Raw genomic sequence first — 63,759 nt, 5'->3', positions numbered from 1 at the left:
TGAGTTCGAAGGCCTCCTGAACTTAGGCCTCCTCCAGACGTTCCCAGTTCACCCGAACTACACGTTTGGGCTTACCAGGTCTATCCAGAGGCTTCCCCCGCCACTCGACCCAACTCACCACCAGATGGTGATCAGTTGACAACTCCGCCCCTCTCTTTACCCGAGTGTCCAAAACATACGGCCTCAGGTCCGATGATACGATAACGAAATCGATCATGGACCTTCTGCCTAGGGTGCTCTGGTACCACGTACACTTATGAGCATCCTTATGTTCGAACATGGTGTTGTTATGGCCAATCCATGACTAGCACAGAAGTCCAGTAACAAACCACCACTCCGGTTCAGATCAGGGGGGCCGTTCCTCCCAATCACTCCCCTCCAAGTGTCTCCATCATTGCCCACATGTGCGTTGAAGTCTCCCAGCAAGATTAAAGAGTCCCCTTCAGGAGCCCCATACAGGACTCTTTCCAGGGTCTCCAAGAAGGCCGTATACTCTGAACTGCTGTTGGGTGCATAAGCACACACAACAGTCAGAGTTTTCCCCCCCCATAACCCGCAGGCGTAGGGAGGCGACCCTCTCGTCCACTGGGGTAGACTCCAACAACGAAGCACCCAACCGGGGACTTGTGAGTATCCCCACACCCGCCCGGCGCCTCACACCTTGAGCAACTCCGGAGAAGAATAGAGTCCAACCCCATATCCAGAAGTAAGGTTCCAGAGCCGACGCTGTGCATAGAGGTGAGCCCAACCAGATCCAACTGGTAACGCTCCATCTCCCGCACAAGCTCCGACTCCTTCCCCCCCAGAGAGGTGACGTTCCACGTGCCCAAAGCCAGCTTCTGTCGCCCGGGTCTGGTCCGTCGAGACCCTCTGCCTTCACTGCCACCCTTCTGGTGGCGCACCCGACCCCATCGCTGTTTCCCGTAGGTGGTGGGCCCGCGGGACGGAGAAGCGGAGGTGTTGCCCACGTTGCCTTTTCGGGCTGTGCCCGACCGGGCTCCATGGCAAGCCCGGCCACCAGACGCTCGCTGACGAGTCCTCCTTCTGGGCCTGGCTCCAGAAGGGGACCCCGGGCTTCCTCCGGGCCGGGTATCCTCACTTCGTGTGTCGTCTTTCATGAGGTCTTGTGAACCAATCTTAGTCTGGCCCCTTGCCTGAGACCAATTTGCCATGGGAGACCCTACCAGGAACACAAGGTTCCAGACAACACAGCCCCCAGGTTCATCAGGGCACACAAACCTCTATACTACGGTAAGGTGCTGGTTCTTCAGAGAAGACTTTACCTGTCATTACCAACAAAGGGTATATAACAAAGTATTGAGATGAACTTTTGTTATTGACCAAATACTTATTTTCCACCATAATTTGCAAATAAATTCTTTAAAAATCAGACAATGTGATTTTCTGGATTTTTTTTCCCCTCATTTTGTCTCTCATAGTTGATGTATACCTAGGATGAAAATTACAGGCCTCATCTTTTTAAGTGGGAGAACTTGCACAATTGGTGGCTGACTAAATACTTGCTCCACTGTATAAATATAACTTTTCCACACATTTCTCAGAAAAAATTTCCTTCTGTAACTAAAGACAGCTTTGACTAATCTCTGTGTACATTTAATATTTAAATAATTATTTAAATAAGTAATGCATATCCAAATACATTAAGTAATCTGTGCTTTGGTGTGGACCGCCTCTCAAACACAGAAAGCTTGAAGTGTGTCTCACCTGCGTTTGTCCCACCACACTGCAGCCAGTTCCCGGCTCTGTAGGGCCGCCATGATGACGTTGACGTCATAGTTTCCTGTTCCTAACACTGAGCGATGAGGGTTCACCACACACTGTGGAGCCAGCCTGCAGAAAAGGAGCCATAAAGCATATTAGAGAGAAAAAACCCCAAAGTATTTGTTGCAGCCACATTTTAATGTTGTGCTATTGCTGCCAGGTCTGTTGGCACCATATGGTCTTTTCTGCAAATATATCTCCAAACTCAGGGCTTAAACCTAGAGCCCAATGTAACGGTTATGTAACTGGGATACAGCTACATGTTATATTTCTAAAACGGTCCTTCATTTTAATAAAACATGTTTCTGTGAGTTGAGTAAGTCACAGGGTTTCCCGCAGTAAATTATTTCGCCAAGATCACAAGCTTCATGAATCATCTTGTTTCATAGTCCATTCAGTTAGTTAAATACTTCCTTAACAACAGTCACACTAAATGACATTGCTCTTTCAGTGTGAAATTGTTCCACTGAAGTTTTTTCCTGAGGGTTAATGTTATATAACACAAAACAATAAGAAATCCTGTGACTGGTTCATGTCGGTTAACACACTATATTTGAAACAAATTCAGGTTATGAACAACATCCTTATGTTACTTGATAGTGAAGCCACATAGTGTTCCCTTCCATGTGTTAACAGAGAAGGACTTTTGTGTTAAAAAAATCTAAATACATTTCTTTAAACCTGTTATAGAGCTGCAGGTTAGAAATGCATAGGTATTTTGTGAACCATCAGACCTCCTTAAATCAGAAGATTAAAATGTTTGGGACAAAACAAAGAAACATACTCTATGACGGGCAGTGAAACAATTGCAAATACCATATTTATTCAATTCAATTTATTTTCAAAAGTAATCACTTCATTATTTTCCTGATGTTTATGTATTATAGGCAAGGCAAGTTTATTTATATAACACCTTTCAACACAAGGCAATTCAAAGTGCTTTACAAAAAATTAAAGACATTAAGAAAGTGGCATTTAAAATCAGTCATTAAAAAGAAAAGATAATAAAATAAACATTAAAATAAAAAATACATGGATAAAAGTTACAGTGCAGTTTAAGATGTGAATAGCTCAATTAAAAGCAGCGGCAAAAAGAAAAGTCTTTAGTCTGGATTTAAAAGTAGTCAGAGTTGCAGCGGACCTGCAGGTTTCTGGTAGTTTGTTCCAGATATTTGGAGCATAATAACTAAACGCTGCTTTTCCATGTTTAGTTCTGACTCTGGGGACAGAAAGCTGACAGAAAGCTGACCAGTCCCTGAAGACCTGAGAGATTATAAACAAATTAATATTCTTTAAAGATTATATATATATATATATATATGATTGCATACCTTATCTTAGTTTATTGAAATGTTTATGTTCTTTTAGTAATGCCTCATTTTTGTTTCATTTTATTCGTTTTTTTGTATTATTTTTGTTATGAAATTATGTTTTGGAGGGTACTTCAGAGCTATACACAACAAAATCTAGAGAATATTCGGTTATTTTATGTTATGATAACTAATGTGTTTCGCATGCATATTTTTAACTTGCTTTATATAAAAAGGAGTTAAATGTGTTTTAGCTCCATGACAAGACACACCGACGTCTCCTCCCAAAGTTACCCTACCGTTTGCAGATGTCATCGGCTGTCTCCTTGGTGAACACCCGCTCCTGGAGCACGTTGTTGAGAGCATGGATCGCACACAGCTCCAGTCTTTGTTTCTCATGAAACACTTCTCCTTCGCTCATTCTAAAGCTAAATACACACAAAGCAAACAGAAAATAAACAGATAAACATTAGCTGTGATAGTTAGCTTAGTTGCTGTCCCAGCACAGTCAAATTATGCTAACGGTAAGTTAGAGTCCTTAGCTTACCGTAACGGAGGCTAAACCGTGACAGCCCGCTGGTTATACTCTGTTTTCGGACAGCAAAACAACGGCAAAGTGAACTATTATTAATTGACAATAGCTACATGAAGCTACTGACCTGCTGATAAAGCGCTTCCCCGTTTTTTTCAAAAAAATATGCTGGAGTCTGACAGCTACATCCAGAAACCGGAAGTAGATCCGTTGTTTTTGTTGTGATGTGCGGGTGTCACACCCATGTATGGTATTCTCAACAACAAGAATGCAAACAAATCCTCTTTTCCCGTCGTTTTGGATATTATATCCGTTCAAATATATATTAGTTAAATAAACGTCATTAAGTTATCTTCTAACGCACACTGACGTTCTCAGTCCACCAGTCTGTGCACGTTGTGTTGAAGCGCCCCCTAGTGCCGAGCCTGCTTATTATGGTGGTGATTACATTATGTTGAATACAGGAAACTATCCCACACATTTGGAAACATCTGCAATATCACATTTAAAAAGCTTTACTTATGTCTAATGTTTTATTTGTTAATGTGTCAAGTTCCTTTTTCTTCTGTAGCTCAATTCATTACTTAAATCAGTCAGTTTATTGAACAACAAAAGAGTAATAATCTTTTGCTAAATTATGTAATCTTTTTCCCTGAAACATCTGACCAATTACCCTTATAACTTCATATGTAATTGTCTCATATTTGTTCTCATTGTATGCACTTGTGTACACTTGTGCACACATGTTATGTGTGTGCTGCTATTCTTTTCTGAATGTTTTGTATATCCTTTTCTCAAATTAAAAAAGATAAAATTACAATGTATTACATTATTTCTGGGTTGTATTAATGGACCATAAAGACATATATTGCATACTTCACACTGCTTTTATAAAGTGTTATGTGTTTAAGATTTTTTAATGTTATCTTTGTTTTTCCCAAAACAAATTCAAACAAATGACACACACACAAAACATTTAAATGTATGTACATTGAGTGAATTGAAATGTAACAAAATACCCTATTGATACATAAATGCTGTAATACCACATTTACATAGTCATGACATAAAATAAATCAAACACAAACACACAAACAAACAAAACTATGGCAAAAGCAAACAAAATCAGATAGTTTGTGTGTTGCCATTTTAAAAAATAAATAAAACTGTGTTTAATGCTGAATAGTATAAGTAATATATATGAGAATATTGCTTGAAGTGTACAAGATGATACTAATGCCAAAGTGATGTTAGTATTCATTGTATGGTAAGTAAAATTACAGTAAGTGTAGTCCGCATTGCACAGCTTAAATATATAATGGCCTAATTATGGGGTAAGGGGTGAAATAGTCAAAGGTCCAGTCTATTGAGTCGGAGTGTCTGAGGCTCTGAAGGAGGAGTTGAAAAATGTGATGGCCACAGGCAGGAATGATTTCCTGCGGCGCTCTGTGTTGCATCTCAGATGAATGAGTCTTGTATTGAATGTTCTCCTTTGTTCAACCAGCACATCATTGAGTGGGTGGGAGGTATTGTCCAATATGACATGTACCTTGGACAGCATCTTCCTCTCTGACCCTGTCGTCAAGCTCCACTCCAACAACGTCACTGGTCCTGCAAATCAATGTGTTGACATTCATTACGCTCATCATGCACACAACAGCAAACAGCATAACACTGTCTCAAAAGATAGAAGGCACATGTAGTGTGTATGTATGTACACATCGAGATTGTATATGATGCTGTATGTAATTGAATTAGTTCATATTTCTTGTGATGTTGTATGAATTGAATATGTATGAATAAACCTGTATTCTTCTATTGATTGATGTTTGAATGTGTCATATGGCTTTGTAAATGATGTTTGATTTGATTCTTCCTAGACCTGCTCCTCTTTAGATGTGATATGCAATACATTTTTATTTTAAATGTTTAATTGTATTGTAGCGACCCTGTATAGGGTGCTGAGTGTGTCACTCAAGCATCCCCCGTCTCTCTGCCAATCACAGAGCTGCACAGTGATGCTGCTCGGGGTGAGGGCCTGTGGTAGGGGGAGCAGAGGGGGGAGGATGGGGAAGTTGTGACGTTGACCCTGCTTTGTGTGTGTGAGTTAGGGAGTAGAGTTCAGAGTGATGATGAACCTGCAACCTGTAACATGTAACCTGAGCTATATACTATAACCGTAAGCGAACAAAGGAGTTATTAAACCCAATCACTGAAGCCTGTGTCCGACTCCTCTTGTCGAACGTTACAGTATTTTACTTATAGGCTATCAGGTTTATCTTTTCAATGCTGTTCAAGGGTGGGAGTGAGTTTTTCAAACAGACCAATGGCTGAATAGCATCAGTCGTAATTTCGACTCGGATAGGCTGAGAGGGCTTCTAGCTGTGACGCAACGACCATAATGTATCATGATTGGCTCAAGGCCCCTGACGTGTAAAGTAACTAAGATGCCCATTGGTCCATGGTAGTAGGTTAAACTGGGGATTGTATTTTTGTTCCTGTGTCAACGAAAAGAAGAAAAGAAGAGTAGCCAGCAGTCAGACCCGGCTAAGTTTCATCAGAGATAGTTTGTTCACACATTACGGAAAGGTCTCCTTGTATCTGGTAATAGCCATACATCCAACGCCTTAGAAGATCTCCTTTTGAAGATGGTAAGTCTGCTAGCCGAGTGTATTGCTACGACCAATGCTAGTAGCTGCTAGCTTGATCCGACGTTTAGCCGTCACCAGCCGTCGAGCTTTTCATTTTGGTTGTGTCTACTTGCTGGAGTCTATGACCTTAATTAGAAATCGTCATCTACATTTGCATAATGTAATAGATTAACTGATTAAAGTAAATACTGTATCATGCATTTCAAATAAACCGAGTGGCGTGTATATTAACGTTGTCAGATACATGCTAGGCTAGTATCGCTAGCGGTACTGAAACACTAACGTAAAAGTTACCCTACGAGAGGAGTCTTTAACAGATGTACAATAACCCTACGATTATAAAAATGTTCCGTGGCTCTACTGATTGTATAATTGCCAGATTGTCTTATGTCAAACAAATTAAGTTATTTATAAACTTTGTTTTTAGAGTTATGGGATGCTTTAGTGGTGTAAGAGCTGTGTAGCTCAACCTTAACGTCTCAATTTCTTTATTGTTAGGAGTTGAAATAATTATTAATACATAATGAAAAGCAAACGCATATAGATAACCCATTAACTCACCTTAAAGCCCATCAATTTGTATGTTAACAGCTTAAAAGGGAAAAGATTCTCAATAGATTGTCAATGTGACTAAGGCCAGTCGCATTTTATTAATCTTTGTCTAGGTTTTATTGATAACAACACTGATATTAAACAATGTTTGTTGACGTTATTAAAAAGCGGCAGTTGCGTCGTTTTTGTCGATGTGCTAAGCTTAACAGATTGATCGTCAAATTAATTTACCAGTTTTCGTTTTTGAATTTTTTTTTTTTGTATGTCAAATAGAAATGCAGGTGCAAAACAGTTGTCCTGTAATGGAAATAAGAGAACGATGAACTACTTTGTATAGTCTTGGTGATACGATGTAGGATACAAAATGCAACTCATAAGCAGTTCTAAATAACATTGACCGCCATTTAGTAGTAAAATAAAAACTAAAACTCTTGGAAATCAATGTTCTCAACTCTTGAGAGTCTTGAGTTTACATAATGCACACTGGAGGTAACATAACCATCTTTCTGTCTCTGTCCAGAACTCCAATGTGGAGAATTTGCCTCCTCATATTCTTCGCTTGGTCTACAAAGAGGTTGCAGCGTTAGCAGCAGACCCCCCCGAGGGTATCAAGGTTTATCCCAGTGAGGAAGACATCACTGAGCTCCATACAGCCATCGAAGGACCAGGTAAGGATTGCAAAACTGTCGTACCAAACTGGCATCAGCCATTATAAGACAATAAATAAAATAAAAACAACTTTGTATATGTGTTCACAAGGTAAGAAATGTTGCATTGTTAGACATTAAACCGTCTTCAGCAGAGAGATACGTCCTGTGTATTGTCTTTTATTCATTTCAAGCTCTCACAGCTGTGCTTTTCACATCTTAGTTTTTGGTTTGGATTTATTTCTGTTGTTTCTGTCTGTTTCAGATATTTTCTTATGATATTATATGTCTGAAACCCTGGTCAAATTGAATTATTGAAAAGTCAATACAGAACATGTATTTTTACATTTTTATCAATTGCACCTGCTTACTATCTGGTTACAAACACATAATTCTCGATGAAGATACTTCAAAGGTCCACTTAAACAAGAGCTATGCCTCGTTCAGACAGACCATGAAAGATTTTCTGTTTTACGTAAATTGACTCAGTTGCCGCTCCATGACCCTGTTTGTTGTTATGTAGCAAGTATCGCAGTCAAGACATACTGTTCATGAGATGAATTCTTTATGCTTTGACAGAGGGAACTCCGTTTGCTGGCGGCGTTTTCCGAATGCGTCTGGTCCTCGGGAAGGACTTCCCTGCGGTTCCACCCAAGGGGTATTTCCTGACCAAGATTTTTCACCCTAATGTGGGTCACAAGGGAGAGATCTGTGTCAACGTGTTGAAGAGGGACTGGAAGGCAGAGCTCGGCATCAGACACGTCTTGCTTGTAAGAGGAACTATCAGTCTTTGCAGTTCTGAGTGTTAGCTGCGCTGCTGTCACTATTTTTACATTTCCATCTCCTTTATTTCCCCACAGACAATCAAGTGTCTTCTTATCCATCCGAATCCTGAGTCCGCTCTGAACGAAGAAGCCGGGCGTTTGCTGTTCGAGGACTATGCAGAATACGAGTCCCGCGCTCGTCTCCTCACAGAGATCCACGCCATGGGCCCTTCTGGGGCCCTTCAGGACCCTAACGACGGCCCCCAGCCAAAGAAGCACGCAGGTGACCCCATGAAGAGAGCTGGACCCAGCGCAGCACCGGTGCCAGCAACTCTGGGCAACGGAGCGAACGCAGCCAGTACCACCAGCAATAGCAACAGTAGCACTAATAACGTAGCAGGGAAAAAGAAAGCAGATAAAAAGAGGGCATTGAGGCGACTTTAATACCTCTGCAAAATGCTCAGTGTGTGTCTGTGTGTGTGTACGTGTGAGAGCGAGTGTGTGTAAATATAATTATTGAAGTTTGCTTACAAGGTTTTTGTTCCCTCTTTTTACCACCTATTAAGACTTTCCACTTTTTACTCATACCTTAGCTTCTGTGTTGCCTCCAGTTTGTCCTGTTGGCATAACAGCTTAGTTAATTATTTCCATACCGAATGATAAAATATTTGTTACTCTTTTTAAAGGAAAGACAACTCCTTAACTGCGGAAATCATGCCATCCGTTGTATTTTGCCCTCTGCCTTTTGTGAATGAATGAGACAGGGAAAATGTTTCACTGTGCAAATCATGGCCTCTAAAGTCTGTCCAATGAGATCCACCTACTATTGTCTCTTTTTAAAGTGTTTCCTGGTAAATGCTGCTGTGATGGTACTGTGTACTGCACGGCCAGGCTTAACAAATATGTTGTTTTGAATAAAATGAACTTTTCAAATTGACATCAGTGGAAATAATGGTAGAAGTTGTTTGTTAACTCAAACATATTTTTAAATAGTATTTTTCATATTGCTATCTGGATGAAGTAAAGGTATATGGAAAGACTTGGCAGTGGAGTATAAGAAGTCTGTTATGTGGTTCATGGAATCTCAACCACTTTTTTATGTTAATTTTTCTAAAATGGTTTCACTGTTTAGTATTTTCAAAGGTTGTTTATAATCGACATGTTCATATTCAACGGTCTTGTGGTTGTGTGTGAAGACCTAGATCAGTGGCTGTAAGGGAACAGGGTAGTTTGCCAGACTACTTTAATAGAAAATTAAATATCTATTATTTGTATCATAAATACAGTGATGAGACTCACCACTGCTCCCATACAAAGCAGTGTGTGTCTCAGGTACCCAGCTCTCTGCCATGTGGATACCTGAGGAGACATCTGTACGACGAAGTCCACGTTTGATAGATCTTGTCTCCCCACTTGTAGCACTGTTCAGGTTTTCTGGGCAGGTTTTCTTTCCATACCAAATGCATGCAGGGCTTACATTTCCCAAGGAAACACTGAAGTGCACTGTCTTAATTTGGGTGGAAAATGTGCCTCTGAATCACCTGTCACTGCAGATTGTTGGCTGGATATTTTGTGTCCATTGTAAATTATTTAAATTAATAAAACATTGAAATACAAGAAGTTAAATGAACAAAAGGAGTCCTCTTATTTTGGGTTCTTTGCCTGCATAATAATGAATTATAATAGAACCTTATCTGTTCTGCAATAATAGGTAAATGGGTACGGCTCTTACTGCTCTGTGACGTACAAAAGCACTTTATTTACCATATAGAAGTCTCCTGTTATGCAGTGATGGAATGACCATTATGACAAATCTGTAATTGCATCCACCCCAGTAAAGCAGTGAGTGAAAGTGCACCCGGTAGCGCGTCATTGGCCCATAATGAAGGGCTCCACCGGCCTCTGCAGACGTGCAGCAGCCCATCCACCCACCTATGTAGAAATAGCAGCCTGCAGGTAATTATCAGACCCTTCATAGACACCTGGGGATCCACATAGCTCTTACCAAAGCCTCGTCTTAGAAGCGTTTACCTCCTTCCCTAATCTCTATGTTTACCAATCCATGCTTGTCATTTTCCTTGCTGTTATAAAAAACAACAACACATATGTTTTAAATGTTCAATTATATGAATCTTCGGTCGGTGTTGAATGCATGCTGGCTTTCCTGCTTCACTACATTGTAATGCTATTAATTATGATTCATCCTGTAGGCCCGCAATGTGTGATCACTAATTAAATTGATGTAACACACTCCTCAGTTTGAATCTGCAGAAAACCCAAAATCCGGTTTCATTCATGTGCTGAGGATGTGAGGATCGTGAGGAGGCAGTGACTGTGACGGTGGCATGAAGCCAAACAAATGCCAACTTCATCTCTGACACAGGACTGCATCACTGCGTGTCCTTCATTCCTACCTTCACATTACTACATCTCCATGCGTCCTGCTCGTCTTTAACTTGAAGACATCTCCATGCACGTCCGGGTCTAATTGACAGTTTCGTTCACGCTCCAGTGTTACAGCTTTTGCGCCAATCCTCTCCCCTTTCCCGTTTTTATCGCTTTCATAATTGCCACCAACATAATGACACAGTTGCTGTGGCAACCATGTCTCTCTTTTTCTCTTTCTCTATCTCTCACACACACATTACACACACACAAAGAAAACACACTTTGGATCTCGGATTTCTTCTGCTGAAATTACCGACTGCTTTAATTTAATTATGTTAAGTTTTCCTCCACATTTTTAAAGCGTGTTCCAACTCTGCGTTTTACTTTTATGATTAGCTAGGGAAGCTCATTTCCTGACATTATTTTTTTTCAGAGCATGTTTAAAGCAGATTTTCAGAGTCAGTCAATTAAAAACAGATTAAATGGAGGGGAATAAAGATGCACGCCACCAGTTGAATGGGCCTAATGACCATCCGCGCGGAGCCTGATCAGTAGTTGTCTGATCGACCAATCACAGACCCCCCCCCCCCNCCCCCCTCCAGGCAGACTAGTCGCAGTTAGGCGGTGTAACCTATCTCGCCTGGAAACTATGAAGGGAACCAGCTTCACTCGATCCTAGATGGAGAAAAGTTAAATTGGAGGATTTATTTTTTATTTGGTGACGCGTTTCGTTATTTTGACCACCTGCATTTCGGCGTGTTTTCGGGATAGTTGCACAATAACTTGTGCTGTAGGCTACAACAAACGGAATTTTCCAAGCCTGTAGTTTTATTGCCTTGCCACATGTCTCAGAACATCTCGTCGGGCTCTCACTCTCTCTCCTGCTCATGTTTTTCTCTCCTTTTGCCAAAATATTGGATTACCAATAGCCTGATGAAGACACATCATAGAGAGATGCAGCACTGTTAAAAAAAAACAACCTTTTAAACAGGTGGCAGATCCAGCAACAGTTCAAGCTGTCCTGATCATCCTGTGCCACAATAACAGGCTACCATCTGAGAGACGCTGAGATACAGTGCGCAGGCTCTCAGCGCTATTCTACACCATCAAACCCCAGAGCAACGCACAGGTAAGACACGACATTATGCACCTTCTATTCATGCAACGCCAATTTACCGAATTACACGTACCACTGTTTGATAGCTTCATTGTGTGTTTCTGTCTATGAAAAATTTAGTTTGGCTTCTGTTTAGACGCATCAGCTGGACACTGTCAAACAAAACATTTGGATGAAAGCTGCGCCACAGAAACATCTGTAGGCTTTGTGCTGGGCAGGCATCGTTTTCATCACTTAGACACTTTAATTGACTGCACATTGCGACATTATCATCATATTGTTATTTAGACCGACATATCCAACCTGACTACACACACACGCACAAACACACGCACCGGCACGGATACACCCACGCACTCTTAGCCTCCTAATACATGCAAGTAATTTCCATAAACCGCATGCTTGTCGTTTGCAAGTTGCAATTTATTAACCGTACGAAGTATATGGATTGTAATCTGAGTTGTTGTCCAAATGCAAAGTCACTGCGCAGCAGATATTTCACTGATAAGAAGGACTGAAGCTGCTCTCAGCTGTTTCCCCCGTAATTAATTGTCCATTTGCATCAGCATGACTGGCATTTAGGTGTTTTTCGCTATTGATTTACATCGTTTTTGCAACAGCGTGTCTTAAGAAAAAAAAAGGGGCCATTTTGTTTCATTTCCAACAAACACCTGTTGAAATTGTTGCCTGCCCAGCCGTCTGCACAGCCGGCTTCATGCAATGAAAGTAAAGGGAGCCGTTTGGGTCATTTGCGTGGATAGAATTGCTTGCAGTGAAAGGAAACAGTGGAAATGTGTTTTTCTCCCTCCAGTGGCCGTGCAACCCAGGGATGCATCTTCACAGTTCTGAATGTGTTGCCCTTCACCCTTTAGTTCCCATGCTCACTCTATCTCCCTCTCTACTGCATTGCTTCAACAGCACAGCATAGATAATGCCTACAGGAAAACATTTTATATTTTGTCTACGTTATGTCACTTTGCTGGACAGATGTTATATCAGACTTAACAGTTTTGGATGCATTTTTTTCAATTCTTGAATTTCCGTTTGTTGTATTTGCACATATTCATCGGAGAGTGGTTTGGACATATTGGCCAGAAAATCCTCATGTGAACGTAGAGCACAAAATATGGTAATGGCGAGGCATCAGAGTCATCTTGTTGAGCAAGAGACGGGCAGATGTGACTTTGAAATCTGGATTGTCTAATGGTGTAGATTGGATTCTGCCTCCCTTCTCTTTCACTGCCTCTTTCACTCACACACAGACAGAGCTGCAGTGCTATTCTGAGAGAGTTAGCTGCCTCAACCCACGCACAGAATCTGAGAAAGAGAGAAAAGGCAGAACGAAGGAGAAAAGAGGAGAAGGAGGGAGCAGGAGGAATAAAGGAGAGAGAAAGAGACTGCTACATTAGGTTTACAGAATGTACTACAGTCTCTCACATGCACACAAAGCCTTTTAACAGTTTCACATGATCCCTCTTTAAATGTTCCAACAGCAGCTGATTTACAGTCTTCATCTGCACTCTTCTTGTGTGTGGCATTGACTGTATTTGCAGATCTGCTTGGCTGTGCTGTTTGTGTGATGTTCTATGTTGTATTGGTAAGTGCTGGGAGAAATGTACTTGATTCTGTGCCACCCACACACCGCCCTCCCACTCATGGTCGTCTCTGCATCTATACCTCTGGCTCTTCCCGCTCGCCACAATCTCTATGCTCATTTAAATCCCTACCCTGCATTTATCCCTCTGCTCTCGTTCTCTCTTTCTCCATCACTGGCTTTTCAGGAGCTCCCGCAACCAAACAGGCACACAAACATACACTCGGTACCTCACAATGCAATTATTAAAAATGACTGTTTTGTGTCAATAAGTGAGGTCTCGGGGCTTCTTTCTAACCATGCCTCTCGTTTTGTGTTACAGCGGACACTCTGGCATTACAGGTTTATCGACGTGAAAACCTGAAGACAATTCTGGAAATCAAGCAGAACATTTAGAGAGGACGGAAAAACACTTTTGGAACATTAATCATTGGGGGGAAGTGAGTCTTTGTTACTCGTTCTTCCTTTGCCGAACTCTCCTCAGAAGGTCAGAGGAGCATGTAACCGAAACAAGTGGAGCCCTCTGTGATTTCAGCATTCTGTCTCCCCCATCTGTGCCTACATTCGCCGCTACAGATAGGGACGTTTTTGATAATTACATGTAATTATAATTTCTGTGGGAGACAGATCTGCCTCTGTCTATTATTGCCAACACCTCCAACACAATAACTTCACACATTTACATATTTCTCAACAAAAGTGATATTCTTTGAAGACAAATCAGGAATAATTTTACTTAGAGAGACATGTCACATGGAGACAAAATGTGCCATTCAGTTCATATCTAATTAGTAAAACGGTTGAATGACACGGGTAACTTTTTGTGCCTAAAAGCTGAATAGGGAGCATTTAAAATCTGTGACGTTTGCCTCACTTTGCAATGTTTTTCACAGGCTGGGAGTCATTTTCTTGTTTTATGCTTACTCCTAAATTTTAGCTGAAACCGTCTTCTAGCACCTAAACTGAGCCTTCCTCATTAATCATCGGCCAAATCACAGTAACAGTCTGTGTGGATGCTCAATAATCCAATCATAGAGAAGATTGAGATAAAGTACGCATTGTATCTACAGATGTGATGAGTGCCTAGAACAAGAGACCATGGAGAAAGGTCTGTGTCTCAGAAGAACTAAGCATCATTACTGGCTGTTTTCCGTCAGTGGTGCAGTCTGTTAATCTCATGTGATTGTTTACAAAATACATATTAAGAAATATAGATTTCATACATTTTTTATGAAGGGAATTGCTTACAGCTTAAATAAGTGCCAATTCTGAATGTGCCAGACTGAAACAGTCATCCAGGAATAAATAAAACAGATACAATTGTTTACATTTGATAAAACACTGGCCATAGACCATAGTTCAAGTGCCATGGTCAGTAAAAATGTATAGGACTGCCATATTTTATTGAAAATCCTTGCTACTCCTTTTAACTGGCCTTTTTGGTTACAAATGAATTCCATCCAGCAGTACGTCAGAGTCTTGTTCTTTTGTTCAGCGGGAAGTGTGGAACAAGGCATTAAGGACTAAAAGCATGAAGATTGTTGTTTTCAATCTGTCCTTTTTACAAAGCCGCATCCATTTTAGTCTTCTAGACTTGAAAGGACAAAAGATGAAGTCATTACGCATTCAGAGTTCCTTTCTAGCAGTAAATTAAAATCATTTTAATAGCATTATCGACCATTACTAAAACCTACCAACTGTTTTTATAGTGGTAGACCTTTTCATTTGTATTTTTCCTGACCTTTTCTAATATTACTCCATATAAATAATCAGTTTCTACATTTCAGTGTCTTTAAATTTCATCATCCAACATTACTGAATGAAACTACTGATACATCATAAATATTTAGTAGGTTGTACATGCTACTTGAATATTTCACATGCCATTTTAGTGGGTTAAACGGCAAAAGCGGATACTGCATTGACTCAACAACAGAAAATAGATCTCTTAGTCATGTAAAAATGACGCCCACCACCAATCTTCGAGTCCTCGCTGTCTCCCTGCTCTCCCTCCTCACCGCCCCTCTCACCACTGTTGTGGAGACCTCTCCGTCCCCCCTTCCTCAGCAAATAGACCCCCCAGGGAGGCCTTTCACCGAGCAGCCAAAGACTAGCCGTGGCCCCCCTCTCCTGCTCCTCGCCATGCAGGCCATCATCAGGCCAGCTGCTCTTCAAGGCAGGACCAAAGCACCCGAAAAACTTCCAGAAGCCTCATTTCTCGAGGAGCTTCCGAGGCCCCTTCCCCAGGTCATGTTCCCCAAAAATGTGACTTCATCAAAGGCCCTTGCACCTCCCTTAGGCGCTGCCCAGGTAGCGCCCATACCACCCCGTTTGGTGGAGGTATGGATTGATGTATGTCGGGGTTATTATGACGTAATGGGACAAATTGACACCTCTTTCAATTGCTCCAAGGACTCGTTCATCTTTTGCTGTGGAACCTGCCACTACCGCTTCTGCTGCCCAGACCGAACCCGGCAACTGGATCAGGAGAGTTGTACAAACTATGACTCTCCAGACTGGGCCAAGCCACAGACAGACCCCATGATGTTGCCAGATGAATTAGGTCCCGACCCAGACTTTGATCCACTGAAGCAACAGAGCCACAACACAGGCTTCGTCATTGGAGGCGTGATCGTGTTTATGGTGGCTGTCGCCGTGGGAATCAAGGTGGTCTTCAACAAGGTTCAACAGGAAGCTAACCAACGGGACCTCAACATGCCCAGGTGAGGCTTTAAAAAATGCTTTCCCATCAACTATCACTGCTGGATCTGTTACTTCATTCAACGTATGAATACTGTAATTAAGGTGTTCATGACTCCATAAATGGCCCAGATTCATCATTCTGGGCTCTGAATAATGTTGTTAGTCATCCGATGAAACATTTGATCTTCATCGAGTGGCTGCTGCAGAATTTATGGTTGTTTGGATCCCTCTGGGCTTTTTATCTCGTATAGGGCCTATGATCTTGGCAATAAAATAGGCATTTTGATTTATGTACAGGTTGCAATTTTCTGTCTTTGGCTTCAGTAGTGGAGGATGGTGGTTATAGACTCATATGGAGGATTCGGATTATTCCATAAAAAATGTAAACAATTAATACTGTTTTTTTTCCCTACTAATTCATTTACTGTTAGTGTTATCATTGTAAACAATTGTATAACAAACTAATTGGGGATTCTGAAAAAGATACAGTTAAAATACAGTATATACATATTTTTAAAAATCCTTATCAAGGTGTTTTCAAATAAAATTACCTACGTACACTTATCCTCACATAAATATGAGTAATCTGTTACCTACCAATATACTATCCAAATTAAAACCCTGTGAATAATATTGATAATGGCAAACATATACGAAAATACTAGTCACAAAAGATTACTAAGCAAGTTTTCATGAATGTTAAATTTTCGTCAGCAGCCATTCGTTTATTTTCAGTTTAATCTCGTTTTCACTTTCTGCATGTGTTTATTTCATCATTAGAGCCCTGGTTGACATGCTGCGGCACCAGTCAAGCCCTGTCCAGCAAGATGAGAGAAACAACAGCGTGGCTCTGGCTGTAGGTGACGGGACTGGGACACTGGGGAGACCTCCGAAAAATCTCTACGCCCCAGGACTGCCGAGCAAAGATAACAGATGTGAGTGTTTAGATTTTCTTTTTTTTACAGCGCTAGTGAATATCACAATCAGAGCTTTTGTAACTGCATCCTCTGAGTGCCGAGGCACAGCGTGTTTGTCACGTCTGCATGTGAACGCAGGTTGTTTTCTGTGTCCCATAATCAAGATATCTTTATATCCACTGGGCATTATATAAAAAAAGAAAAGGAATCTGAAAAGTAATGCTCTTAAAATACATATGCTTTACATGATGATGTGGGGACACATGTGCATGAGAGATGATGTGAAGGTGAATATATGCAGATACAAAATGTCTATAGTTGCCTTGATCCTTTTATGTTAAAGGACCATTGAACTGGAAACTGCCTGACATCCATTTTGAGATGATTATCTTATGTTCTTTTGATTTGCAGTGGGAAATATTCAGCACAATTTCATCCACCCTTCAGGCACCAGCCCCAAACACACTGCGACTATCGGTAAGCAGCTGGTGAAAGCTAGGCTCCCATGTAAATTACATGCAATCACCATAATGCTTAATTTACCTTGTTCTGTTTCATTTAAGCTCAAAAGAACTCTCATTCATCCCAACAATGATAATGATTGTCAGAGCTTTGGTTCCTTGTGTTGAGCTATGTTAAATTCTGACTGTCTGAATGTGCGCAGATTCACACACAGCTACGTGTGGCGCGCTATCTCCAGAGGAGCAAATCTCATTTAACACGCTGTCGTTTTCTCCCCCTGTGGTCTGTGTAGAACGCACCCCCCGGATGAACAATGCTCAGCTGGCAGCTGGAGGCACCCTGCTTTCCAGTAAACACAACAACACCAAATCCCAGCCGGCCTTCCACCACTCCCTGCACAACCTTGCTCAGCTGCCGCCCTCCTACGAGAGTGCCACCAAGCCTGAGCTCAACCGATACTCCTCACTCAAACGCCTCGGTAAGTACCTTAATTTTCAAGAAATTAGGACAAATGTACCTGCTGTCTGCCCCTGTCTCCCCGTGAGTACTGCAGCACGGTGACACTCTTGACACTTTGGCACAAAGGGCAAGACGCGTCATAATGTGCTGATGCTGTTGACTGTGTTGATAAACAACATTCAGAGACATTTTGTTTGGCTTGCAGAGAAAGGTCTTGATGAGTACTCGTCTGGTTACTGCACCACCAAGCGCCGGCCCCACACCGCCCAGCCGGCCCTCCAGTCCTCTCAGCACCACCTCCACTGGGGTGGAGACTACACCTTGAGTGGGAGAGGAACCCTTCCCCGGCACGCAGTCCGTCCCTGGATCCCGCCTCCGCCTTCTGGCATGCCTGCTTCACCCACACCCAATCCTTACCCTCTGGATCCCCCGGAGCCCCAGTACAACCCCAACTACGAAACTCTCTCCAAGCCCAGGAAAGTTAAACCCAATGACCAACTGCTCAACATGGGGGACGTCCCAGGTAACACGGGGACACTGTCCAGGATGTCCAAGAACCAGCAACACCAGTACTACAAAGCCATGGTTGCCTCCAACAAGAACACCAACACGCAGACGCTCACCAGGCAGGGGAGAGATGGGAGGCAGGAGAGAGATGGGAGGCAGGAGAGAGATGGGAGGCAGGAGAGAGATGGGAGGCAGGAGAGAGATGTGAGAGATGTGAGAGATGTGAGAGATGTGAGAGATGGGAGAGATGGGAGAGATGGGAGAGATGGGAGAGATGGGAGGGATGGGAGGGATGGGAGGCAGGAGAGAGATGGGAGAGATGGGAGGCAAGAGAGAGATGGGAGGCAGGAGAGAGATGGGAGGCAGGAGAGAGATGGGAGGCAGGAGAGAGATGGGAGGCAGGAGAGAGATGGGAGGCAGGAGAGGGATGGGAGGCAGGAAAGGGATGGGAGGCAGGAGAGAGAGGAACGGCTACTCATGTCCCCGGACCATTTGGAGGAAAGGATGGGGGTCGGTGGGATGGGGGTCGTAGATCCGTACGCCCACACAGGAGGGGCCGTCCCCACGCTGCCCCGCCAGCAGAAGGCCCAGTCCCAGCAGAACGTCTGCGCCACGCCCTCCCTCGACCGACACCACATGATCAAGATGAACTCTCACCCCACGTCCGGACGCGAGCAGGAGAGGAACACGCCCATGACGGGGCACATGAGCGCAAACATGGGCTGGCAGGGGGAGGGGCCCGGGGCGGGGGTAGTCATGGGAACAGGAACACTAGGGGGCCACAGTGCCAGGAGGATGGCTTTCGCAGCAAAAAGGCAAAACACCATTGAGCAGCTACATTTCATACCAGGAGGGGGTGGCGGGGGATCGTCGGGGAGTGCAGGAGGGAGTCAGGGGATCAGGACGGGGAGCAAAAACGAGGTGACGGTGTGAGGTTTGTGCCTAATGTAGAGTTTACCCCTCATCAAAGGGATGGGAGTAGATCACCCTTCTGCATTTAACTATTAGATATATAACTACAAGAACTAGAAGTATAAAGTATAGTAACATTAGAATGTGTTTAGGCTATTCAAATTAGTGTAATCTAGTAATTCAATAGCTTAAATATGATTAATCGGTTAAAAATCTAGGTGGGGAATATCTGTAACAATTATGTGATAGCCTACGTCAGCCATATTTTGTAACAAAGTTTGCCATATACAGCGGTGCCATTACTTGTAGAAAGACTAAAAAGGGTGAAACAAAACCAACCGAAGTGTCGTTCATCATTTTGTTTTTATATGTTTTTCAAAAAGTACTCAGGAGCCATATTAGATAGGGAACAAGAGGATATATATATATATATATATATATATATAGAGAGAGAGAGAGAGAGATATAGATAGAAGAGGTCGCTGCAGAGAAGGAGCATGTAGAGTATTGTATCACAGAATTTAACAGAGAATTGAGCCAACTACCTGCTGGACTGTCAACCTGCTCAGCTCTCGCCAACATTGATTGATTAAACTGAACCTCATGGGTGAGCAGCCCGGTGGACCAGAGGAGCGGGAGTGAACCATGTGCCTGGAGAGGGATTTTGGAGATCTGATACTCAACCTCATCCTGACACAGGGAGACAAAACTTTGTGTTGCTTCCTTTGATGACGAGGTGGGGGCTGTTTACGACTTGGACACAGCAGCCTGTTGGCAGGACTCCACACCTGATTTTAAAAGCGCGGACGTACCCACATCACCAATCTGACGCCTGGGTTGCCTAGTTTTCCATGTGACCTTAGATCCAATCCCCAGAGAGACTCACACTCTGGTCACTGTTACACTGCAGTAAGCTGACGTTAGATAACGTTATGGGTGATTTTTCCCCCTAACGTTCCCATCTATAGATCAGGACCTAACTGTAAGAACATTGGGCTACCAAATAATATAGAGCCATCTGTCACGTTATTACAAAATTATCTTGACAAAAACATAAACGAGCCAGGAGACGCATGTGTTCAGTTTACCAATAAAGAGGCAACTTGCTTTAATTGCAGGTTGTGAACGAAGAGCAAAGGTTTTTCTACAGAGCACAAATGAATAGACCGTGACGCAGAGGTTGCACTTACACAACTGTCCTTCAAAGCCATTTACGGAGATACAAAGAAAATACCACAGAGGAAGCTGGTCTGACAATCACCATTTTATTATTCTCACCAGGTGACAAATTACAAAAGGCAGATATTTTGTACAGTCAAAGGATTGGCTTCAGAGCAAGCCAAAAAAAACTCTGAGTCAGGAGAGAGAGGGCGACCTGAGGCCTTCTCCTGCATGGCTCATATGCCGTAAGAGACTCGGATGATTAGGAAGCCCTCCCCTTCCTCAAGAGGAAGACCTTGCTGTATCATAACGCACTTCAGCCAGTATGAGTAAAAAAAAAAAGAAAAAAAAGAAAAGAGAAAAAAAAATGTTCATCAATAACAACGCTTATCAATACTAAGGGCTATCCTATCCTATATACTGTAGTATGTGATATCTGTGGTCCATATAAAATACTATCTCTTTCTCTTGATTTTGTGTTGATATTGTCATGTTGTATTAAGTATTAATGTGTACAAAAAACAAGAGCAATTTAAGCACAGTTCAAAGAGAAGCACAGAGACAAAACAATTGTTTTTGCACAAATCTATCCCAATATTTGCACCTGATACAGACTTACTCTGTATCGTGTCCTCAAAGTTTACAATCTGTTCAAGCACGGCTGACAGTGGGACTGATCAATGGAGGCTATTGTATTGAGAGAGGATTTTTTTTATCAACATGAAATCAGAGATCATTTTGGCAGATCAAAGAATTAACTTGTTACTGCTTGATTTTTGTTCAGTCATATGGAAGGATACAGATATCAAATACTGACCAACAGAAACACAGATTTCATCTGGACAATCTTCCTATACACAGTGCTAAATGTAGTTGTTATGAATATGATGGAGTGTTATTATTAATAATTATTATAACTGTTATGGTTATTATTAACAATTATCTTATGATGTGATGTTCTTTTACTTGGTGGGATTTAAGTGTTTATTGTTTTTAGATAACTAGAATTCTCATGACTAGTTTTTTTCTTTGGTTCATGGTCATAAACTCAAGTTTTTAAAAACATTCCAAATCTTGATGCATGCCAGCTCCATTTCATTGAGAGGCAGTTACAGAATGCCTGGATTTTAAGGTCATCGATGCTTTTATGGCCACTTTCTCCAGCTGTATGTACGTACTGTGCCTAGACATCGGCCTTATGACTTCTTGATCTCAAGTGAAATTAGGTTTCCACTCGGGTATTCAAAATATCTATTGAAAAAATCTGCAGCCTTCTAAACGTATGTGTAGACGACGGTGTCTTAACAGCCAGTGAGGGATAGGTGTGTTCGGGACGGGACAGACGTTTATTATCCAGACTGGAGGCGGTCTGCTGTCTCCACTACAGATGACCCCATAACATTGTGGATTGTACACACTGAAACCCATGATGCCATAATGTATGTGTGTTCGGATGAATGTTTATTACACAGGTTGGAGAGAAACGGAGCTCTGATGGAAACCTGAATGCTTTGAGTGTCTTTTTTCAGGGAAATAGGACAGTTGACATACAGTAGTATTAGATTTTTTTAATAGAGCCACAAAAGGTCTGTAGCAAAGTCTGTAAAATCTCACAAGCCATATCCATTGAAACTCATCATTCACAATTTTATAAATGGTTAATCTAATTTGTGCAAGTATTGTATTTTGTATAGCTAGTACAATCAGAATATTTTGAGTGATCTCTTCAACATTAATTTAAGGGTTCAAAAAATTATGTGTTAGTAGTTAATGAATTGTACAGTGCCAAACTCATAACATTTTGTTGTCTTTCTATTGCCATAGCCTCCTACAACACTAAAGGGGTTATTTATTTTTCCCATCTGAGAACTAACGCACAGGCAAGTTAGCTAAAAGAGCTAGTTATTAGAAATAAATTAATGAATATTGTGTGTGTTTTTAGCATTATGAATTCATTTTAGAGGGAGGATGGTTAATGGCCACAAGAAATGTAAAGCATTGCGAACAGTAAATTGTATGGACAGGGACCGTTTCCAGTATATCCGCTAATTCACGAATTTATTTTCATGACTATACATTTCAAAACTACCCTTTTGTTATTGTTCAATGCATTGATCCCCTTGGATACGACAGTGACTTACAAATAATTTGTATAATAAAGTTGGTGGAAAAAACGTTTTGTCTTTTATTATTGAGTTTGGGTTTCTTGCACTATGAATATAATAACATTTTTTATTGTTATTAAATATTTTAGCTCCAATCCATTTTTGTTTACCTGATATATGAATGGTCACTAATTACAATTCTTTGGTACTTGCACATTGCTTATTAATATAACCAAACCATGCCACTGTCATTCAACAGTGTTGGCAAATTAAATATTGTCTTGGTATTTGATATTTTTAAGATATTCCTCAACCATTAAGGCTTTTAAATTATTTCCTTGAAAATGTAACGTGGGCTGTATGAATTAAAATGACTTACTGAGAGAAAGATTGTACATTACATTTCGCAGGAGGGGATCTCCAAGTTCCTGGTTGCTGAACAATATCCTTCAAAGATTAAACAATATATTAATTTTCAGAAAGACGTCTAAGTTGATTGTTCACAGAAATATAGTACAGGACTTCCTATTTTATGTGCAAGTAAGTGAAATTATGAGAATCCTTTTGAAAAAAAAACAATACCTGATAAACAACAATCTCTTCCCTGGAAAGTATTTAGTTGACAGGCACATTTTCAATGGTGGTATTATTTGAATCCTCATATAAAAGCAAGTTATAGTTAGGATAAAGCTGTTTCTGCACAAAACTCCATCTTACTTGACATTTGCACACCACACCACGCCACACCACACCATTCAATGAGTGGAATGCTCAGAGGAAATATATTGGGAAATTGAGATTCATAATAATCACAAGATGAATTCATGTTTTATAATGGGTCAAAGACACAGTAGCTCTATACTGACAAAAAGTCCTCTTGGCTTCAGTATGTTAGTGGACACAGAGAGTGGGGATAAAATCCCACATCACCAGGGTCTCAGATATTGTATAAGCCACATTAAGGCTATACAGTGCCGGTGGGAGAGGACAATGGTGCTTTTAAATGAAATGAAAAGGCGAAATATGTCTTCATATATTTCTCAACTCGAGACCATCTGATGGCAGAGTTATATCATACTGTACCTGCTGGATCCGCAGAGTGAGGGGAGGGCTGTGGAGCTCATATTTAAAACCTCCTGTGAATACTTTTATTGCATTGAAATTCATGAAGGCTTAAATAAAGGAGCAGACAATGGCATTGCTCTGATACAGAAATAATGTGTACAGGAGGTAAACAAAGGCCACAAAATATATTGTGTTTGATTTAGGCACTGGCTGCCACTGATGCATTACAGCCATTGTAATTTGCACATTTCACCACCAGGAGGTTCAGTGCACCTCTCTGCTCTGAGACAAAATGAAGCCCTCACTCAAAATGTCATAACTCAAAAGATAAACCCCACTGTCCACCACCTGGTATCTTTCATAATAATTCATATTTTCTAGGTCACTGTTCACGAATTAAGCTCAGTTTATGTAGATGACTGGTTCTGAAGAAGACTTAAGATTTTCTATTAAAAACAAATTCATATTCCAAATGCAAATGTATGTGTTAGTCAAGGCTTTAGGGCCGTAAATGGTCCTGAGTAAAAAGGTCCACATGCTCTGTGCACACCATTAGTATTCGGCTTGATTACAACCATAAATATCAGCGAGGACCGCTGAAATTATTCAGTGGTGAGAAAAAGGATGGAAGCAACTCTAACAAAATCAAGAGCAATGAAGATGGCAAGAAATGGGGATTTTCTGCCAAGTTAGGTAGTGGATGGAGAAAATACTTGTTACACTAGACCTAATGTTTGAGAAGAACATTTAAAAAAAAATGTAAAACCCTATGAAATACATTTGGTTTATGCTCCAAAGATTTTTGTAGATATTTACATTTAGGGAAATTACAAAATGTCACTTAGGGTATGGAACAACCTTAAATAATAAAACATTTTAAGTAAGGAATATATAAGAAGATGGTAAAAAATGAATGACACAAATGTATATATACATGTATACAATCACACGATCAGGACTCCTATAATTATTTATTTAAGAGGACCAAAGTCATAACATATGTGTTCAAAACCAATATATGTGTTTATTAGCATTTTTAGTTGTTTTTATGATTTATCTTTTAATTTTTGTTTATCATGATGTAATGATTTATACTTTTACAATTGTAGGCCAGACTGTGTAAGTTGTTTTCATTATTTATTTCCTGAAAAAAGTGCTGTGTTTATAAGTTTAATGTACTAATTAAGACAATAGTGGAGGAAGTATTCAGATCCTTTACTTTAGTAAAAGTAATAATACCAAAAGTCCTGCAATGAGCAAAAGTATTCAGAAAAATGTTAAGTATTGAAGTTAAAGTACTCCGTGCAGAAGATGTCCTTACAAAACAGTCCTTATGTAGTGCTTTAGTATAGCCCATGAGCATGAATGGTTACATTGCACCTCTAAATGTTGTACTAAATATTGTACAATTCAAAGTAGCCAAAAGGCTTTTGTCTCCGTTTAACCATTATTAAATGGGTAATAAATAACTAAACCAAGGAAACATAATTATATGTTACACCAAATGCTACTTTCTTTTCACCTAATGCTATGTATTTATTAATTATAGCCTAGTGTAATATTCTCGTCTATAATAGGCCTATATAAACAACAGCCGTTATGTAAACAGGGGGGAAAGTCCTAAACCTCCAGCTGGGACTTGTTGACTTTAGATACATTTGGAAACCGTGTTGTAGCAGTGGAAATGGACACTGATGTATTTGTAGCATTTGTGGAAGAGGAGTCCCTTTTTTTTTGTAACCGACAGTGCAGCCGCCCGTGAGCCCCGCTGGTGCTACCCGGAAATATTACAAGGGCCGGAAAGGACCGATGTTAAGGGAGCACACGTCACTCACTTTTACCCAAAAATATTACCACCGACCATCCAAAATTGTCTCGGCCGTCGAATTTTTTTATCTGAAGCTCCCTGTCGACGCAGACCGGTGGTAATGAAGTGAACAGACGGCGGCTGCGGTATCCTATGGGGTTGGTTTCTTCTGGGAACCGTGTAAGTGTTGACCCAGCTCAGCATCAGTGAAAATGGCTCTCGCTAAAGCCTGGAAAACAGCACGCAGAAATGGTAGCAGGCGATAGCTAGCTAGTCGGTTAGAAGAAGGCGTGACAGGCCTCATCCATCTGCAACTGTGCTCTGGATGCGTAGGTAAACATTTGCCGAATATAGGTTACGCATATGTATAAGCTAACGTTAGCATCGAAATGATAACGGTAGTCTACATGGTTTTAATGGTGCGGTGTGGAAAGATGGCTAACGTTAGCTGCAGCGGCTGTGTGGTTTTCTAGATTGCGTGTGGCTGCAAATGGCTAAACACGCCGAGCCAGTGTACAATATGTTGCGAAGGAGAACCGTGAAGTTTTGCATGCAAGCGCGTCCAATGTTTTCCTTATTTTTTTTCTTCGAAATGTTAGCCAATACTATTACAGGATGCCTCCTCAAAGTGCATCCGTTATGTCTTGCGCCCGACTCAACAAATGTTTACATAGTGCAGCGGTGTGTTACAGTGATGTTCATTTGAAGCATTTCTGCCTTTCTTCACAGGATTGGTGATTTACATTAAAATGAGAGGCAGCCAAACATGCGATAGATTATCTCCCTCATCTACCAGGGGAGCTCACTCCCCACCAGGTTCATCGCATCGATTAGAGGAAACGGTAAGATATAACGAGGTGAGCAACACGATTCAGTGAGTGGTTTAAATGTAGCCAGACTACTTTGAGCCTGTTCACAAGTAGAGTAGTAATGGTACATTTGAATAGAAACCCAAACTTACTGTTATGCAGGTAAAGACAAATGCATAATGCCACAGTTAGATTCTCTTTTCAGTTTTGTTGTCTAATAAGACCTGTATCTAAAGTGGATTAATTGAAATGTAAACATCTTAAATATGTTTGGTTAAATTATATTTATAATTTAATGTTGATGTCATTGCACATAGAGATAAGAAACTCAATGAAACAATATGTTTAGTATAATTAAGTGGCCTAGACATGTACATACAAATGAATCATTATACAGAATGAAATATAATTTGGACAATTTGCATTAGATGCAACCTTAACAGGCCAGTCACCCTTTAAGGTATTACACATAACAGATGCTTTGTAATGACCACTGAGGTTATTGAGCGCTATTCATTTAGTAAGAAAATACTATAATTAGATAATACTGAGACTGAACTAAATCTTTGTTGGCCTTTGTCACAGTTGAATAATTAGTAAACTAAAACAAAAATTAAAAAAGTTAATAATTTACATTATTGTTAGTATGGGGTTTTCATTTAATTGTCTGTTATTACAAAATGTGGACCAGAAAAAACATCCTTGTGTTAATAATTGCAAATCTTTAGTTGCAATTATTACCACAAGGATGTTTTTTCTGAAATTGTTACAGCACAGATGGTAAAATGTATCATGGACACCTCCAATGTAAGTAGTGGGTAAAACATAAATAATCAGTTATGTACAAGCAACTTCATTTTACAAAAGAACGGCATCTGCTATGCAATGTGGTTTTTCATGAAACATTGCCACACCTCTCTTTACTCAATAAACACTTGGTACATGCAGAAAGCCACTTTTGCTGTACAGATTACAGTGTGAGATACTGTACATGACAGAGGTGCCTCAACATATAAGCATTAAAGGGATATGTAAGTGTGAGTATAATTGGTGGATTACCTCCTAAAGTAGCTTTTTTCCACTAACCTATATGGCGGAGGCCTACTATTATACAACTATTACAACTATATGCATAGACACTAAGAATAATAAAGGTAACTTGAATTTAATATATTTCTTAACATATTGAATAGTCTGGAAAAGTAGAAACATCTGTAGAGAGATACCCTAAATTGTTGAGTTTTGGCAGCTCTGAACCTTTGAAACTTTATGTAACATAAAATAATGTTGTGGTATCATGTATAGTGTGTATGAAGGGGAAGAAGATCAAATGAAACCTTGTGGACTGTACTGGATGAATACAAGTAATAATGATACATTTTAATGTTGACGTGCAGACTTAGGTCTCTTTCTATTTAGATGTACCTTATTGGATGGTGCACCTTGTTATAGATATAAGTACAGTCCTGTTCCCCTCTATGACTTTCATCCCTTTGTGAATTTTTTCCAGCTGTAGGAACATCTTGGCTGAACAAGGATGAGGAGCCTTGCTTAGATGAAGGATAATGTCAACGCAGTTACTCTCAAAGGAAACAAGAAGTCATTTCTTCTGCTTCTCAATAAAAACCACATTTTTAGCATTTTTTTTAATTAGATGGAACTCATCTACTTGTCTTAAAGACACTTTTACCCTTTAATCATAAACTCATCTTCCCGGCCACCCCACTCATTTTGGAAAAAGAGTGTGGGCATTGGATTATCAACAGGGAGCACCAGAAGTTAACTATCTGGAGGGACGAACTTGGTATTTAAGACATTCAAGTAGTTCTGGGAAATAAAGTAGAATAACCTCACGCTAAAGTTTATCTTTCACCAGTCACTGGTGGGATCATTGTTTTTTCGCTCCTAGCGCTGGAGGTTTGGCGCCTGCACCCCCATGTGCCAGTGAGTGGGAAATGTTCCAATTTGGAAAGTACAATCTGGACATTATAGAGATGTTAAGTGGGCACCAGGCCCACCAGTTTAAAGGCCTTGGTTTAGATCGACAACTACAGCATCAACAGCAAGTGCAACTTCACCAGCATCAACTCCAGCAGCAGCAGCAACAACAGGCTGAATCTTCTGGAGCTCTTCTGTCTGGACTTGGCTTGGGACCCCTGCAGGGGTCAAGAGGTAACGCCTTTTCTGATTCTGCCTCCATTTTTGCCAAGATGAGTGCCCCTCCTCCCCCACCTTTACAACAACAGCCTTCCTCATCTCAGAGCTCTCGTTCAAAGTCAAGCAAGATGAGCAGCAGCAGCTCAAGCCATTCGTCAGGCTACCCACAGTTCCTGCGCTCTTTCCACCCGTCTGAGGCAGCACTAGCACAGGAGCAGTTACATCCAGCTGTAGGCCGTTTCGAGCACTTTGCTGGGGCAAGTAGCAGTAGTGGGAGTGCTGGGGGTTTAGGAGGATTAATAACATCAGCACCTCCACCCCCTCCTCCTTTGCATCCCGGCCTCTCTGTCCCCCAAGCATCATCTGGTCCTTCCTCTTCCTCTCCTTCCCCTTCAACATCTGTGGCCACCTCTAATAACCCTTCTAGCAGCAGTACAGTCAGCTCTTTGGGACACCAGTTGGTTGGGGCCCAGTCTGATGCACGAAGCCTTCACCAACAGTTTAGTTGCATGTTAGCTGCTAATCAGTATTTCCTTTCTGGGGTGCCTTCTAATGCTAGTTTAGAGCAATTTCTTGTTCAACAGGGAACGCATAACCACTTAGGGCTTAGTTTGAGTCATACAGGCGGGGACCCTAGTCTTGCTCCGCCTCCTGCTTTGCATTCTTCTCACTCACATGGCCACTCCACTTCCCAGCCACAGCAGGCTCCACATCAGCCCCCTCAGCAGCAACAGCTTCCACCTCACACTCTTTCTCATCCTCACTCTCATTCCCATCCTCACCATCCACTCCACCCAGGCTCTCATTCTTCATCACTGAGTGGCTTCGACTTCCAGGGCATCCCTGTTCTCTCATCAAATCAGTTAGCCTCTCTGATGCAGCAGGAAGCAGGTTTGCCTCTCCCCTTGCCCCTTCATTTATCCTTATCTAAAGATGACGGTAAAGGTGAAAGCAGTGGAGGTGGAAGTAGTAGTAGTGGTGGCAGTAGCAGTAGGAGAAAGAAAGCTATGGCCGGCTATTTGCCACAGAGAAAATCTGATAGTGCTAGTAATAGCAGCAGTGGTCATGGCCATGTCAGCCACAGTGGTAATCTCACCACTAGCAGTCATGGTCAGCCCCCGGCTTTAATTGGTAGTGGGGTTGGTATGTCGAGTATGGGTGGAGACCCATCATCCATTCTAGCCTCATCATCTTCATCCTCATCAGTAGTTTCTTCCTCCTCCTCCTCTGCTCCCTCTTCCACTGCTGCCTCAGTACTGGTTACTAATAATTCTCACCTTTCTAAATCTGATCTGAGCTCAATGCAACCCAACAACTCAGAGTCTGATGTAGAGCCTGTTTATAGCTGTGGAGAGTGTTGCAAAAGCTTTCCTCACCTTTCAAGCCTTCGCAGGCATTTGCGCATGCATGAGCCAACTACAGCAGGCACTAGCAATGCTTCCTCTACTGGCCCAAACCCCATTCATATTAAACCACAGGCTGACCCAAGCCTTCCCCATTCTACCCAAGAAACCCTGCAAACCCTGCAAACCCCGCAGACCCCGCAAACCCCGCAAACCCCGCAAACCCCGCAAACCCCAACAATTTCTTGTCCTAGCCCAGACAAAATATTTAACTGTCCTGACTGTGGCAAAGGCTTTAAGAAAAAAGGGCACCTCCTGCAACATGGAGTTTTACACTCTTCAACGCGCCCATATGGCTGCTCCACCTGCTCTCGGGCTTTTAATCGTAGAGAATCATTGACACGCCATGAGAAGATACATGAGGAAAAGCCTTTCCGATGTCCCGCCTGTGGTCGTGCCTTCCGTGAGAGCACCTCTCTACTGAACCATGCTGCCTCAGGCACCTGCGGCAAGCCAGGTAGGGGACCCAAACCAAGGGGGAGCAAGACAGAAACTGAGGGTCAGGACAGAGTCGGGGGAGGGGGTAATGGAGGAGTGGGAACTTATCACAGCAATAGAGGTGTTATTTATGGGAAAACTGAGGAAGACGATGGTGTAATCATTGTGGGGGAAGGAGAACCAAAATCAGGTTTAGGATGTGATGGTCTTTTTCAGTCTGCAAGGGGAGGGAATTCAAATGACAGGGACAGAACAGATGCTAAATACCCCACTGACTACTCTCGGAATCGTTACACAGGCTACCATGATGACCATCGTTCTCAGGGGAATCCATCTCCATGCTACTCTGGTGCCTCCCCCTGTGGAAGTGGGATGGCGGGCCCAGCTCTGAGAAAGGCACCATTGGCTCCAACACTGCATCCACACTCACAGAGCCACAACCAGCACCACCAACAGCAGCAACAGCCCCATCTGCCCCTTTCGTCTCTACTGGATGACTCAGAGGATGATGTCACTAGCTCTGTCAATAATGCAATCTCCGCAATAACGGCAGCTAGTAACAGTGGAAATAGAGGGGACGATAGGGGAGACATCATAGGAGGACTTCTAGGTGGTCTTGGTTTAGGACCTCTTGGCTCACCTTCATCTACATCTGGTTTGGATAAGAATTTCAGAGGTGGTGGGAGCCAGGATGCCATGAGCAGCAACCAACAGAATCTTGCCGCCAAACCAAAACGTCCACGCAAACCGAGAGCTAAAAAAGATCCTGCAGCTCCTGGACAACCCCCCAAACGTAGGCAATACACCCCAAGAATGGGGCCCAGTGGCCTCCCACGCACCCACCTCTGCAGTGTTTGTGGCAAGGGTTTTGCACGTCGCGAGACCCTGCGCAGGCATGACCGCATCCATACTGGAGAAAAGCCCCATCACTGCACTGTTTGTGGAAAGTATTTTAGAGAGGCTTTTCACCTCAGCAAGCATCAAACAGTCCACTCTGGGGCAAAAAATTACAAATGCAGCATCTGTGGGAAAGAGTTTGGTTACTCCCAGAGCCTCAGGAGGCACAGCAAACTCCATAAGAAGGGAGAGCTGGAAGAGGTACCCACAACACCAGCTGCGGAGAACCCCAACAGCTTTAACCCAAACCCTCAATGTAGCGTTGCCCAAGACAGGAGCCAGAACCAAGCTCCAAGCACCTCCTCCTATTACTCCTACCCTCAAGACGTCAAACCTCAAGACACCAACCCCCAGACACAGCCTCCACCGCATCCACAGACCCAACCTCCGCCTCGACTCTACACCTGTGCTATATGTTGGAAGTCTTTCCGCCACCACTTCCATTTGACTGCTCATCACCAGACGGTTCATGAAGGTGGGGGTGAAAAGTTATTCTGCTGTGAAGTATGTGGGAAAGCATTTGCTTACGCTAACAGCCTCACCCGACATAGGCAGTCACAGCATGGGATAACCCGCTCTGAAGCAGCTAACTCACAAGAAGGCAGCAGTGGGTCTGTAGACAACAGACGTGTGAGTGATGTTAATCAGTCAACATCAGAGAGTGAGGCTGCTACCAATACCCTGCTACAGATGGCTCCTTCCTCTGAAGGCCATGGAGGGCAGAGTCTTAGTGTCGTCACTCATAGCCACCAACAGCCACCCCAGCAACCACCATCTGGTTACTCTCCCCTCTTCTATGATGCTGCAGCCCAATCCTCAGCCTCTGGTGCTCCCTCTTACTCACAGCCTCTGCCTCCAAACTCTACTATCATGGCCCCTCAGCACCCGCATTCCCCAGCCGGGGTAAAAGGAGAGCACATATATCCAGCTGGATCCCGTAGCCGTACGCTCCACACCACAGCCCCGTTCCAGCCCCTCACCGAACTGCCCTCCACTGAACATCATCATCTGCATCATCATCATCACCATATCTCCCCCCACCATCATCCTCATCCTCAGTCAGGTACCCAGTCCCAGCAAAACCTTGACTGCAGCATCCAGTTGTCAAATGATGACATGAGACGACAAAAGAAGAAAAGAAAAAGGTCTGAACGGAGAGATTGGAGGGAAAATAAATTGGAATCCCAAGATTTAGTCAGATTCGATGAAAGCAAAAAGAAGAGAAAGATAAGTTGTACAATAAGAGGGCAGTCGAATAAAAAACAAGGCTCTCTTCGCTTGACGATTAGACGAGGCGAGGGATCAGGTGGTAGTGGCTATAAGCTTGTCAACACCGGGGGAATGAAGGTGCAGATCCTCTCGTCTCTCAAAGTCCCAGTTAAACGTTTTGGCTGTCCTATGTGCCCCAATTCTGTGTTTTCCCGTAAAGCGGGACTGCTAGTCCATATGGCAGTTAAACACCCACAAAGAGCCTCTACCACTCAAGAGCGACTAAGGTGCCGTGTATGTGGGAAGCAGTCTCCCAGGCCTTTGGCAGCCTTCATTCATCGGGCCGTCCATCGTGCCAAAGGGACTTTTTCTTGCCGACGCTGCTCCACTCGCTTCTGGAATGCTACACTGCTCTACAGGCACAAGGTGTCCTGCCGCCGCAGGGCAAAAGGACTGCAACGAGGAGACGCCAGCAGGCTGAAGTTATCAAAAAGAGCAGGAGAGAAGGAGACCCGAGAGGGTCAGGAGGAGATGCCATTCACACAGGGACCATACAGATACTGAGCATCCTGGTATCTGAAAAGAGGCAAACCAGAGAGAGATTTCAGTTCTTAAATGGGAAGGGGGAAAAAAAGGGACTTGAAAAGGCAAAAGCTGCCTTTTCAAGAGTTATCCTCATGTCTCTGTTGACATCTATTCTGCTTAATATTAGAATGCGTGTGTTAACAACTACTGTAGAGCATCCTATAAAATATCACCAGAAATTCTTCCAGGTTATATTGGAAGAGGTTTTCAAAGATGTGACTGTTTCCATAGATTCATTAACCCCTTAAGTGCATTGACTCTGTGCTTGGCTGACACTGTGCAGTAACTAGAAAAGTTTAGGTGAAATGACCTGCTAATGTATCTCTTTCCCATAACTAGACTCCCTGCTTCACCTCTTGCTGTATGATAAACGTCTCTGCTGTGTACTTTGTCTTGTTGTTGTTCACTTAGAAGATTTTTTTTAAATGTAAAGTGCATTTATTAGGAGTAGGGACATGAGGACAAAGACCTTTTGTTGATAGTTTGTCAGTGCATGTTTGTTCTCTGGTCAAGTTTTTAGCTGAGGTTGTGAAATCACTCCTACAGTATGTGATGGTTTATTCAATATATCCCTGGAGTTTGTAGTGTAAAACTTGATTTGAAGGATACTCTATATTCCCCAGTGATTGAATCACATATAGTTAAATTGTCAAAGTTGCTGGTAATTAGCATTTCAAGGATCCCTCTCCTGCCAAAATGAAGAATCTTTCAAAAAGCCTTGCTTAGTATGTACACTTTACTTCATTTATTTGAGATATTCCTAGCTTTTATACCAAGAGATTGAAAACAGGTAAAACAAGTGGACTGTAACACATGTTTATCTCATGTTATTTGTATGCTCTTTTTAGCAGTGATTATTTCTACTGTACTTCACGGTGTGTAAAAGACAAGGACCTATTATATTAGAAACAAATGTAATATTCCATGTATTTATGTGTGTAACCCAATCAGTCTTCATGCAAACCTTATACTTAACCCCTTTTACTTTTTGCTGAGTTTCAATCATATTATTACTGTCCCAATTTGGTTTTTTTTTCTGCTAAAAATTTACATTTTAAGTAAATCATGTCACTTTATTCACATGAAATGTTCATACCCCTGTCAAGCCTTGCTTTTCTTTTTCTTCTTAAGAAAAAATATAGTTTTAGTAGATTTCTATCACATTATTTACTGATAAGTCAGTAGTTGATTATATTTCAGCAATGAATAAACCTTAAGTGTAATCATTTGTTTTCCTTTCATTTCTCATTCAAAGTTGACAACTGTAATATCCAGAAGATGTTACAAACAGCTAGTCATGAGTAAGTTTTAACTTTCACCAAAGTCAGTAATGGATATAATAAGTTTTAGCTTGATGTCCTATGCGAATTTCATATCAATTTGTGGATTAAATGGTTATTTTTTTAGGATGTATCATAATCACCTTCATTGGCCAAGTATGTGTAAACATACAAAGAATTTGAATAGTTTGCATTGTTCTCAGTTTGCACAGAAATATATATATATATGAAAAGAGAGATGTGCAAACATATTAAGAAAAAAACACGAATGATTGTAATTAAAAAAAAAAAAAAAAAATCTATGTGTTCTGAAAGTTGAAAACTATAAAAAATGGTTTGACATGGATGATCATACAGTATGTTGTATGCTGAATAGAACGTAAAGGATTTGTATTAACGGTGGCAGACAATATTGACTTATAAACAAACCAATCGATTAAAAGACAATCTATAATAGGATCAATGTATGTTTTGGTACACAGGGTTATACAAGTGTATGACAGATGTAACTGTTCATCAGAGTCTCTGTTCTGGAGTAAAGTGTTGTGTAGTGCTTACCAGAGGGGAGGCAGGTTGAATTAAGGCCTAATGTTACTGCCAGATTATTCTGGGGTAATGTCTTGCTTTCAATAATTAAAATGCTCAGTACATTATCACTATATTAAAATAAAGGGCTGTGTACAACACCTCACTCCACCAGATGGCAGTAAGCAACTCATTTATACTGTCCTCTTGGCCTGGTGTGGATGTGTGGCAGTCACATGGATTTTGCACTGATAGGGGGTGGACTGGATAGTGTTGTATGACTCAGTGAATTATCTGCCCGATGAATACCTAAAAACAAATACAAAGCTTGAGTATCACTTGGTAATCTCACCTTAATGTTAAGAAATTAATATGAAATTAAATGCATGCATTTTTGCATTTGTATAAACTATAAGTTCACAGCATTACATAATTTAATTCTTATTGTTCCCCTTTCTGTGATTCCAAATCAATTATGTCATTATTTGAAAATATCTGAAACGGTCAAATCTATTATACTTTACTGAGTGACCCCAATGTGTTGATTTAGATTACAGTTGAATCTTGAATTAATCATTGCTATATATTATATGTAAAAATGACTTAGTTAAACGTGTGTTTGAATTCTGATTCAACATAACAATGTGTTTAGCTTTGTAACATAAAATATGATTAATCCCCACTGCTTTAGGTCAGGTCCCATGTGGTTATGATCCAAGGGGCTCACTGACGGACAAAGCGTTTAGTTGGATAGTTTTACTGTAAAGAAAAGCACAGGATCATAGGACAGGGTGGACTAAAGGGGCCAAGGACATTAATGTACAACTAATAATCACATTTAGTGCACAGTATTCATAAGGACTATTTGCGTATTAAGCTGCAAGATTACTTGACTGTCAGTTATTTACACGTCCAGCTCTGGAAACAAAACAAAGAAGTGAACTCCTGTGGCGCGCGATGTTTTTGCATGTGCTCTGCAACAGTAGGCTACAGTAGACACCCCTCGCGCTTTTTGTGTTTCGAACTGGTCTCACGCGGCTGTGGCAGACGCTGAGGGGAATCCGAGCGGGCGGGTTTCTTCGACCTATTTCTGTCCAATGGGCGCGCATCGTGGGAGGAGCCGCGAGTCTGCAAAGCCAATTGTAGCCAGAGCCGCGAGCGGACAAGGCATCCTCTCCGCGTGGCTCGTACACGTGAGCTGGAACAGCTATTGTACGCCGCGAGGCAACGTGCAGGAGCGCTGCTCGCCTGAAAAAACGACAGTCACGTTTTCTGTGGATTAGAAAAGGAGACTGGAAAAGCCATGCTGCACTACCTGATTATCACAGCAAGACAAAACTGTGCTTTAATAAATATTAGCAACGGTTTGAGGCAGTAATCCTGAGAATAAATAAATGACTTTCATTTGAGATGTCAATGTCTACAGGTGTAAAGACATTTTACTTGGTGTCATTCAAAGGATTTATTTGTGATATATACAATAGCTATAGTGTAGTCTTGGCAATGACATTCTTGAGTCTCAAGCTCTTTCAACAATGGAACATGAAAGTAAACCTAAAATAGTGCAACATTTTAAGTATTTAGCAGAAAACAGAAAAAAATATGTAGGCTACATATAAAATAGCATGCAATACAAAAATGTGAAATGAAAGGCTATGGATTAAACATAAATAGGCCTACTGTATACTGTAAAAATATATACATATTTGGCTGTACAGATGTACAGTTTATTTTGGACATACAGCAGGCCTATTTGGATGGTGAAACTTCCCCAGTGGTGTAAAGTCACTAAGTACATTTACTCAAGTACTGTACTTAGGAACAATTTTGAGATACTAGTACTTTACTTGAGTATTTCAATGTTGTGCTACTTTGTAGGCTACTCATAACCCACTACAATTCAGAGGTTAATAGTGTACTTTAACTCCACTATATTTATTTTATACCTTTAGTTACTTTGCAGATTGGGATTAATGATGGGACATAATCAACATTTAATAAGACTTTAGTTACACCTGAAATAAATACACATGATTTAACAATTGCTCCAGCTTTACTTGCACTCAAAAGATATAATATATATTGTAATCAAATGGGCCAATCTGCATAATGAGTACATTTACTTTTGGTACTTTACATTTATTTTGATGCTAATACTCGTGTACCTTTATTTGAGTAACCTTTTTGATTGCAGGACTTTTACCAGTATTCCTAAACTCAGGTAATTTAACTTTAACTCAGGTACACGATCTTCATACTTTTTCCACGTCTGTACTTCACAGCCCCCAGGGTCTTAACAGTCTTGTTGTTTGTGCTAAAACTGTCCCTGAGTCTGGTGGTTCAACTCATCAACAATCATTAAAAACGTGATGGCTGCAGCAGAAACACCCTGGTGAATTTGTTTGTTTCCGTCAGACACAACAAACAGCCTACTGTCGTCGAGGAGTGGCACGAGGGTAGGTGTGTCTCATAAATAATAAGAAATAATTCAGAGATGTGTTAAAGCCTCGCCCCCCCCCCCCCTTCACCCCCCCCTCGACTTGCGACGTCACGCGAACTGCCCGTGTCCGCTCCAGCTGAGAGAGCGCGAGGACTATCGGTGGTGTTGGTGGTGGACGTCGCGCGGCCCAAACACAGACCTAAGCCCGTGCGAAGATCCACCGGATCCACAAAAAAGTGCAGACGGAGAGAGAGAGGAAACGTCCCCCTCCTCCCCCCGACGGACAGCAGAGCGCGACAGCCGCGGAGAGGAACACCAATATACAACTTGTCATCTGACCAACAGTCACCGCTCTCGTCGCTGTGTGCGTTTTTTTGTTGTTGCACACACTGTTTCCACTCGGTTGTTTTGTTTTGACGGAGGTCTGCTTTATTGCAACTATTTAGCGATCTTCTTTTTGATTGTCGGACGGTTCATTCGGGATATAATTCTACAAGTTTTAATTGTAATATTTTCCCGGGTGTGCAGTGAGCGGGTTTCACAGTCATTTTGACGTATTTGTATTTTCTATATGGACAGTATTCTAAATTAGATGGTCTGACTGTCGCTCCTACGCCGCTCATTTTAGAGTAACAGCTTGATCGACTGGAGAACATTTAACCGCAATGGAATATTTCGATGAAAACATTTCTGGAAGGCAATAAGGAACTCTGCACAACATCAAGTAAAAGGTAACAAAACTTGCAAAGTATCATTAATCTGCATCAATAATTGTGTGCTAATACTTGTTCCATTGCATTACAATGGTTGCTTTATTCTGCATGGACACTTCTTTAAACTCTGTCTTTCTTTCTGCCCCCCTCCACCCCACACCTCCCTCATGCACACACACAGCCATACAGCATTCCTGTCCTATTGGTAGACTCTCTGGTCAGTTGGCCACGCCCCTTTGAGTGCCCCCTGTATTTTCTACGACCCCATCTGGCCCAGGATGTCCAGGCAGCTCTCCCAGCTTCCGAACCCCGACGTCCCAGCTGGTGCAAGCGCACAGTTTGGAAGTTGTACCCAGCCTGCAGGCTCCCTCACAGGGGGGCATCTCACCTCTATGGCGGGTCTGAAATCCCTCCTGCAGCACCCCATAAAGGGAGACCAACGTTCCAAACCCCCATGTGATGTAAAAGGTGAGAAACTCTCATTTGATGCATTACTACAATGTGCAAGGAATATTTAATGTACAAATCTCTGTACAAATACAAATCTCTACAAATCTCTCTATTATAAACCAAATATCTGACTTTTTTTTTAAACAGCATATATCTTATGTCTGTTGCCCCCACCACACACACACATTGGCTCTCCCATGACTCTGCTGTGTATTCACCTGGATTATAATCCCAGCTGCGACTTCAAATTAGGAACCAGATTACCATGAGCGAAAACACGTTTCAGTTCAGCTGTAATACTGTGCCGTTTCAAAAACGTGCCGGCTTCAACTATTGTTAGATTTTTTTAGGAGCTTTTGTGTACGTTATGACAACAAATTGGTTTGGGCTTTTGCTTAATGCTGCAATTCAGCTACCATCTGGTCCATCTGTGAGTGTGTATTTGTGTGGGAGATTTTGCAAAAGTGCATCTCATGGATACACCTGCCAACCCTATTTAGTTGTGCAGAGTTATTTAAAGTTATTCTTCATCATCTTTATGCTGTACTCATAAAGTGTCTGCTCTGTTATCTCTGTTAGACAAAGAGAGGCAGGACGATGATGAGGACTCAATGGGAGTGTGCCCCATGAGGAGTGGAATAGCCAACAATACTAGCAGTAATGGCTGTGGAGGAGGTGGTGGTGGAAATGGAGGGGGAAGTTTTAACCAATTCTTGGGGCCCCTCTTGTGGGATCGCGCCCTGTCTGCAGATGGGGGCCTCTTCCAGCTTCAGTACATGGACTTGGAGGAGTTTCTGACCGAAAATGGAATGGGCAGCATGCATAACAACAACAGCTCCAGCTCAGCCCAGATCCCCTCGCAGAGCTCCCAGTCAGCTGTGCCCAATCAGAGCTCCCAGTGCCTACCGCCCTCATCCCCACCTGGCTCTTCATCTTCATCGCCGTCTTCCTCTTCTTCCCCATCGCTCATTGGTCTGGAGGTGGTTCAGCCACAAAACCTTGGTGGAGGAAATGACTGTTTGCATGGTGAGTTCACTTACATGGAGCATTTTGTTCCAGATAATAATAAAAATGATCAAGGACAGTTGATTATCCAAGGTTTGTCCATATCAGCTGAAAACAAGCAATAACGCAGGAGAGGGTTGTGCAGACGTTGCAGAGTTGACATGCTGAAAGAGACAAATTGTCCTCTATAGATGATATGAGACAAGTAAACCCTAAAATTAATAATGCTTGATATGTAATCAAGGTTATATGATGTGCTAAAGTTCCCACAGGCTAGTGATTCAGCACTTTAACTCTCCTTACGTTTCTAACAAATTACATGGTGACAAAGCATTTTTCTGCCCTGTGGGGTCAAACTGAAGGCAGCAGCTACAGTCACATGGCTCAACACGCAAAGTCAACTTGAGAGGGAAAACACAGGGCTTACAAATGGCTGCTTAGCAAAATCTGAGTGTATTGGAGCAGTGTGCAGGCCCAGGGTTAAAAGTTGGGCGAAGAAGCAGGGAGATGTGGAGGGCAAAAAGATAAAGAAAGGGAGAGGATTTGTAAAGGAATTAAATCTTGAGTTTTTGATGAGTCAAACTCATTGCATTGACAAGGATGTTTAGTCTGGCATGTGATCTACAACACAATCAGCATTCAGTCCCAGCCCATCATAAATGTGCAGCAGGGTCAAAACAGTTCTGGGAGAGAGAGAGAGGGAGAGAGAAGTGTGCAGAGTGTTTTGCGGTTGCGTGTCTTTAAATCTCTCCCCACTTCACACGCCAAAGCCATGTGTACGCGTCAGTACACGTGCCGAGGCTGAGGGTACTGGAGTGAAAGAACGAGGGGCGGAGCCAGCAGATATATGGGAGGGGCCTATAGGGGGCGGGACATGCAGAGCAACAGAAAGAGTTCCCTGCTGGACTTCACACAGGGACGTTTGATTCCACATGAATGACATTTAGTGCACCGAGATCCAGAGGAGGGTTTTATACTGTATGGGATGTTGGCTCAGGGCAATAAAGGGACAAAGTGCATCTTTATAGACTATGATAGGGCATGTATTTTTGCAGGATAATAAAGCCCCATTGGATTACAAACCCTCTAGATAAAATATTACAAGAATTAGAGGTTCTGCAAGTGTGATCGTATCAATTGCGTTGTTTAAAATTATTAAAATCATCACCTTGTTTTAAATAATGGATATATTGGTAAAAATTCTCTGATTCAAGCTCAAATGTGAATCTTTTCAGGTTTCTCCATTATCTTATCAAACTGAATCTATTTGAGTTGTGGACAATGGAAGCAATTTAAAAACGTCATCTCTGGCTTTGAAAAACGATGATTGATATTTTTCACAATTTTCTGACATTTATAAACAACATATAAACTGACAGAAAACAAATTAATAATCAAGAAAATAATAGAAAGATTGCAGGAAAATGAAAAATAATTCCCCTAACCGAAATTAGCTCTCCCAAAGCTTGAAACACGAGGAGCTTCTTATCTGCAGCATCATAAAGGTGACAAACTAACAGCTGCTTTATAAATATTAAACAAAGCTACACCCAACAACCTATTTTTATATTAGTCACCTTAGGAGGAGCAGGACTAGTTTTTGCCTTATCAACAGCCTCAGGACTTCAGCTAAGGGAATGCTGATTTACAACTAGTGCAATGTGTCGAGTCATATATTGGACGGTTTCTTTAAGAGCAAAAGTCTCGTGCTTGCTCAAGGTAACACATGGAGAAAAATGTGCCAAAACAACATGGTAATACTGCTCTCCAGAGCTTCCCAAAAAGCCGAGAGAGGCAGCCCTGCCTGCACCAGGTGTTTTCACTAACTAGGTCCTGCTGTTGGGTTTAAACAGAAAACATCCATAAAATCTTCTGGTTTATTCAGACAGAGTACGTAACATGTATATCTTCTGGCCTCTGATTCACTCTGTTGCCTACCCACACTGAAAGGCTCAGTGTTTGTTTAGACCCGCTGATTGTTTATTATGGGGTATGCTTGACTTCCTCCTGGTGCCTGTGAAAGCACTCTTTAATTTGTTTTGCTGTCATTGTGGAACATGGAGAGATCATGAGGGAACACCTGGTGTAAAACATGCTCTCATACTACCTGGCCATTAAACAGCCATTAGTCATGATGGCTGCTTGTATGTTACTGCTCCACATATAAGCTGTCTAGCAGATGGCAACACATATCATAAATAGAGCGGATGGTTTTGTTTTTCTCCAGCCTACAGTCTGACTGTACAGTAAGTGTGAAGTTGTAGACCTTAACACTAGATTGTAAACGTTTTATATTGTCCTTTCTTCACAATAATTCTACATTACGGACCATCTTTGTGGAACTTAAGGCATACACATTTTATTTAGAGCTTTTTGATGTCATTTTGTGGTCATTTCTAAGGCTGCAGTGTGTGGTGTTAAGTAAATATCCTTACTCGGGTTATCTGTGTTTGATAATGTGGCTGTTCCTCTTCTGGAAATTAAATTATTTATTGGTTTTAACAGTTAAACGTGTCCCATCTTAGGTAAACACGTACCCCTGCGATTTATAGTAACAGTCAATGGGAGAGTTGTGCTGTATTGGGAAGCAGAGTCAGTGAGTGGTTAGGATTGGGCCCTAAAGGGGGTGGGGTGAGTTGTAGCCCTATACTGGCCCCACTTAAAGAAACTGGTTTTGAGGGGAGGGGTATACAGTTACACAACATTTCAATTTTTAGATTTTGGTGTTTAGCTGTAAATGTTGGCTTTGGTTTACCAGCACTTGTGGTTTAAATTAATAATCTATATCATGCGACAATTGAATTGATAGGATTTATGTGGTGTGTGGTTTTGTTCGTTAAAGGTTTTCACAAAGGCATGAGCTACCATAGGATCCCTAATAACATCAGGACCATAGTAACACTTCTGTTTGAGCAGGAGAGTAGTGCACTCAATGAGATATACAACATACAAATAAAACATCTTCTGTATGTGGCACTTACAAAAGATTTGGCTTCAAGTGCAGCTTTTACAAGTTAATCTGGTTGGGTTTATAGGTAGGAAATTTATCTGCAGGATTCTTGCTTTTATATCTTCATGAATCTTGAATGCATTTATTGTTAGTTGCTTTGAATAAAAGCATCAGCTCAATGAAATGTTAACTATTGAGATACCTAATAGCCATTTTTACAATGGTTTTACCATTGATAGTTTGCACATTTGTAATAAAAACAACAACATTATTATTCAGTTCTCACCAAAACAGTTCAGGTAGAGATAAAATGTTCCAAAGGTAAATGCAAAACCCAGCCATTTTAATTGACAGTTATTCTAACTACATATTCTAGCTCCATTATGTCTGTATGCTTCAACTGATATGTGTTATATAAAGTATGTATTTGTCGTGTGTCTTCCCAGAGTATCCTCTAAAGATTACATTGTCCCTGGGAACCTCACTGTCCCTGAAAACATCCTCAGCTCTTTGGTTAAGGGCACAGGAATGTTGTTTGTTGTTTATAACAGGAAGAGGGAAGCTCTCTGCTGACACCTGGTGGTGGTTGTGATGAAATGCTGCATGTGTTTGCACTGCTGTCTCAGTGGTCATAAACTGGTGTATTAAAGCTTGACAGTATTATACATTTCAGTATAGGTGTCGTTCAGTGAACAGCATTTAAAACAACATGTGTTATCCCTTTAATTGCAGGGAGTCAGACGAGTATGAACGACTCCTGTGAGTCTCCCTGTTCTTCCTCCTCGTCCTCCTGTCCTCCCCTGCTCGAGCCCACGGACAGCGGACCCGATGGGCAGGGGATGTTTGACATGGATTCTTCGGACATGGATATGTCTGGCCAGCCGAACTATGACCCCAGGAGGCACTCCTTCAGTGAAGAGGAGCTCAAGCCACAGCCCATGATCAAGAAGGCCCGCAAGATCCTGGTGCCCGATGGCATGAAGGTGAGTCTGAAGTCTGACTGCAAACTCAGAGCAGCGGTGGACCTCGGGAGGGAGGTCATATCAGGCTATGATTAGCTTATATGAAGCCAGACATCATTTGCATTAAGTCTTGATTGTAATTCCAAAACAAGAATTACAAATGTGTCTTGCACAGTGTCAGGGAACGTCTTCAGATTGCCCCTTTTGTCAAACCAGCAGCCCTAGACAATTCTAGACAATGGTGAAAAGAACAATGCACCAAATCCTCACACTGGAGAATCTGAGATCCAGTTCCTTACATACTATGCATGCTACCAATTATGCATACTTCATAATGGCCATGTACAATTAATTGATTATCTGTTTTCTTTCTATATACTAATTGTTAATAATATAAGAGCTGAAATGACAACCTTGAGGAACTATTGCATAAATAAGCACTTTCTTGGTCTTGGTCCAGGGAAATATTTAACACTTTTCATAATATAAGAATTACAAATCAAAGATGCAGGATAGTAACAAACACCAGAACAAAACATGGTATATACACAACATACATAATATTAACACATCTGAGGATGAAGCATCTGAAAGGAACAAGTCCCACGCTCATTCATGGCCAAACACCCACATCACAATAGCAGAATAGACTGTACAGCAGTACTGCACACTTCTTAAGAAACCACTCGGACCATTCATTGATTATTTTATAGAACAACTTCTACCTAATACTATCTTAGTTCTCTGATCAAGAAAAGTAAATCTTATGGGAACACACTGGCAGATAAATAATCCATGCATGCTTCTTTTGTCTGTCCTCTTTAAGGATGATAAGTACTGGAGCAGAAGGTATAAAAACAATGAAGCAGCAAAGCGTTCTCGAGATGCTCGCCGTCATAAGGAGAACCAAATATCTGTTCGTGCCGCCTACCTGGAGAGAGAGAACGCCACCCTCCGACAGGAAGTGGCGGAGATCCGAAAGGAGCTTGGCCGCTGTCGCAGCATCCTTAGTAAATACGAGAACCGCCTCTCTGACCAGTGATGAAGGCGTGCAGCTAAATCAGGAAGAGGAGGAATATAACCTGGATAACATTTATGACTTTTTAGGGGTGGCACATTGGACAGAATTGGGTCAAGCAAGGGTGATGATGATGATGATGATGATGAGGAAGATGATTATGATGATGAATGTAGAAGACAAGGAGAAGGTTTGTGTATCGAAGCTCAGGTGTCTTGTTTTGTTGAGGCGTCAGCTCTTAAAAGTGAAAGGTGGAGAGAGTAATTTAACAAATGAAGAGATGTGACTTTTAAGAGTTTTGTTATTGGAGAATTGTATATTTTTATAATACTTACGAAAAATTATAGGGTGAGCAAATTTGGAGGATAATTTTGTATATTTTCTACATAGAGACGGGGGGGAAAGCTATGGTAAATATCTTTTTATTATAGGTGAGTCAGGAGATGTTTAACAGGTGGTCAGCCATCGATGGGTATTTTTCGTCTTGATTACTTTAGTCAGGATGCAGCAGCAGGGGCAAGGACGCGTGTAACAATTGTAATATAGAGAGCAAAAAGTATCTTATAATCGTATAGTTCAACATTTTTGTGGATTTTATTCAAGCACTTAATTTGTTTCCTGTTTTATTTCTATCACTGGGGAGGGGCATGCTAGAGGGAGGCAACATAAGGGACAAGGCGGACACCATGTAAACAGTCCTGCACTATCAACATTGTCTTGTGAGTCCTTTTATTATATATATATATATATATATTTGAGTTCCCCAACAATATAAGTTCTTTGTACTTTGAGTTTCATGCAATTGGTACATCTTTCTCCAGTCCATACTCTTATCTTTGACCACATCCACTTTTCTCTATCCCAGTTGAGTGCTTTTAATCTACTCTGGTGTCTTGTATCTCAGATAAACTGCTAAAAAGCCTGTTGTGGTGCCCCATGTTTCTATTCTCCCTCTTCATCCTCTCTTTTGAATTGATGGGACATTTCTCTTCCTCTTTTTCTATATCCTACTTCTCTATTTCTGCTCTCACTTATAGCCAATCCTCTTACAGTTACGTGCAAACTCTTCCCATAACAGTTTATCCCTGAGTTTCTCTTGTACTGCTGCGGTACATAGAGCAGTTATATCTCAGTGTTGTTGTTACTCTGAAATAGTATCAATCTGCCCTGTAAAACGCACTTCGTTACTTTACTGTTCTTCATGAACACACTTTAATCAGCATTAATATAGGGGGAGAAAGGTTGTTGTATATTGGATAGGCCTATACTGTTTTGTGTATTTGATGTATTCCAGGAGATGGGTTGAAACCCCCATTGAGTGGAATGGAGTTAAATTCTCAGATTCCTGGGAGAAGTACAAGCCAAAATGTCCTATCTTGATCCACACAAGCTTGTTGGTATTTAGTGCTATTTCAATAATGCTCCTTCCTTAATGTTTATTCCTGTTATTACTCTTTACTTTTTACTGTATCTAAATCTCTGTGCATCCACAACACCTTCACAGGGGGCATGGTACACTATGTTATGTTGTGGGGAGGGATGACTAGTAATGGTGTGATTTTATTCCCCTCAATGACCATAATGAATAGTAACGATTACTGCTATTATTATTATTATTATGATTGTGATTATAATGATTATCCCTTTTGTTGTTGCTGTTCTATATTATTGAATGATTTTCTTTCTTTCGATGATCTGTTGCAATTTGAAACATCTTTGATCTTCACTGTTCCTAAGAAAGACAATTCAAATGGAGAAAAAAAAACCTCGCTCAGCTATTTGCATCCTGTCTCCGACCTCCAGACATTACTCTACGGACACTACTGCCACCTAGGTTTCTTTGACCATGGACTTCACAAGCGTGGCTCGATAACTTGAATATGACATTCATTACTTTACCTTTCGTGATGACCTCTTCGGTTCCCCGGCAGTGTACGGACTATGCACACTTTCAATATGCTCCTTGTTTGTTTATTTCAGCCTTTATCACCTCAGTCAGTGATTGTTTGCTCTCCCAACAGGATCTAGTCTCTAATATCCTCACAGATGTGGTTAAAACATATTTTAGTGACTCTAATTGAACTACAACTTCCCTGCTGCATCAGTGGTGTCCATGTTGACCCACAGTGCTGGTTATTTGGATGTAGTTGAGATTTTTCCAAAAACACCAATAAAAGATTGTTCTCATTCAGTGAGTGCTCTTGTCTCTGGTGGTCCATCGCAGTATTATTGTTTTTCAAGATGATTGAACTCTTATCTGCTTTGTTTGCTTGCATGTTGAATTAAAGCCCAGTTTTGATCAGGAGAATCGGCAACAAAGGTCACATTTCAGGAGGACTACTAATCCATTTATCAACTTAGACCTGATAATATGTGGTGAAATGTCCCCAGACTACTTGTTTTGATATCGTCCCTGTTTGTTCACATTGTGTACATTCCTTTAATAGGCAAAGCAGTCTAAACATGAATTATTGCCAAACAAAGGCAACTCTTCTGCCCTTTGACATTTCGGAAGTATTTTACTTAATCAAAAAATCTAAAAAAGAGTCACTCAATGCATTATTCTTTGAACACAGCTGAGTTAGTCCACTTACGTTTAAAGAGATTACAAAGTAAACGTGTTTATAAGGTCCTAAACAACAACTAAAGAAATTAAGATATCAGTCTAACCAGGCTGCATGTTTGGAAGCATATAGTCGAGCAAATGGTGCCTTCATGACATCAGGTAAAGTCCACCATTGTTGTTAGCATTTCCTGTTTGCTTACCTCTGTTTGTTGATTGTGTGAGAGGGGGAGGGGGGGTGGTGGTGGGGTGGGGGCAACAGGGACGTCATTAATCTTCTATCTCAACAGAAATGGGTGAAAGGTCCTTCAGGCTGGAATTTTCCTTGATTCTATCCTCCCCAACGCGAACCAGATGTGTGCTCCTGNCTGTGTGCCTTGGCAGTCTCAGCCTGGCTCTCTCTCACCCCCCACTCCCTCCCACCCTTTGTTCCCCCTTCTTTAAAAATCCTGTGTCTCCCGTCCCTGCCTCATATCGTCTTAGTCCTGGCTTCAAGGATGGACTGTGCACTGCTGCTGCTGTCCCTGTGGGCTCTGAGTGGAGCTGTGGCCCCGCAGACCCCAGGTAAGATCTGACTGCACCACTCACACAAGGGTCACAGCACTCTTTGTTGAAGATTGTAGTTTCATATAAAGATGATCTTGTTAGCAGAGCTCGAAACTGTGCAATTAATGAGTTTTAGATGCAATGGACTTACTGCAACAGGGACTTTGTAATGTACCTACTGAATGTTTGAATTTTGAGCGATCTCGGTTGAGGTTATAGGATGAATTAAACATATCAACTATTTTGGAAAGCTAATACCAAACCGGTAATGTCATTTAAAGTAAGTTTGCATCTGTTTTTTTTTTAGTTAATCATGGAAAGCCTGATTTGTATGTTCATGCATGTACTGTACACCGTGTCTCCATGCTGCTCTGGGATGATCATGTGTGCATTAGCTCAGAACATGTGTGTTTTTGGTCACATGGTTATAAGCGAATACAGTAGCACACATGTTTTCATTCTAAGAAATGAAATATGGGGAACCCTGTCTGACTCCCCCCTTTCCCCCCCCTCTCCCCCTCAAATGTTCTGGACATTGAGGGTGTGTCGATTTAGGTGATGTTGCAATGTAAAAAAGTTTCATTCATGATGTGTGATGGAATACATATGGAGAAGTGTAGGACATTTTAAACAAAGTTACTCCACTCAGAAGACACAAACCTAATTTTCTTTAGAGAAAAATTATGATTGACCGATAAAAGCCAAGAGTTATAAAGCCTCCCATCTAAATACTTACTCATCCGGCAACTTGGGTGGCAAATGTTTGCCCGGCCACCCACACTGACTTTAGTTTCCTTCAAACAAAAAAACAAAGCAGAATTGGCAAACAAATTGTCCTTTCGACCCTGAGCTTACGCATTTTTTACGAGGGACCCCTGAGGGCAATAGAAGCAAACAAACAAAGGGGGGGAATTACTTTGATGGTGTGATAAAGTGTGTTTGGTATCACAACAGGGTCGTGTCCGGAGAGACTTCTGGGAGAGGAGCGGAGGAGGACGTGTCCTCGGCCCTGCAAGACTGACACTGACTGTGGCAACAAGCGCCAGTGTCTGTGTGACGGCCAGTGTGGGCTCAGCTGTGTGGCTCCAGGTAACCATTTACATGCCCTTAGTTTTCAAACTGAACACTATTGTGGTATTAGTCATAAAAAGTGTGTGTGTGTGTGTGTGTGTGTGTGTGTGTGTGTGTGTGTGTGTGTGTGTGTGTGTGTGTGTGTGTGTGTTTGCATATGCAGCTGTGCCAGCACACATCTGTGTTTGTGTGTTTCCTGGAAATTAAAATACCTTGGTTGTGCTCAGAATCTGGGCTCAAAATGTACCCTGTGTCAGTGCTGAACATACACTTTTTATAATGCTTGTGTGTTGTAAAAGAGGGCATTGTAAACACATCCAGGCTGGTTATACAACCCCATTAGTACCACTTAAACTGGTTTAGGGCGGTTTCATTTGTCTTGACTAAGAAACAATGCATCACGTTCTGAGGTTTCTCTGTCTCCTCCTCAGGTCGAACGTGTCCCTGGCCTCTGTCCCCCAGTGAGACCTCAGAGGCTCGCCTCCTCTCTCCCACCCACTCCTTCTCCGCCCTGCTCGAGGTGCGCTGCAAGTCTGGATTCACTTTGCCCACTGGCTTGGATGCCACTATTCGCCGTTGCCAGGGTGACCGACAGTGGAGCGGTGATGAGCCCATCTGCTCAGGTGGGTTTTTGAGTTCAGCAGAAAAATATTCTTTCTTATTTCATGTCAGGAATGTAAACACAGGTAATGAACCTCTGGGAGAGAGATGCTGTGTGATGTGTTACTTTCTTTTATGTAATATTGTGTCTGATATTTGACCGAGGCAGAAGGTACACTGTGTGTTTGTGGTGAATGAGTTCAGGTCCATTATGTGGTCAAGCTCTGAATGAAGCTTTTATTGGGATTTTGTTTTCATGCAAGGCCATAAGATAGATAGAGAAAGGGAGAGAGAAGAGAGAGAGAGAGAGATTCAGGAAAGAAACGTCTCTGGTCGTGTCGACTGAGACATTGCACAACTGGGACCTATTCTCCTCATCACCATAGCAACCACAGCCTTAGTTGTTCATATTGGCTGACGGAAGATTTAACTGTTGAACTGTTAATAAGTTTGAAAAGTGTGTGTGTGTGGGGGGTGGAGAATGTGTGTGTGTGTGAGAATGTGTGTGTGAATGTGTGTGTGTTCGCATGACGCATGGATGCACATATTTACAGTGTGTTGTTCGTGCACCACAGCACACACATTCAGCACAGAAGAGAAACCTATATAACACACTACAGAAAAAAAACTAAGCATAATAGGGCCTCTTTAAATTATATTTAAACAGTTTGTGGTGTTATATAATATATTTCACTCATGGACAACACTTGATTGAAAGGTATTTTGAGCAAAATACTACAACAAATATATAACACAGGATGAAGCAATAACCAAAACCAAAAAGGACAAGAGATGAATTCAAGATGAATCACAACTATTTGAGCAATGTTTGAATAATAGTCTGCCATTATGAATAAATTATAAGCTCCATTAATGGTACAGTATGTCCTACTTGTGTGTAGTAGAGATCTTCTGCACTCAAACTGAAACGTTACTGGATTTGCTTTTTAGTCACACCTGCTGTATGTAAGCCACAGGGGCCAAAACAAAGCTGTCAACACATTTGAAAAAAGGCAGAGGAAGCTGACAAAGAACACAAAAGACTCTCCAGTGTTTACAGGTTAATCTACAACGATAGTACCGCCGAGCCCAGAGATAATCATGTTTAAATATAGGATTTAAAAATGAATAAGTGGCTCACAAAAGGCAAAGATTGTCTTACTGCTGTGCAGCCTTATTCCTTCTACTGCTGCGCCGTAAGGCTGCACAGCGGTACATGATGTAAAGCCATCAGTATCTCAGTATCTCGACACTTCTCATCAACACACAGCACCTGGAAATATGCCTTTTGCTTAATGCTTGTGTCGACTTGACAGCAAAATCATCTTTAAAGCTCTGAGTCCTGCATTAATCACACACCATAGAGCTACAGTATACACACTTTCTCAGGAATCCTCAACCCAGCTGGACTCAGTCTCACCCTACAAGATTTTTTATATTTTCAAAGATGTGAAATAAGGATATGATTCTCAGCTCCCTCTCTCTCGTAGAGTATCCTAATGCCGAGAGACAGGCAGAAGGTAGGTGGGTTTTGAACGTGTGAGAGCGTTTGTATTGTGTGTGTCCTTTGCATGTGTGTTAGAGTGTGAGTCGAGCTCCTTCATGCCTGTTGAGAGGCAGTGGGCGGCAGATCACTGTCAAAGTGGCACAGAGCTGCATACACACAGTGTGAGTGTGTGCGGGTGTGAATGTGCATCTACAGAGTGTGTGTATGTGTGTGTGTGTGAGTGTGTCTATGGGAGGAAGGTAGAGAGGTAGCTTTTTTTCTGTATACATTAGATGTGTACGTGTATGGGGGCGGACTGCACATGTGTTGGAGAGTTTCTGTGTGTGTGTGTGTGTGTGTGTGTGTGTGTGTGTGTGTGTGTGTGTGTGTGTGTGTGTGTGTGTGTGTGTGTGTGTGTGTGTGTGTGTGGGCGACAGATCACAGTCAGGAGAGTCAGAGAGCTCTCTTGCTCATGCTGCTCCAGGCCTTTCTGTTCCCTGCTCTCCTCTCCTCTGCTCTCTTCTCTCATCCTCTTTTCCTCTCATCTCTTTCTCCTCTCATCCTCTTCCATCTGAGGCCTCTGATAAGGTCTCTCTCTACAATGGGAGCCAAGGACATGCATGCAGCTCTAGGCTATTTAGTTAGTGGTTCGTGCATGCATCTGTTTGTGAGAGAAAAGCAAAACCCTTTTTACATCTTTGGTCTCAATCAGATTCTTGTGCATGTTCAAAATCACTGTTTTGTAATTAGAGAAGAAGATGAATTTGATATACCTGCTTCATAGCCGTTTGGTGCAGCAGCCTGTGTGGGTGGCAGCAGTAGAGAGGCAGGAGAAGGGCGATATGTGAAAACAGAACTCAGCTTCGGGCTCTCATCCGCAGCCAAACAGACTCATAACTCTCCCATAGGTACCTTTACATTCTTATATTAACGTTTCTCGGTTTCAGATACCTAAGACATCCCTCAGGCAAGAGCTGTCTCTGCCTTTCAAAGCCGTGTTCAGCAACAAAACCCTGCGCTTGATGGAGCCCGGGTCGCTCCAGCCTCTCTCTAAGCACCACTCTTGATATTTATATTTTCACGAGCGTGAGCACTCAAACTTCCAGGAATGAGCAGTGCCAGGTGTTATACAATCACAGAGATATAGCTGTGAGCTCCGATAGGTGTGGGGCTGCATTTCACCTGCTCCAACTTTGATTTATTACATAAGAATGTTTATCACAACTTAAATAGAACAAGACATCGAGTGAAACGCCTCTGTGGGTCACACACTATATAGGAACCCTGTTTAATACAAGTCAAATGAGGTAGCAGGAATCCTTCCTCTGGCCATCTTGTTCTATTCCCTGTTTCTTTCCTTCCATACTGCTACTTCCAAACCTGCAAAACCACATCACTTACGCACTAATTGTAATGTGTGTGATGTGTTTGTGTTGGTTACAGTGGACATGCATTCGATTCTGTTTAATATTTGAATCACAGATGCACATTAGATGCACACTGAGTGTTGCTGCATTTCTCTCTGATGAGGTTCACATAAAACATTGTCACCATAGGAAATAGTTTGAAGTAATTAGATTCCTCACTCAGTAAAAGTGGACATGTAATGTACTCCTCTATGACTAAGATAGTGTCAACAACTAAAACTCTCATCGGCACCCATTAGTTGATGCTAGTGTACAAACGGAAAAAGAATGAATGATAATATAAAGCGAAAATGTCCCAATTTCTGCCTATATCTACTTGAATGATACATTCAATTGTTACCTAAGTTATATTATTGCAATACTTAATATTGGTAGATTAGTGCCCAAGCAGCATTTTACTGCAGTACCTGCAAGATGTTATCAACTCATAGATTTTGTGTTTATAATCTTAATCTGCAAAGTTACTTCCAATGTGTGGTAAAAAGTAAAGTTATTGTAACTGAGCTGTAGGAGAAGTGGGGGAAATGTATAAGAATAAGGATGCCCCTCACAATTGTACTTAATTGTAGTATTTTACTAAATGTACTGAGGAACATTCCACCATGAGGCAATGACATTTTTCACACGTAAATATTATGTAAAAGTGTCTGATTGCAGTCTTGTTTGAACAACTATGAGAAAGGGACCAACTCCTACAACCTTCTGTTCTTCTTTGACCTTCAGAGACTAACTTGCCTGAACAATCCGCCGCGGCTCAAACCTGCCCTCTACCTGAGGAGGTCGTCAACACCTTCAGCATCCAGGGAGACGCTACGGCAGGAACCTCCATCCGCTACAGCTGCCTGTCTGGGTGAGAGAAGGGGGGGTGATGGGAGGTTAGGGTTGTGAGTGTGTAGGCTGGAGCTATGAAAACCTGAAAGGACACTAAGGTAGAAATGGAGGAAGTGAGAAGACGGGGATGGAGTGTGAAGAAGAGGGAGGAAAGACTTAATCACAGGAGAGCTGTGATATATAAAACTATTCAGATCCCTTTACTCGAGTAAATTATTATGAGCTAAATGTACCCAGAGTAGTCTTTCTGCAGTAAAATAACCCTGCGTTTTATCTGGTTACTTTTGAATATTACAAATACAGTATAGGTCCAATTTACCTAATGGTCACAAGATATATGTGAGGAGTTGTGTGATTATTTATGGTGCAGAACAGAAGCTGCATAAATCTGTACTTATTCTTGGGACATTTTGTAAGTATTTACCTCTTTGGGGCTAATTCAAACTATGTATGTATTATGTAGCAAGTTTAGAAGGGAAATGTCTCTTTCGTCTGTCTCATACTCAACAACTCAGACATCTGAAACAAATAAATCAAAAAATAAGTCCAGTGTGATTATAATAATATATCACTTTTTACATGTTATATGTGTATTATATGTATTTCTTATGTAAAATTGGAAATGTAACTTTAGTAGTCAGATACATGTAGTGAAGCAAGTAGTACAATATTTGCCTCTATATCTGATTTGAAGTGGAGTTAAAGGATAAAGTAGCTCAAAATGGAAGTGTACTGAGTAAATGTACTTAGTTATTTTCCCGCACTGTGGGAGAGGTGTTGGGGAACGACGGGTGATGAATGGCAGGGAATTCATCTTGATCTGCCAGCTGACCTTTTCTCCATTGAACTAACTAGGTCATTACAGTCTAATCTTGTATTGACTTCCCTTTACACACTGACTCATCCACAGGATAAGACGAGTCCAAGTGTCTGTGTCAGCCAGAACTGTGCACACAAAATGCAGACACTCTGAAAGAGAGAGACTGAGTGTAAAAAGGAAATCATTTACACCTTCTTCTAACACTTTTATTCAGACGAAGCTCTTTAGCTGTCAATACTGTACATGACACACTGCCATCTGTCTCCATCACTCTCTCCCTTTCTCTCCGGCAGGGCGGATATTGTGGGGAGCAGTGAGAATTTCTGCCAGGATAATCAGACCTGGCAGTATCCTCACCCCATCTGTAAAAGTAAGTGCACTGTGTCACGGCATGTGTGTGGCTTTACAGTCAGTTCTCATGCATCTTTCAACGTTAGCAGGAGAAGAATGAATGGACGTTAATGTGAAGGGACTATTTTGAAAAGATGGTTATTTATCGGTTGTGTCAATGTGTTCATGTGTGTGTGCATGTATGTAGAAAACTAGTGAATTAAAGAAGAAGACAGTCAAACCTCGTCATGTATTCATCATTCAAATGCTACGTTTCGCAGTGCTTTTCTGCCATCTTGTGACCAAGCCTGGTATTGCATGGCCTGTTGAAAGAAAAGGCATGCACTGTTGCAGTTTCAGGCCTTCAGTTTAACTTTAAAACCATCAACGGGAGATCTTATCTATCTGTTTTAAAGATACTTGATTATATTAACTTAATTTTATGATTTTTTCCCTGTTGCTTTTTCTTGATATCACCTCCTGGCAATATTTCCTGTCCCTTTCCAGTACTCTTATAGTCTGCTTCTCTCTTGCTCTCTTAGAGGTGTACTGCCAGCCTCCTCCAGATGTGAAGCAGGGCTACGTGGTGGCTGTCCAGAAGACTGAATATGAAGCTGGCTTTGACATCCACTACCTGTGTAAAAAGAACTTCCAGCTGGATGGACCCCAGAAAGTCACCTGCCTGTCCAATGGCAGCTGGAGTGCATCGCCCCCATTCTGCAGAGGTAAGGGATGCTTACATGGTTTGAAGATCAGGTGACATAATAAGTATTTAAGCAAACAAAACCAGACCTTCTTGATGTTTTTCCCAGCTCGCTGTCTCATCCCTGCTGAGCGGAGCCGTGTGATGATTGGTGGAGTGAAGCGCTGGCCGTTTGACATGACAGACGCCGTGGTTCCTCACAGGGAAAATGTGACGTTCTTCTGCAAACACCCCCGTAAGCCGTGCAGCTTCTCTGCAACCCAGACCTGCTTCGATGGGAAGCTGCAGCCACCTGCCTGCTACCTTGGTAAACCTCCGACCATCCATACAGACTGTCCTTTTTCTTATCTGTATCTGTCAGTCTTAAGAACCTGAGAGGGATTGATACACATTGCCAGGTTTTCAATATTCATGCCCCTTCTCTTTGTTTTTCAGAGCCCACATGGTTGCAGTTTAAACTCTTCCCTCACCGGCTGGTCTCAGAGATTGAAGCTTGTGAAACTGATGATGTGGAGTGATGACCTCGACCCACCCATCTCTCATGACCCTGTGTCTCACTATGATACACACCTCCACCCACAGCAGCCCCTCTTCACTCTGCAGCTTTGCATTAATATCTATGCTAACATTGTGATGTGCTGCCTCTTTTCTAAATACTATCAAACTGCTGGCTTAATAATAATCTGCTAACCCCTCAAGCATTAGTATTCCTCCTCCAGCTTGAGCAGATACTGTAGATGCAGACCATAGGAGGCTGTGTATAAAATGCAGTAATATCAGTTAAGCCTGTGATGATACCTTCATGTAGCCGAACTCATAATGTCCTGACTCTGTGATATCTCACTGTGTGATCCTTATTCTCTCTTGAACCTGACGCATCAAGTCTTAAGGCTTGTAAGTTTTTGATGATGTGAAATAAAGTAATGTCAAACTGGTTTGATCTCTGTATTGCTTCACATAAAGTACTGTATGATTTCAACTCAATGCTATTCCATCCTCCTCATGTGCTTTGCCTCCCGTCGCTGTGTCTCTCAGGCGCACAGAGAGGCTGTGCGTGCAGGCTGCAGGTTCAACAGTACTCATAGGCTGAACATGGCTACTGGTCGGACCCGGTAGGCTGCGACACCATAGCAACTCCCCTTGACCCCTCCCTCCCTCGGCATTCGCAGCATCACCCTTTACACTGCACAGTCATATTTGGTCCTCCGGAAATATCCACAGCACGGGTAAGCCAGTCCCTATGCAGCGAGTGTATGGGTGGAGTATAGTTTAAAATACAGTTTTTGAATGTATCGAAAGAGCGCCCGGCTCTGACAGCAGGGCTGGAATCAATGACAGCACCGGGAAAGTTTGTCCTCAAGCTGCCGGGTTGCGCTCTCGGTGTCTCGGACCCTCGGCTCTAAAATGGCTGGCTGTAGGTCCGAGGAAGCTCCGGAGCAAAGGGAAGGATCCGATCCTCACTGCGACTGTCTGTAAATATTCACGTTTCTCCAATCGGAGCGACGTGTTAGCGGTGGCGTTGTCCCAGGTCCGAGAGCTGTCACACGCATCATAATAATATTGGCATTTCGGACCTATACTGTGCGTAATGGCGTCCTCCACGTAGAGTGCTCCTCGGTTTACCCCCTGACAACAGGCTTGTATTTTTTAATCAAAAAGAATATGATTCTGTGCCAAAGCTACATGAAACGTTGTATTATTTATGTTGCATGTGCATGGTAGAAGTATGAGAGAGGGGAAGGGTTATTTCGCTCACAGCAGTCGGACCCAGCTGTGCTCCGGTGCGTTCCCCTGAATGATCGGCGAACCCTCGGTGAGAAATCCGCTGAGCTATAATTTCGGATCTTGCAAGGTAACCACATATCAGGACAGTGTGATGTTAAAGAGGGAGGAGGGGTCAGATGAGACGCTCATGATTTCGGACTAAGGAGTAAAAGTGCTCAGTCTGATCAGCAGGCTGTTGATAATATCACAACATCAGTGATTATTGGATTTTGCAAACTTGACCCCAATAATCACTACTGAGACTGAGAGTTTTTTCATCCATCCCAGGATATTGATTTAGTTCTGTTCCTTTGCTACCACGAAATGTGCTTATTGCTATTCTAATTTACCCCATTTCAATTAGTAATATTTTTTGTTTTTCCTATTTTTAGAAATATAAATGGGTATGCCCCAAAATGGATTCTCAGTTGGCTTCAGTCCTGACCAGTGGCAGCCTGGATGTCCAAAATGGCAGCCAGTGTGCAGAGGGATCAGGGCCAGAGGTGTGTGTGGACCCAAAAGAAATAAAGACCTCCTCCACTGTACCAGGTAACCCCAAGCCATGCCCTGTCAGAGCAGCAGTGACCACCAGGCAGGATGCTCCATCAATCAATGGGAATAAGCCAGAGGTGGGCGGGACTTCTAAGCCAGCCTCTCAGGAAACAAGGAAGAGTGGTGGGTTCAGACATCCAATCACAGTGAAGACTGGAGTGCCTGTGTTGGGCAGCCAACCAATCAGAATCAAAATTGTTGTTCCCCCACGGTGCAAGAGGCAAATCACAAACTCTGCCATCAGCCTTACCAAAGACTTTGCTCGCTCACATTTAAGACGACCTGTTTCTATTTCAGCTGGAGCAGAAAAAAGCAGATGTAAAATCCTGATATCTGCTGTTAAGAATGAAGGAGAAATCAAGGAAGTTATTAATCATGAAACTGAGGAAGCTAAGCCAAAATCATTCCATGACACAGAGGCAGAGAAAGGGGAAAGAATCTGCAAAGAGAGACATGTTTGGGGTGTTAAAATCATTCACGCTGATGGGTCTGAGACTCCCTTAATCTCAAGCTCTGACCCAATTAAAATATTGAGCCTGAAAGGAATAAAAGAAGAAACTACAGAGAGAGAAATTGAGGAAAGTATTCCTCTAGTTTTGAAAGAAATTGATTTAAAGTTGTGTAATACGTTAAATGAGGTGGGAACGGAGGAACAGACAGAACCACTGGACCTGAGTCTGCCGAATAAAAGAGAGAGAAGGTGCGAACGCTTCCTGGATGACTCCGGCTGCGAGAGCTCGTTGATCATGGAGGTGGATGAATACGAGGGAGAAGGAGACAGAGACATAGTGGAAGAGGATGAGGATGTTGAGTGCTCTGCGCTTCGTATGGAGGCCACAGATACACTGGACGACTCTCTCCTGTCTCCCTCTTTCTTCTCTTCCTCTGTCTTCACCTCCCTCTCCTCGATAGACACTGAAAACCTCCTTCTCATAGACGACCTGGGAATCCCGTACACGCTCAGTCCGGATGGGCTCAAAGTGCCGCAGGTCGATGCGTCCGAGTCAGAGGATCAGGCAGAGGGAATGGGGTCACCACTATTGGCCACATTAGCGAATCCTAGCCTCAGCCAAAGTGTAAATAATGCACTAAACGCACCTTCTGATCATCTTTACACCTCTCCAGCCCCTGGTTCTCCATCACTAAGTGTCGATCAGACTTCAGAAGTCTTTCCACGTTTGATTACAAACTCGGATCCCTGTAATGCAGCGGAGACAAACGTTAAATCTGTTCAGGAGGCTAATGCTGTTATATCAATCCCCCCCCAGCCCCTTCAGATCCTCACCAATCCTTCTACTAACGCTCCTATCCTCCTCGTGTCCTCCTCTTCCTCCGCTCAGGTGGGTCTCTCTCTTCCACTTTCAGTTACTCAGACCACCCCCGGTGCTTCCACCCCCATGTTCCTTCTCCTGTCGTCTGTACCCTCTTCCTCTGGTGACCCTACCTCCACCCCTATCGCTGTTCTGGACCCCTACACGGGTCAGTTGTCCCAGATCACCGCGGCCTCAGCCCCCGTCTCGCTACCTTTGCCCTCCGCTCTGCCCATGCTGTCCCACCCGGTCATCAGACTGAGCCCCAACCACCCCCCTGCCATCCTATCAGGAGCGACCAACGTTACCTCTGTCCTCGCCTCCCTCCCTGTCCCTTCTCCCTCTCTTCAAAACGACTGCCTCACCCTTCACTCTCAGAACAGCTCTTCCGATTCCAACCCTGGAAGCGAAGCCATATCCTCTGAAGAAGTCTCAAGTGAAATCCACAAGCCATCAACTTTTACAGCATCCTCTCCTCACCCACAGTCTGCTAGTTTGACCTATGTCCCCTTAGCTCAGCCCAGCTCTGAGGCCCAATCTCCAGCCTCAGAGTCCAGGTTTGACCCCTCTGACCTGCACTCAGAACATTTACCTCTGGACGACCATCTTTACTTCTCCAGCGCTGCTCCTCCCTCCCCTCCCATTGGACCCATTCTCTCCTCTGATAATCTGGACCCCCTCGACCCTCTAGATCCTCTCTCTCCCGAGGGGTCCCAGGACGACATGGGCGCCCGCAGGGTGCTGTACTGCCAGCTGTGCCCGCGGGTCTTCTTTTACCTCTCTGACCTTGAGCGCCACGCCATCACGCACTCGCAGAAGAAGCCTCACGTCTGCCAGCAGTGCGGCAAAGCATTCAAACGCTCCAGCCATCTGCAGGTCAGTAGCAAGCTAATTATGGCAATCATTTAATTAACAGTAACAGCAATAACACCAGATGTCACACATTATTAGTGCAGTCTCTGTAAAACAGGCATTAACTGATTTTAAGCCACTTGGGAGCAGTGGAAACCAGCTGTGAACACAATTCTGAGATTTTATCACTATCAAGTTGATATTTTGGCAAACCGTTGTTTATATACACATCCAGCCGATGTGTACTAACATTAGCATCGATTTGGAATGTTTTTTGTCCCCACCTAAACTAATAAGTCCAGTATTCATTTTCCTTTCAGCTCTGGTATTGGTTTTCACCAACTCCTGAGGGAAATATTTGTCTCTTTAGCTGCTAAATGCTCCACTGGGTTGACCAGCTACTCGCTAATTTGTCTGTCTTTCATTTGGCGCTGAGCAGGTAGTGTGTAGCAGCTGCCTGATGCAAGCTGCTTTGAGAGCAATGAGGATGAACCAGACATAGAGTTTAGAGTTTCTAGTTAATTACAAGAACGAGCTGTAAGATGCTACTGAGGAGCTGAGGTGTCAGGTAATACGTTTTAAAGGGTTGGTCACAGAAAGTCACCCTCTTATCATGCATAAGTGATCAGGTTGCACTACTAAAGGGACAGTTTACCCCAATATCAAATATAAATATTCTTCGTCTTACCTGTAGTGCTATTCATCAATATAGATTGTTTTGTTAGGAGTTGCTGAGAGTTGGAGATATTGGCCTTAGAGTGGTCTGTCTCCCTCATACCTTCAAAAATATACATGACATTACATAGCATTTAGCTGAGGCTTTTATCCAAAGCGACTTACAATAAGTGCAATAAACCATAAAGATTCAAACTAAGGACAAGAACAGTGCTGACATATTTACTTCAAATAAGCAATATCATTGGAAGTGCTGTCGCATAAGTAAAACTCTAAAGTGCGTTTTTTAATTTAGGCATAAGTGAAACAGGTGGGTCTTCAGTTTGCGGCATACATTTGAAAAGCTCACAACTTGGCTTCTCAGGATAATCCACACACCTTGTTGTGAGCAGTTTCATGTAGGGACTATTTTTCTTTTAGAGAGTGGCGTTCATCTTCTTATGGGCGATGTGCTTGTGAGAGTGCGAGACGTAAACAATAATGGCATCCTTGTTTATGCACGCTTTCCTCTGCAAGGCGATAAAGTAAAAAATAAATTAGTTCTGTAATGAAAGTGCTCATGACAAGATCTGCTGATTATCTTGATGAAGCGAATCATGATTTCTTGACAAAGATATTTTCTGTCGAGTTTTTCCAATGTAGTTATTTGGCACTCTTATCTCCACTAGTGAGGTACAATTGTGTTCCATAATATTGGTGAGAAACTGGCCATTATCTCAAACTCACACCAAAACACGATAAATACCACTGTACGCGGAAGGTGGGAGAGGTGAACTGTCCCTTTTTGGTAAAACAATCCTGATTATAGGTGCATTAGTAAAAGTGTTGAGTGATGGTTTCACCGATTCTTCATCAAATGTGTTTTTATTTCCCTCAACAGAGACACAAGCACATCCACACAGGCCAGAGGAACTTTGTGTGCCCGATCTGCTCCAAACGTTTCAGGGAGGCCGGCGAGCTGCAGCGCCACCAGAGGGTCCACACCGGAGAGAAGCCCTACCAGTGCCAGCTCTGCCACACACGCTTTGCCGAGCGCAACACACTGCGCCGACACACCAAGCGCAAACACCCCTACCACCAAGTCGCCATGGAAATGCTGAACGAGAGAAGGGACAGAGGAGATGGAGGAGGAGTGCAGGAGGAAGAGGAGAGCGCTGAATGGTATAGCTCCACTGTGTCTATTTTAGATAACTCAGAGTCAGAGACGGAAACTTAAGAGTTTTCTGCAGACTCCAAAAACAAGGGAAGGAGGAAGAGGGGGATCATATGTAACATTGCTTAAACACTTAACTTTCCTTTCAAAAATAGAGCACTTGCAATATCTATTTTAATGTTGTTTTAATTTATTTATATGAATGTGTATTATTTCCATTCCACTTAGTGGTAAAACTTCGGCTTTCAAAGTCATAAATGATTTTGATATTAGCTTTCCTGTAGAGAAACAGTGAAATACATTTATATGTAAATGAAAGGGGAAGATTATGCCTAAAATCATGTTTTTTAAGAGTATAGAATATTGATTCGATTGCTACCATGCCCCCAGGATGACTTATTTGCTCTATACGATCCTCTGCTCCCGTTGTGTAAATAGAGATTCATATTTGTAAGAGCTGCACTTCTGCACTACTCTATGTGAAAGATGTAATCTATCTTTCTCACCGTCAGAGACACTGTGAGTCATTTGCACTTATTTTATTTCAATATTAACCTTTTTTACATTGTGGAGGAAAATGCCATGTTATCTTGTGTTGCACCTGTCTATTTGACTTATTTGATTCATGTGAGTTTGACCAAATGTTTTTGAGCTATTATAACACTTTACTCACATTTTCTGTTTATTGTAAATTATGTTAATTTATTTAAATTAAATTTCGTCAACTGTAATTACATGTTGCCCTATCTTCTTTTTCAGTGTTCCACCAAGTTAGTGTCTTTAAAGAATTGAAGTGTTGGATGTGGCCTTTTATGATAATCACATTTAACTCTCCTTGCTAATGAACACATCTCTGCTCTAATTTAAGCTGATCCTCTGATTTGATTTTCATCTCTTCATTAATCACCAAAAATGTGACCAGACATTACATGGATCTTTATGAAAAAAAAAGAAGATACCTGATATATATCGTCTGGACCGCCTCCAGGGAGTAATTGAGAGTCCGTCCTCTGTTTTTTTGCACACTCTCAATTTTCTGCTCCATTTAAGCGACGGAGCCTAACAGAGCTCGGCTCAAGATAAGTTATTAAATACTGTATCGCTCAAATGACCTGACTGGGTCCTTGTGGCTGACCCATTCCTCATTCTTACACTTGCCTCCATGCGAATAGAGATGCCCTAGCATGCTGAAAGGCCTGCGCTAAGCTCCATTGTATCTGAGTTTAGGAAACTCACTTTAGAGGGTCAGTGGAAGGAGAGGTGTGAGCAAAGGTTAACCAAGCAGATAGTGAAGAACGTGCTGCTGGTGTTGAGGATTGTGCCCTGTTCAAACTGCAGGCGTCCAGATGTTTAATGCATATTTGAATTTCACTATTTTATCTTATCTTTAAATACCTTTTACGTTAATATATAACTTCCAAGTCATAGATGGAATCTTTCCTGTTCTAAAAAAGATTGTAACTCTTTAGTCGCTGAGAGGTTCAGTTCTGGCCTGGTTGGCTTAGACTGACGCTCTAACAAAAAATATGTTGAACAATGACATCTTAATTGAATGAAAAAGGTCAACCTGTTTACATATGCAGAAAAGGTTTAGTGAGAATAATCGCAGCTATCAAAAAGACCCTCTTTTCCACACACCTCACGCAGGAGAACAGGTGATCATTTTGACTATGAGTGCCGCCCTATTTCATGACATTCAACTTAACCAACCCATTGCGACTACACAATAATAAATTATTACAAACATGACCAACACAAAAATTCAAACCGTGCACATTTTACATCAAAATACATCCCTTTTTGATTGAATCCATGGCTCGAACAATTATAAGAAAAGCAATTGTATACAATTACCATTTCCAGCTGTCCTTTCCGTTTATAGCCAAGCAGCTGCTCATTTAATGGATCAGTTTACATGTGTTTAAGTTTGTCTTAAAATAATACTCACATTGTCATTTGTATAGTTTGAACTTATTGGCTGTTGTAGTGGTTCCTCTTGTCTCCACTGGCTGTAAAATGCTCACATCACAATGCAATTTCTATGTAAGAGATGGAAGGACAAAATATGTGGTCTAGTTCAGCTGAAATTGATACAGTCTTCAACAGTTTGAGATTAATAACAAGTGGGCAACTGGAATTGCATTACATTTCCACCAACTTTAACCTCTTAGACCCCACATACCTTCGGCGGGTCCAAAACCACAACATCTGCAAGCAACAGTGTCAGAGGGCTTCTTAAGATTTAATAAACTATGAATGTTTCATATCCATGTAACGGGAAGAAACTCTGCTAACTAATGATTTTTGTTTTTGCAAAAAAACAAACAAGGCTGACGCTGAGCCTCTGAATTAGCCCTGTGCGAAAAAATCTTAACGCCGTTAGCACAGAACTCTAGCTATAGCCTACCGATCGATATACTTATTGGATCCGCAGAAACAAGCTTGGATAACATCCTGAGAGTCCGCAGATTATAGAAATATAAGGATCATCACTGAGCGATCAGAACTCGTGACAGGGGAAGCAAATACAGACAACACACGACGTAGCTTTAGGTAGCAAAACACGGAGATATGCTCACTTTAGCTGTTATTCTGATCAAAAGTCGTGTTCAATGGCATTAAAACGAGAACAAACGCGGTTGAAGGTTAATCCATAGGTTAATCCAATGTGTCTGTCACTTTGAAAAAATATTGATAATCCATAATTACATTTTTATGCAAAAATCGGAGAAAATTAGCTGCTAATAGCCATGGTGTGTTGCAGCTCCGGTTTAAGCGCCACTCTCACTCCTTATTTGGT

At 42.0% G+C, this 63,759-nt stretch overlaps 7 protein-coding genes across 11 annotated transcripts in view; 6 read left to right on the top strand and 1 right to left on the bottom strand.

Moving 5' to 3' along the window:
- josd2 (Josephin domain containing 2) overlaps positions 1-4,022 on the bottom strand; it is a 10,461-nt gene extending 6,439 nt beyond the window's left edge. The window contains exons 1-3 of one of the 2 annotated variants that reach the window (XM_010788493.1): positions 3,640-4,022; positions 3,392-3,520; positions 1,726-1,851 (exon numbers count right to left, since the gene is read on the bottom strand). In XM_010788493.1, the coding sequence (XP_010786795.1) occupies positions 1,726-1,851; positions 3,392-3,513 (248 nt within the window). In that variant the 5' untranslated portion in view covers positions 3,514-3,520; positions 3,640-4,022. The remainder of the gene's footprint in view (positions 1-1,725; positions 1,852-3,391; positions 3,521-3,639) is intronic. The other variant, XM_010788494.1, reaches the window with a different exon arrangement.
- Positions 4,023-6,066: 2,044 nt separating this feature from the next.
- Positions 6,067-9,175, top strand: ube2s (ubiquitin-conjugating enzyme E2S). Its single transcript, XM_010788492.1, has 4 exons — positions 6,067-6,275; positions 7,348-7,495; positions 8,054-8,244; positions 8,335-9,175. Exons 1-4 carry the CDS (start codon positions 6,273-6,275, stop codon positions 8,680-8,682), a joined length of 690 nt encoding a protein of 229 aa, XP_010786794.1. The 5' UTR covers positions 6,067-6,272; the 3' UTR covers positions 8,683-9,175.
- Positions 9,176-11,246: 2,071 nt separating this feature from the next.
- Positions 11,247-19,318, top strand: shisa7a (shisa family member 7a). Its single transcript, XM_010788549.1, has 6 exons — positions 11,247-11,755; positions 13,660-16,060; positions 16,821-16,975; positions 17,369-17,434; positions 17,712-17,897; positions 18,084-19,318. Exons 2-6 carry the CDS (start codon positions 15,198-15,200, stop codon positions 19,316-19,318), a joined length of 2,505 nt encoding a protein of 834 aa, XP_010786851.1. The 5' UTR covers positions 11,247-11,755; positions 13,660-15,197.
- A 5,989-nt stretch (positions 19,319-25,307) lies between these two features.
- LOC104960438 (uncharacterized) lies at positions 25,308-32,989 on the top strand. Of its 3 annotated transcripts, XM_010788490.1 has the most exons (4): positions 25,309-25,615; positions 26,165-26,277; positions 27,755-30,261; positions 30,541-32,989. In XM_010788490.1, the coding sequence occupies exons 3-4, from the start codon at positions 28,200-28,202 to the stop codon at positions 32,910-32,912; spliced, it is 4,434 nt and encodes a 1,477-aa protein (XP_010786792.1). In that variant the 5' UTR covers positions 25,309-25,615; positions 26,165-26,277; positions 27,755-28,199; the 3' UTR covers positions 32,913-32,989. The 3 variants fall into 3 exon arrangements, with proteins under 3 accessions (XP_010786790.1, XP_010786791.1, XP_010786792.1); XM_010788488.1 differs by having other exon boundaries at positions 25,308-25,615; positions 27,755-32,989; XM_010788489.1 differs by having other exon boundaries at positions 25,308-25,615; positions 26,165-26,292; positions 27,755-32,989.
- A 4,283-nt stretch (positions 32,990-37,272) lies between these two features.
- On the top strand, positions 37,273-46,482 carry dbpb (D site albumin promoter binding protein b). Of its 2 annotated transcripts, none has more exons than XM_010788487.1 (5): positions 37,273-37,909; positions 38,073-38,359; positions 39,092-39,367; positions 43,029-43,279; positions 44,085-46,482. In XM_010788487.1, exons 2-5 carry the CDS (start codon positions 38,170-38,172, stop codon positions 44,298-44,300), a joined length of 933 nt encoding a protein of 310 aa, XP_010786789.1. In that variant the 5' UTR covers positions 37,273-37,909; positions 38,073-38,169; the 3' UTR covers positions 44,301-46,482. The 2 variants fall into 2 exon arrangements, with proteins under 2 accessions (XP_010786789.1, XP_010786788.1); XM_010788486.1 differs by having other exon boundaries at positions 38,921-39,367.
- An 813-nt stretch (positions 46,483-47,295) lies between these two features.
- On the top strand, positions 47,296-55,588 carry ntd5 (ntl-dependent gene 5). Its single transcript, XM_010788484.1, has 8 exons — positions 47,296-47,403; positions 48,340-48,474; positions 48,888-49,079; positions 52,693-52,819; positions 53,914-53,990; positions 54,493-54,675; positions 54,763-54,960; positions 55,089-55,588. Exons 1-8 carry the CDS (start codon positions 47,337-47,339, stop codon positions 55,169-55,171), a joined length of 1,062 nt encoding a protein of 353 aa, XP_010786786.1. The 5' UTR covers positions 47,296-47,336; the 3' UTR covers positions 55,172-55,588.
- Positions 55,589-55,953: 365 nt separating this feature from the next.
- Positions 55,954-61,776, top strand: LOC104960435 (zinc finger protein 236). Its single transcript, XM_010788485.1, has 3 exons — positions 55,954-56,505; positions 56,810-59,155; positions 60,687-61,776. Exons 1-3 carry the CDS (start codon positions 56,449-56,451, stop codon positions 61,020-61,022), a joined length of 2,739 nt encoding a protein of 912 aa, XP_010786787.1. The 5' UTR covers positions 55,954-56,448; the 3' UTR covers positions 61,023-61,776.
- The last annotated feature ends 1,983 nt before the right edge of the window (positions 61,777-63,759 follow it).

This window comes from Notothenia coriiceps, unplaced genomic scaffold, assembly GCF_000735185.1.
Source record: "Notothenia coriiceps isolate Sejong01 unplaced genomic scaffold, NC01 NC01_scaffold00031853, whole genome shotgun sequence".
In the NCBI taxonomy this organism is placed as follows: domain Eukaryota; kingdom Metazoa; phylum Chordata; class Actinopteri; order Perciformes; family Nototheniidae; genus Notothenia; species Notothenia coriiceps.
The sequence above is the reverse complement of the archived record's forward strand: the minus strand, read 5'-3'. Positions and strand labels throughout refer to the sequence as shown.

What these genes read in the sequence shown, in the direction of transcription:
- dbpb (XM_010788486.1), top strand. Translation starts at nt 38,170, where the DNA reads ATGTCCAGGCAGCTCTCCCAGCTTCCGAACCCCGACGTCCCAGCTGGT. An exon ending in AGGAAATGACTGTTTGCATG is followed by an intron (nt 39,368 to 43,028) that starts GTGAGTTCACTT and finishes CTTTAATTGCAG; the next exon opens with GGAGTCAGACGAGTATGAAC. An exon ending in TGGTGCCCGATGGCATGAAG is followed by an intron (nt 43,280 to 44,084) that starts GTGAGTCTGAAG and finishes GTCCTCTTTAAG; the next exon opens with GATGATAAGTACTGGAGCAG.
- ntd5 (XM_010788484.1), top strand. Translation starts at nt 47,337, where the DNA reads ATGGACTGTGCACTGCTGCTGCTGTCCCTGTGGGCTCTGAGTGGAGCT. An exon ending in TGATGAGCCCATCTGCTCAG is followed by an intron (nt 49,080 to 52,692) that starts GTGGGTTTTTGA and finishes TTTGACCTTCAG; the next exon opens with AGACTAACTTGCCTGAACAA. An exon ending in GCCACCTGCCTGCTACCTTG is followed by an intron (nt 54,961 to 55,088) that starts GTAAACCTCCGA and finishes TTTGTTTTTCAG; the next exon opens with AGCCCACATGGTTGCAGTTT.
- LOC104960438 (XM_010788488.1), top strand. Translation starts at nt 28,200, where the DNA reads ATGTTCCAATTTGGAAAGTACAATCTGGACATTATAGAGATGTTAAGT.
- shisa7a (XM_010788549.1), top strand. Translation starts at nt 15,198, where the DNA reads ATGCTACTTGAATATTTCACATGCCATTTTAGTGGGTTAAACGGCAAA. An exon ending in CGGGACCTCAACATGCCCAG is followed by an intron (nt 16,061 to 16,820) that starts GTGAGGCTTTAA and finishes TTTCATCATTAG; the next exon opens with AGCCCTGGTTGACATGCTGC. An exon ending in CAAACACACTGCGACTATCG is followed by an intron (nt 17,435 to 17,711) that starts GTAAGCAGCTGG and finishes TGGTCTGTGTAG; the next exon opens with AACGCACCCCCCGGATGAAC.
- ube2s (XM_010788492.1), top strand. An exon ending in TACAGCCATCGAAGGACCAG is followed by an intron (nt 7,496 to 8,053) that starts GTAAGGATTGCA and finishes ATGCTTTGACAG; the next exon opens with AGGGAACTCCGTTTGCTGGC. An exon ending in GCATCAGACACGTCTTGCTT is followed by an intron (nt 8,245 to 8,334) that starts GTAAGAGGAACT and finishes ATTTCCCCACAG; the next exon opens with ACAATCAAGTGTCTTCTTAT.
- LOC104960435 (XM_010788485.1), top strand. Translation starts at nt 56,449, where the DNA reads ATGATCGGCGAACCCTCGGTGAGAAATCCGCTGAGCTATAATTTCGGA. An exon ending in ATAATTTCGGATCTTGCAAG is followed by an intron (nt 56,506 to 56,809) that starts GTAACCACATAT and finishes TCCTATTTTTAG; the next exon opens with AAATATAAATGGGTATGCCC. An exon ending in AACGCTCCAGCCATCTGCAG is followed by an intron (nt 59,156 to 60,686) that starts GTCAGTAGCAAG and finishes TTCCCTCAACAG; the next exon opens with AGACACAAGCACATCCACAC.